The sequence below is a fragment of the Capricornis sumatraensis genome, chromosome 3 (genome assembly GCF_032405125.1).
Source record: "Capricornis sumatraensis isolate serow.1 chromosome 3, serow.2, whole genome shotgun sequence".
Lineage (NCBI taxonomy): Eukaryota > Metazoa > Chordata > Mammalia > Artiodactyla > Bovidae > Capricornis > Capricornis sumatraensis.
Window position 1 is genome coordinate 42436331 of NC_091071.1, and position 72089 is coordinate 42508419.

Sequence of the window (72089 nt, forward strand, 5' to 3'; positions counted from 1 at the left end):
TTCTGACATATAGCTAAAAACTGCTGGTAAAAAAAAACTCAAAAGCCCAATCCAGCTTTCTAGCTGAGATGTGACCAGGACAGAGCAGACAGCCTCCTGCCCTCAGAGCAGCTCCAGTAGGGCTGGGCCCCCGGGCCGGACCCACCAGAGGCCCACCCAGAGCGGCACCTGCAAGGGAGGGTGGCCCCTCAGTGGCGGCCGAACCCCAGATGCTGGTGCACCTCTGTGTGAAACGGTGGCCTCTCCACGGAGAGGCCCAGGGCAGTGCAGCCTCGTGAACCCTGACTCTCTGGGCCCTGCTCCCTCTGAGAACGTGCACGCAGGGCGTGGCCGGCAGCACCGCCGCTGTGGGAGGGACACCCGTGTGCGCGGACGTGAGGGAGCCTCGGCCGTGCTCTCACCACTCAGGCGGCAGCAGGGCACCAGGGTCACATTCTCTGCTGCCAAGGGCTCTCTGGGCCTTCCTCCGGAGACCCGCTGACCCTCCACTCCCGGGGCGTGGGCTCTGTGCCCCCGTGGGACCAGGCCAGCCTGTACTCACCCCGAAGCTCAGCAGGAGCAAGTCCTGACTGTAGCGGAATCCAGCCTCTGCATTCCCACCATGCTGCCCGGTCCCACATGTGCAGGAGGAAGCGAGCAAACACAGAGTGTGGTTCGTCATGTAACATCACAAGGGGCACGAGGACACACACACACACGCAGCAGCGCCCACTCCTACTGAGGGTCTGGGGAAACTTCTTGAGGGTGGATGAGCCAGAGAGAGCAGCCTGGGGGCTGCCACGTGGGGGACCCTGCCACCCGGGGGTGGTGGGAGGGCGGTCACACTAGTGCAGCAAATGGCACATTCAATGACAGAAACGCCATCATGGGGACAACCACTCCCTGTGAGAGCTGCCAGTCTCTCATTAGACCTCCAGATTCACAGGGCTGCTGGACCTCTCTTCCAGCCCTCACAGGATCTGTGAGATGGGACATGGGGAGGGACTGGCTACTTGCGGGTCAGAGGCCAGGCACTGGTGGCCTGAGCCCCGCAATCTGCTGTCCTGGGGGCTGGGCTGCTCTCCCCAGGCCGCTTCAGGGAGGGCAGAGCACGGGGCTCATCTAAGAAAGGGGAAACTCAGTCTCAGCCTCCCTCGGAAATGTCACCACTGACGTTTTCTCGTCACAACACAGGCTGTAGGGCCCAATGGGTCAGCCCTGACCCCCAGCCCCCGCTCCAAGTTGACTAAGAAATCTACAGAAACCGCTAGCAGAAACCCGTTGCTCCCAATTGAACGTTTTCCGTCTTCCCCTGGGCCCACCAGGAACACATCTGATGAGTGTCTGGCCAGGGTTCCAGAGAGGGCTGAAGACAGTGGGGGCTGCTGATGGAGCAGGCCACCTGTCCAAGCCCTTCTGATACTAAGAGCCCCAGACACCTGCTGCACTGTGACTTCAAAAGCCATGGAAAACAGCCAGTTACACGGTTTATGCCCTACCTATCTTACGCGGTTTGTGAAAGGTCACCTCCAATATATTCTATTCCCAACACCTCGCTCTAGGATTGTTTCTAATTTATCTAAACTCTAATGTCTACGTCACCATGTCCATCTGACAGGGAAATGTTGGATTTATAATGAGGAGAATGGAAAATAAAAAAGCAAGCGGTGAGACTCTTCAATCTACTGAAAGCTAAGCTACAGTTAAGAACTGTAAAAATGAGCTGCATGCTCCTTGGAAGAGAAATGCTGTTTAAAAAAGGAGAGAGGCACTGGGTCCCCCCCCAACCGCTGGTTAAGCGTATTATTGAGTTCTGGCAAAGAGATGATGCAGCTTCCCCATAAGCCCCCTCACCAAAAGTGCCCAGCTTAGCACAGGCTTTCCCTAAATATACTTTGCTCTGTGAGAGCAAGTGAGAGCAAAGCTTATTAATCTACTCACGGGAAGGGCTAATAACAGGAAAAAATGCACCAAAGAGACCCTCCAGGCCCCGTTCCCATGGGGTGAGTGCACACTTTTTCTGGGGCGGGCACAGCCAACCGTGGAGAAAGCATCCAGGGAGACACCCCTGTCACAGATGGGACCTTGGGGTGGGAGGGTGCAGGGGCAGTGCACAAGGCATCTCCTGAGCCACAGAGCCTGACCCCAACCCAGGCTGTCTGGCTGTCTATCTTGCCATCAAGTGGGGACACAGCGGCCCTGAGCACCCAGCCTGAACTAGCAGTGTTCTCTGGCAGAGTAGCTGTCAGAGGGAAAACCAGAGCTGAGTTTGAAAGGGCAACTGCCAGGCCGTGTATTTACGGCCCGGCTGAACTCGGGGAGGACCTCTCCCGGCCTCACCTTCTTCGTTCACCCCATTGACTGACAGTGTGCAAGGGACCAACAATGGTTAGGACGGGGGGAGGACAGGAAGGTGGACAATGCTGTCACTGAATTTAGACTTGGCCATCCTCCCAGTGGGGAGAGTCCTTGAGAGGCAACTGGTGTGGCCTGAGAGCGACCCTACTGTTTTATAAAAGAGCTCTTGAGTGCTGCTGGCCACACACACATCTCTACAAGCATGGGTGTCAATCTAATGCTCTGAGAACACTCATGGGTCTTGGTTTTATTAGTTGCAAGAAGATGCTAACAGTCAACCAGACAAGAACTTGAAGAAAAACCAGCACGACTGTTAAACGTTTATAAACAGGTGTTAGGGTTCCCTGTAGAGCACTGCCCCCTTGGGCGTGCGATGGCACTAAAGAGCCCTGTAACCTGGGAAGCAGGCCATTCCAGCTCATCCACATTCTAGCCCAGGGCTGCGCACGCTGTCCGACCTGTCACCTTCCGCCCGGCTGCATCTTCTTTGGCTGCACCGAGGGTGAGGGCAGAGAGGACGGGACCTGGAAGTTTGCGGGCAGAGTCTCTGTGCACCCAGCAGCTAAGCCACGGACATCCTTTGGTCTGAATTGTTTCCTCCAAGAAGGTGCCTTCCTAAAGCTTTTATCTACATTTGGAAATTACACGACAAAGAAAAAGACAAAACAAAGAACAAAACAAAAAGCCACTAGCCCTTTAAAATGGCTGAGTTTGCTACTGCACTTTTGTCCAGGAGTATCTGACCCGTTTGTGATGACCATGTGACTGATCTGCCCAAACTGGGAACAGAGGAGCATGGCACAAGGTGGGATCACACGCGTACCAGGACCCTGACTGGACCCTAACTGGACCACCCTGGCTACCCGGGTGGATGTTCCTCCTGAGAGCAGGAAACATTTCACTTCATGGAAACATTTTCAAGCTGTAACCAGTTCTGTCTCACGCTGGGAAGGAGCCAATGGATGCTTCTGCAGGTGTCCGTTTCTCCTTGTCAAATCAAGTGTCCTTAAGGTCCAATGAAGACAAGAACTATAGTGTGGCCCTGAGCAGCCAACAAAATGCGCAAGCCTGGAGAGGCCCAGGGTGGGAGGGCACCGAGACCTCCACACTGCTCACCCCACCCCCCATGTCCCTGACGCACCCATGCCTGGCTGGCCTCTGGTGGTCATGGAAGCCTTTCTCCCTTGCACTGTTCAAGTAGCCTCAATAGTAAAAATAAACTAAAATGAAATAAAGATTCAAAGATACCAACAAAGGACACCTTCTGCTTATGAAATCATCTTTCCGCTTAGTAGAACACTAGCTCTTTTCTTTGTATTTTGACTAGGGAATTAGCAGGATCCTGGCTCAGATGGGAAGGCATCCACCTGCAGGAGACTCAAGCTTGATCCCTGGGTGGGGAAGGTGCCCTGGAGAAGGAAATGGCAACCCACTCCAGTATTCTCGCCTGGGAAATGCCACGGACAGAGGAGCCTGACGGGCCGCAGTCCATGGGCACATAAAAGTTGGGCCCAACCGAGCAACTAGGAACAGAAGTATTTCCAAGGTCCACACTCGTGTGTGTGTGTGTGTGTGTGTGTGTGTGTGTGTGTGGTGTCTGGCTGTATCTCCCTCTCGCTCAAGTGTGTGTGTGTGTGTGTGTGTGCATGTCGTGTCGTGTCTGTCTGTCTGCATCTCCCTCTCGCCGTCTTGCAGTCTGTCTCGGAAGCTTCCTCTCTTTCTGCCTCTTGTCTCTCCCGACAGCCGGCCGCCGGTCCGTTGCTCTGGCCCCGGCCTCTCATGGGTGCTATGGCTCTGGCTGAGGAGCTTGCGCCGGGACCCTGTCTCCCTTGGCGTGAGTGTGTGTGAGTGTCTGTGTGTCTGCCGGTGTGCCTGCCTATCGCTCGTCTGCTCTCTCCAGAAGGTGGTGTGCTTGGCGGGCGGCCTGGGGGCAAGGGGGTGTGGCCTCAGGAGGGCAAGGGGCGGGGCTGAGGTGCTCCGGTCGACCACGCCTCAGTGGCTCCGGGTATGTTTCCGCACTGGGTAGGTGCCAGGCAGGATGGTTGCTCAGGGCCCCCGCTGGGCTGCGCCTAGGCCCGCAGAAGGCTCCGAGGCCTGCGGGCCACGCGGGAGGGCGGCGGCCCGGCCGGCAGCCAGACACTTCTGGGGCCGCGTGGCCCTAGCAGGAAACAGGATCGGGGGAGGCCCTGTTCACTATGTGAGGCCAGGTCTGGTGAGGCCCAAGGTGGGCAGGTATGGAGACCTCCGCACCCCTCACCTCACCCCCCAGACCCCCGTCGGCGGCAGCCCACCAGGTTCCTCCATCTGTGGGATTCTCCAGGCAAGAATACTAGTGTGGGTTCCCATTTCCTTCTCCAATGTGTGAAAGTGATCTCGCTCAGTCCCGTACGACTCTTCCTGTCTTCATGGACTGTCATCTACCAGGCCCCTCCATCCATGGGATTTTCCAGGCAAGAGTACTGTGGGTTGCTATTTCCTTCTCCAAATTTCATGTCCTAGTTATTGTAAATAGGGCTGCAATGAACATGAGCGTGCATATGTCTTTTTGAATTATGGTAGTCTCAGCAAACCCAGTGGGATTGCTGGGTGGTATGGTAGTTCTATTTTCATCTTTTTAAGGGACCTGCATACTGCCCTCCATAGTGGCTATATCAATTAACATTCCCACCAACAATTCATGGGGTCGCAAAGAGTCGGACATGACTGAGCGACTGAACTGAACTGAACTGAATTGTGGTAGAATAGTGAGTGATGCTGAGATTCTGTTGTGTTTGGTATTCCATCCTCTGACTTATTATACAATGCATGAGTACATTTGAATAGATTCTGATTGACCCTTTGTGCTATATAAAGTGACAGGCTTAGACAAATGCATATTGACAGGTATCCATCCTAAATGATCACTTCCAGTCCCCACTCCATGATCTGTGTAGCTTTACCTTCCAAGAATGTCACAATGGGGTCATACTGGGTGCAGCCTTTTCAACTGGATTCTTTCACTTAGCCATGTGCATCTAAGATTTATCCCTGTCTTTCAAGGGTTGAGGTTTCATTCTTTTCCACTGTTGAGTGTTATTCCTTTGCATGTATATAGGAGGAAAATAAATTTCCCTCTCCCTTTCCAGGTTCTTGGTTGAGCCCTCTTTCTCCATCATTAAACACAAACTATAATGGACTGGAATAGGTGAATTTAACTGAGATGACCATTATATCTATTACTGTGGGTAGGAATCCCTCAGAAGAAATGGAGTAGCCATCATGGTCAACAAGAGTCCAAAATGCAGTACTTGGATGCAATCTCAAAAACGACAGGATGATCTCTGTTTGTCTCCAAGGCAAACCACTCAATATCACAGTTATCCAAGTCTATGCCCCAACCAGTAATGCTGAAGAAGCTGAAGTTGAACGGTTTTATGAAGACCTACAAGACTTTTTAGAACTAACACCCCAAAAAGATGTCCTTTTCATTATAGGGGACTGGAATGCAAAAGTAGGAAATCAAGAAACACCTGGAGTAACAGGCAAATTTGGCCTTGGAATGCAGAATGAAGCAGGGCAAAGACTAATAGAGTTTTGCCAAGAAAATGCAGTGGTCATAGCAAACACCCTCTTCCAACAACACAAGAGAAGACTCTACACATGGACATCACCAGATGGTCAACACCGAAATCAGATTGATTCTATTCTGTGCAGCCAAAGATGGAGAAGCTCTATACAGTCAACAAAAACAAGACCAGGAGCTGACTGTGGCTCAGATCATGAACTCCTTATTGCCAAATTCAGACTGAAATTGAAGAAAGTAGGGAAAACCGCTAGACTATTCAGGTAAGACCTAAATCAAATCCCTTATGATTATACAGTGGAAGTGAGAAACAGATTTAAGGGCCTAGATCTGATAGATAGAGTGCCTGATGAACTATGGAATGAGGTTTGTGACATTGTACAGGAGACAGGGATCAAGACCATCCCCATGGGAAAGAAATGCAAAAAAGTAAAATGGCTGTCTGGGGAGGCCTTACAAATAGCTGTGCAAAGAAGAGAGATGAAAAGCAAAGGAGAAAAGGAAAGATATAAGCATCTGAATGCAGAGTTCCAAAGAATAGCAAGAAGAGATAAGAAAGCCTTCTTCAGCGATCAATGCAAAGAAATAGAGGAAAACGACAGAATGGGAAAGACTAGAGATCTCTTTAAGAAAATCAGAGATACCAAGGGAACATTTCATGCAAAGATGGGCTCAATAAAGGACAGAAATGGTATGGACCTAACAGAATCAGAAGATATTAAGAGGTGGCAAGAATACACAGAAGAACTATACAAAAAAGATCTTCATGACCCAGATAATCATGATGATGTGATCACTAATCTAGAGCCAGACATCTTGGAAAGTGAAGTCAAGTGGGCCTTAGAAAGCATCACTATGAACAAAGCTAGTGGAGGTGATGGAATTCCAGTGGAGCTGTTTCAAATCCTGAAAGATGATGCTGTGAAAGTGCTGCACTCAATATGCCAGCAAATTTGGAAAACTCAGCAGTGGCCAGAGGACTGGAAAAGTTCAGGTTTCATTCCAATTCCAAAGAAAGCCAATGTCAAAGAATGCTCAAACTACCGCACAATTGCACTCATCTCACATGCTAGTAAAGTAATGCTCAAAATTCTCCAAGCCAGGCTTCAGCAATACATGAACCGCGAACTCCCTGATGTTCAAGCTGGTTTTAGAAAAGGCACAGGATCCAGAGATCAAATTGCCAACATCCGTTGGATCTTCGAAAAGCAAGAGATTCCAGAAAAACATCTATTTCTGCTTTATTGACTATGCCAAAGCCTTTGACTGTGTGGATCACAATAAACTGTGGAAAATTCTGAAAGAGATGGGAATATCAGACCACCTGACCTGCCTCTTGAAAAATCTGTATGCAGGTCAGGAAGCAACAGTTAGAAGTGGACATGGAACAACAGACTGGTTCCAAATAGGAAAAGGAGTACGTCAAGGCTGTATATTGTCACCCTGTTTATTTAACTTCTATGCAGAGTACATCATGAGAAACGCTGGACTGGAAGAAACACAAGCTGGAATCAAGATTCCCGGGAGAAATATCAATAACCTCAGATATGCAGATGACACCACCCTTATGGCAGAAAGTGAAGAGGAGCTAAAAAGCCTCTTGATGAAAGTGAAAGAGGAGAGCGAAAAAGTTGGCTTAAAGCTCACCATTCAGAAAACGAAGATCATGGCATTCGGTCCCATCACTTCATGGGAAATAGATGGGGAAACAGTGGAAACAGTGTCAGACTTTATTTTTTGGGGCTCCAAAATCACTGCAGATGGTGACTGCAGCCATGAAATTAAAAGACGCTTACTCCTTGGAACAAAAGTTATGACCAACCTAGATAGTATATTCAAAAGCAGAGACATTATGTTGCCGACTAAGGTTTTTCCGGTGGTCATGTATGGATGTGAGAGTTGGACTGTGAAGAAGGCTGAGCGCCAAAGAATTGATGCTTTTGAACTGTGGTGTTAGAGAAGACTCTTGAGAGTCCCTTGGACTGCAAGGAGATCCAACAAGTCCATTCTGAAGGAGATCAACCCTGGGATTTCTTTGGAAGGAATGATGCTAAAGCTGAAATTCCAGTACTTTGGCCACCTCATTCGAAGAGTTGACTCATTGGAAAAGACTCTGATGCTGGGAGGGATTGGGGGCAGGAGGAGAAGCGGAAGACAGAGGATGAGATGGCTGGATGGCATCACGGACTCGATGGATGTGAGTCTGAGTGAACTCCAGGAGATGGTGATGAACAGGGAGGCCTGGCGTGCTGCGATTCATGGGGTCACAAAGAGTCGGACACGACTGAGTGACTGAACTGAACTGATCAGGAGAAAGAAGTTTAATGAACATGTATACCTTTTGCATAGAGAGGATATGCCAAGGAAAACTGAGTCACTCCCTGAAATGAACCAAGACTTCACCATAAATAGCTCTTCAGCCCCAAACAGGAGACAGACCTTGAGGGGAAGGCAGAGGCCCTTTATGGCCGGTTATCATGCAAAGCACAGTAAATAAGCAGATGATTGTTTGCAGATTTAAGTCCTGACATCTTCACTGATAAGTGTTCCTTCCTTGAGATGTAATTATCCTTCTCCTAGGTTCAAAGGGGGAGACCCTTACAAATGGAGATTTCCCTAATAAATGTAAATGTACCTCACAAAAGGGCAACCTCAGTCTTCCCTGGTGAGCTAGCTGCTAAGAATCTGCCTGCTAATGCGGTGGACACAGGTTCTATCCCTGAGCCAGGTGTATGCCACCTGCCACAGAACAGCTGAGCTCTTGCGCCACAACTACCTAGCCAGCGCTCTAGAGCCGGGGAGCCACAACTGCTCCATGCAGGCGCCACAGCTACTGAAGCCTGCACACCTAGAGCCCATGCTCTGCAGCCAGAGCGGAACCAGCTCTCCACAACTGGAGAATGCCTCTCAAAGCAACAAAGACACAGCGTGGCCATGCAGACATGAATACATCTTTTAAAAAATTGGGGGCATTATTATTTTAAACTAAACTAAACTAACTCATGTGAGACATCATTTGGGGTGGTGTGTTCTGGTCCCCTTGATATCTGTGTACACCAATTTGCTTGCACATTCATCTACTGAAGGATATCCTGATTTCTTCAAGTTTGTAGCCATTGTGAATAGAACTGCTGTGCAAAACCACATCCTCGTTTGCATTTGGACGTAGAATTTCAGAGCAACTGCGTCAATACTGAAAGCATGATTGCTGGATCCCAAGGTGAGACCTGTTGAGCTTTGGGGAAAACTCCCAGACTATCTCTCATGGGGGCTGTACGTGCCTCCCACCAGCAATGAGGAATTGCTGTTGTTCCTCACCCTCCAGCAATTAGTATTATATCTGGAGTTTATCAGTCCTAAGAGGTGTGGTGTGATATATCATGATTTTAATTTGTAATTCCCTGATTGTACATAATGGTGAGCCTGTGTGCTATTTATTTTTAACCACTAAGGAAATTCTGACATGTGTTGCAAAGTGCGTAAAGTTTGCAGTCATATACCAAGTGAAACAAGCTAAACAGAAATGGACAAATAATCTATGATTCCACTGTGAGATGTCCAGATAAGTCCACTGCAAACACAAAGTAGAATAAGGCTGCCAGGGGATATGGGGAGTTGGACCTGTTGGACTTGAACAAGGGCCAGTGACCGTACATGGTGATGGTGGGGGTCAGTCAGTTAGTCAGTCAGTTCAGTCGCTCAGTCGAGTCTGACTCTGTGACCCCATGAATTGCAGCACGCCAGGCCTCCCTGTCCATCAACAACTCCTGGAGTTTACCCAAAGCATGTCCATTGAGTCGGTGATGCCATCGAACCATCTCACCCTCTGTCATCCCCTTTTCCTCCAGCCTTCAATCTTTTCCAACATCAGGGTCTTTGCAAATGAGTTAGCTCTTCGCATCAGGTGGCCAAAATATTGGAGTTTCAGCTTCAACATCAGTCCTTCCAATGAACATCCAGGACTTATTTCCTTTAGGATGGACTGGTTGGATCTCCTTGTAGTCTGAGAGACTCTCAAGAGTCTTCTCCAACACCACAGTTCAAAAGTATCAGTTTTTCTGTGCTCAGCATGAGACACAGGACACAGCCAGCAGTAACACCTTCTCACACAGATTTCCAGTCAGTGCCTGTCAACCTTCTACACCCTTGGTTTTTCTCCTTTGGGTCTGAGAGCTCAAGGCCTCATGAAATTGAGGTGTTCTCCTTCTCAGAAAACGGAACCTAGCATACAGCCCCATGCCTCATTCTGCCAGCCAAGTCTATTGAAAGGTTGTTGTTGAATCACGACGCCGGGATTCTTGGCCCCTGGAGGAGAAGAATTCAATCCGGGGCCAGAGACGAGGCTTCATCGCTCAGAGCTTTTGTGTAATAAAGTTTTATTAAAGTATAAAGGAGATAGAGAAAGCTTCTGACATAGGCATCGGAAGGGGGTAGAAAGAGTACCCGCTTGTTAGTGTTAGCAATGGAGTTATATACTCTCCAGTAAATTGAAAGAATGTCTGGAGGTTGTAAAGACCTCATCAGATCTACTCCCATAATTTACATTTTAAGATGACGGAATTAGCCAGAAGGTTTAATCCAGAGACTGTCCTCAGGCAGAATACATTGTTGTTATATAATCCTAAGGAATGTAGAGAAGGAAAAACGTTTGTCCTTTCTTCCTCCTTGAGAATTCCAGACCCCTCTCTCCTTGGGGACCCCTAGACTTCTTATCAACCTGCCTAGGAAATGACTGTCTCACTATCAGCTCCTCTTACTGAAGAGCCATCTGTCACACGTGTCCTATAGAAGTCCTCAAATTAACAACAATGCCAACGAGAAGACCTAGGGTGGGGGAGGGCTGAGCTTAATGAAATTATCACCAGATGCGCCAGCCTGCCAGCTGCTAAGGTGTGTGGCATCAACCTCCCACTGGCCTGACATCTTGGAGGTCATGTCCTCAAACTGGTGACAAGACACCTAGCAGGGACACTCTGGCAACATGATGAGCAGGTAGTGAGACCTGGTGGGAAGAGTGGAAGTGGACAGAAGGTGGATCCTGCAGCAAGAGCAGATGCTCCGAGTTGCTGTGCTTGGCATGTGCTCTGCTTAGTTGCTCAGTCATGTCCGACTCTGCGACCTCATGAAATGTAGCCCTCCAGGCTCCGCTATCCATGGGGATTCTCCAGGCAAGAATACCGGAGTAGGGGATCTTCCCAACCCAGGGATCGAACCCACGTCTCCTGCATTGCAGGCAGATTCCTTTACCGTCCAAGCCTTCCCAAAAGAGAGATTGTAAATGGAACTGAGTAAAGGTCAGGTTATTTGACCAGAGACCAAGCCCTTGGTCTCTGAAAGCTCTTGAATTTTTATTTGCTTTGCTCTCACTACTGTTTCTTGACTTTCCACCAACTTCAGAAGGGTAGTGGGTAGGGAGAGGAAAGCAGTGAATGATCAAGGAGAACTGTAGTCCTACAACTAAACTATGATCCTAAGATATTGTCAGTTATAAAAAGACTTCCACCTCCACGAACCCAACTCAGGAGATATTCAGAGTTTGAACGTTGCTGAAGAAATTTTCATTTGCTTCTTTCCTATTGCATAATGCATCCTCCTTCATTTTCAGTCTCTAAAACCTAAATTAAAGGCGACATCTGCTTCTAGCAAATGTAGTCAGTGTTGTCTTGGCACCACCAGTATGCAATCATAAAACCAAAGGAAGAAAAAGGGGAGTGAAAAAGGACAACACGGTGCAGCTTCCAGAAACCAGACCCTTTCCCAAATCACCCCCTTTCCACACCCATCTTGCTTCCTCCCACGTGTCTCAATCTGCTGTCATAATTCAACTGCAAATACACGTGTGTGCTCAGTCGCTTCAGTCATGTCCAAATCAGTGTGTCCCCATGGACTATAGCCCACCAGGATTCTCTGTCCATGGGATGCTCCACGCAATGATACTGGAGTGGGTTGTCTTGCCCTCCTCCAGGAGATCTTTCTGACCTAGGGATCAAACTTTTATCCCTGGTCTTCTTTGTGTCCTAAATTGGCAGATGGGTTCTATACCACCAGAGTCACCTGGAAGCACCCTGCTACAAATATACTTAACAGGAAATGCACTCCAGGCCTGTTTGGTCTCTCTTCAATCAAAAACCACCAAGATTTGGTCAGAACTGAAAAATTCAAACAATAAAATCTTTGTAAAGACAAACTACACTCAAGGAATCTGTATGCCCCCAACCAGTTCAGCCACAAATGACTCCAAAGGGGAGAGTCTCGCTCTTTCTGGGGAGAGGGGTGCCCCACTCCCAGCCTAATGGTCATTAGGTCCCCCAACATGGCTTTTGCTCTAGGCCAAAGCTGTCCAGTGAAGTGTACTGTGGACTACAAACTCAAGCTCCATATAATACCTTAAATTTTCTAGTAACCACATTGAAAAACATAAAGAAGCAGATGAAATTAATTTTCAAATTATACTTTAATCCAGTAAACAAAAAATATTATCATTTCAACATGTGATCAATATGTCACAAGTCATGGCTGGCATGCAGATAAGTGTGACCTTATTTTGATGACTAAATACATTCCTTTCTAAGACAAAGTGCCACTCCTAGGATGGGAAGCTAAAATGGGAACCCCTTTACCTTGGGAGTAAGCCTGTCAGGTAAAACACAAGACATCTAGTTAAATTTGGTTTTCAGTGAAGAAGTTTTCAGTATAAGTACATCCCAAGTATTGCAGGAGATGAACTTCTACTAAAAAGAAAAAAAAGAAAAAGTTTTCATTGTTTCCCTAAAATTCAGATTTAACTGGGATTCCTGTATTTCTGTTTGGTAAATCCAGCCACCTAAAAGGCATGATTAGAACGGATTCCCTCTTTAGCTGAAAGAGAGTACATCGGTGGTGAGTGAACACAGCGCTCTCCCATCTGGGCCAGAGTCACAATCACGGGAGGATGACGTGCCATCAGGTGGCCAGTAGAGTTCGGAAGTGCAAAGGTGAGTCTTCCTTGGCCCAGCACAGACACCAAGGTACTGGCAACCCCACAAAGGAGGAGGAGATGAAGGCGGAGGAGATGAAGGCAGAGGGAGAAAACGTGGACAATTCAGGAAGCAGCAGCATGTGAGGGTGCCCAGGAGGTCACAGGCCAGCCTGCAGGGGAGCCTCACAGTTCAAGGGGTGAAGCGCTCTTCCCAGGGTCCAGTGGTGATCACACCTGCACGAAGGTGCCCAGCTAAGCAGTAAGGGGTCACTGAAGCCCAGTGGCTACTCTGCTCCACCCTTGTTTCTTTTCCATGAAGTTTACAAAATATCCGTACATCCTGTACTCCCATGAACCTTGTACAAGACCTTGATCTTAATGCAGCATCTGCACCTTTCCAACCTGATGTAGGATTTTCTTTACCAATCAAATTGTCCTTTAGTTTTACTTTATGTACTAAGGACTCTCACAGTGGGTGATGAGAGAGAAGTATCGTGTCCAACTTATTGATATTCCTTAGTATCTTCCAAGTGAGAGTGGTGAAACATGCTCCCCAAATTCCTAAAACTCCTCAGATTGTGAAACAGTAGTAGCTGGTTAAAGCTAAGAGGCACGGTGGTCCCAGAACCTGGGCAAGATGTGTTTCAGGTTGATTTAGTGTTGAGCATGTGTAAGGCTTGGAGGAATGATTCCGAGTGTCTCATACAGTAGATCAGGGTGGACCTTGAGAATCTCCAGTTTTAACCACTTCCCAGGTGATGCTAACACACTGGTCCAGTGATGACACTTTGAGAACCACTGACTTACACAAGGAGAGAGCTTCCACAGAAACTGAAATGGCTCTTTTTGAGACACTTATTCTATTCTATTCTGAGAGCTTTCTCACACGGAAAACCCAGATGCGAACTTAAAAATTAGCAGACTAGCTCTTCCACAACTAAGGATGTAAAGAAAAAACAATATGGAGATGAATTGGAAGGGAGAGATAGAGTCTAGTCAGGACCCATACTCCTGATGGGTGACCCAGAATTAGGAGGGGACATCACCAACTTGGTATCTTCTCTGGGAGGACATGCTGAGCACCTGAGATCTGGTGACCTGAATGAGGAAGACGAGCCCCCATATCTTGATTTGAAACCAGCAGAGCTATGTCTGGGAGAGAGCTGGGGGCTGTGGTAAGGCAAGACCAGATGCTTAACAGGTTAGTGCCAAACTTACTGACGCTGAATGTTGTCAGTAATGACGCTCAATGTAGCCACAGATCACATGGGAAAGAGAAGTATGTACTAATATTAGGACACGTGCCAAAGGGGCAAGGATTTCTTGAAACTCCCACCCTGGGACCAAGAGTTGGGACGGGGCGCGGGGTGGGGGGGTGGTTAGGGGTGCTGGGGCTAAAGGACCTCATTTGTAGGCAATAAGCCTGCAGCAGCCGGTATTCCGAAGCAGTCTCCCATCCAAGGACAAGAGCAGGCCAGACCCTGCTTGGCTTCCGAGATCAGAAGAGATGGGGGCGCGTTCAGGCTGCTATGGCCGGAGACGGAAGAGGTTGCTGCTGGGCGCCCTAAGAGCCCTGCGCTGTGCCTCCCTTTCCCTCTGACCTGCCGGTTGGGCCAGACGGCCACACAGCTCCAGTGGGGCGCGTGCTGGACTGGAGCTGCACGACCCGCGACCCGGACTCCAGCCCGCCGACGCCGCAACGCCCCCGAACCCCGCTAACCCCCGGCCAGCAACCATTTGGCCGGGCCCGAGGGGCCGGAGGGCTTCCGGAACCCCCAGCAGCCGGGCGTGCATGCATGCCTGCGGGACCTGGGGGCGGTGGGCTGAGGGGCGCAGAGGTCTGGGTGCCCTCCCACCCTGGGCTTCTCCAGGCCTGGCCCCACTGGGCGAGAGGGCACTCCCTCCATCCCGTTCGCTGCTCAGGGCCACAGGGCCCCGGAGGTGTCTGGCTTCCAGCCCCACAGCCGTGCCCGCCCCCAGACCCCCCACCACCCAATCCCCCCTCCCACGGCCAGCACCCAGACACCCTGCCCGCCCCCCTCCCCCGCCCCCCCCCCCGCCCTTCGCTGCAGCCAGCGGGCCCCGGAGCCACCTGCGGGCCTAGTCGCAGCCCAGCCGGGGCCCTGAGCGCCCATCCTGCGCCGGCACCTGCCCGGTGCCCAGACCCACGGGGGCCACGGAGGCGCGGTTGACTGGAGACCCTCAGCCTCGCCCTGTCGCCCTCCCCAGGCTACACCCCCTTGCCCCCAGGCCTTCTGCCAAGTACACCACCTTCCTGAGAGAGCAGACAGTGACAGGCAGGCACACGGACAGACACACAGACACTCGCACACACCCACGCCCAGGGAGACAGCCTCCGGGTGCAAGCTCCTCAGCCAGAGCCATAGCACCCACGAGAGGCCGGGGCCAGATGAACGGACCAGCAGCCGGCTGTTGGGAGAGACAGAGGCAGAAAGAGAGGAAACTTCCGAGACAGACTCCAAGATGGCGAGAGGAAGATGCAGACACACAGACAGACAGACACGACATGCCACGACACGCACACACACACTTGAGTGTGGGCCTTGGAAATGCTTCTGTTCTTAGTTGCTCAGCTGTGCCCAACTCTGATCGACCCATGGACTGCGGCCCGTCAGGCTCCTCTGTCCATGGCATTTCCCAGGCAAGAATACTGGAGTGGGTTGCCATTTCCTTCTCCAGGGAACCTTCCCGACCCAGGGATCCAACCCGAGTCTCCTGCAGGCACATGCCTTCCCATCCGAGCCAGGAGCCTGCTAATTCCCTAGTCAAAATGCACAGAAAAGACCTCGTGTGCTACTAAGTGGAAAGAGGATTTCAGAAACGGAAGGTGTCCTTTGTTGCTACCTTTGAATCTTTCTTTAGTTTTTGTTTGTTTTTACTATGAAGGCTACTCGAACAAGGCAACATAGAAACCCCACAATGGAAAAGCAATTGCCTTTTTTTTGAAAGAAACATGTGGCAGGTTAAGCTCTCTTCATTTTTTATAGTTGGTTCAATGCAAACTCTGTATTCCACAAATATGACTCTTGTGAGCTTTATTTCAAATCTCCATGATGAATCCCTAAGGCCTCAAGCAAGAAATGAGTCGAGGTGGAGAGAAAAAGAGCAACCTTTCCCCTTGGCTCCATCTCACCCAGCCACTTGGTTTCTTCATCTCATGGGCTACGACCTGGGATTCTCTTGTTTGTCTGACCATTGTTTGGGGACCGTTTCTAGTCACAAGGCTATAAACAGTGGTGGGGAAGCCCTTCTTTCCCTTCTACATCAGACCCAGTGGACAGTCCAGGCCCTGCCCACTGCATTGAGTCTGTTGCCACAGAATCAACGGTGATGCTGGTTAACAATGCATATTCCTGGAATCCACTCCATTCGCTACTGACTGTTTGAGGTGGTGCTCTGGAACCTATCATGGGAATCTTTCTTGTTGATTCCAAATCACACAAAAGTCTGAGGCCTGTGCAAAGTTCTTCACGTTTCTGGAAGAGCCACACACCTACAGAAGGAACCACAAGAGTTGCCTGAAATGGTAAAGGTGTAAGTGTTGGAATCAAATTGGAAGGTGTCCCCCTTTGCTATGTAAGTTACATGACTTTTCTTTGAAATGGAAACGGACAATACTAAGAGTTGACGTGGTTCTAGAGCATTCTAAAAACCCTAAATGAGGGAAATCTGCTGTATGAGTTCCTTGAAAGCAAGAACCTATGTTTATTGCTATGTCTTCATGCCTTCGATTGTGCCTTGAATATAGTGTGCACATCAGCAGAAAAAAGAAAAGAATTGAATCGACAAAGATACAAAGAGATCAACAGTGCTGAGCCAAGTGCACAGTTGAGGCTTCCAAGAACTTTTCTGTCTTTCACACACTGAATAAAAACTGAGCACCTAGTATGAGCTAGGAGGCATGGAATCCGTTTCTGGACATATAATGCTGAGAGAAGAAGATACAGAGCTCCTGCTCTCACTGAGACGAATCTAATGATAAATACCAGGCAGATCCTTTGAGAACTTCTACAGGGGCCTCTTCCCTCACAAAACACTGGGTGTCAGAGGAGGCTTTTCAGAGTCATGATTGAGCTGAGATCCCTTCTTTGAACCAACGTACACCGGGGTTCAGATGCAGGAAGAATTTCAGGCAGGAAAAATAGCATTGTGGAAGGCTATGTGACAAGGGAACCTTAGTGCATTCAAGAAATGAAAAATGCCCTATGGGATGTAACCCAAAGAGTGCAGAGGGCATCCCAGTGACAAGAGATCAGAGAAGAAAGTGGGGAGCAAGCAATGAGGGGATTTGGTCGTATATTAAATATTGATGGGGAAAGACAAGCGCAGTTTGAGCAGGGAGGTAGGGGATAGAATTGGATCTGCATTTGAAAAAGGACATCTTGCTCCACATGACTAATTACTGGAGAGGCTCAACTCCCAACTCCATGGAGGGACCACTTCACCGTAGTCCGAATGGTCCTCATTGCAAAGTCTGTCCATAACAAATGCTGGAGAGGTTGTGGGGAAAAGGGAACTCTCCTCCACAGTTAGTAGGGATGGAAGTTGGTGCAGCCACTATGGAAAAGAGTATGGAGGCCCCTCAAGGAACTAAAACTCGAAGTACCATATTCTTCAGCAGTCCGACTCTCAGGCATATATCCACCAAAAGTAGAACTCAACAAGATCCATGCACCGTCTGTGCACATATATCTGTCTGTGCGTGCGCGGGCACGGGAGAGCTCGCGTGATCGCCTGTGAGGCTGGTGCTGGGGCTGGGGGCTGGAGCCCCAGCTGCCGGGATTTCCTGAGGCATGCCAAGGGAGCCCCAGATGGAGACTCCAGGGCCAGTAGTCTGGTTTCCTGGAAGCCAAATGCGTAGGGGCTCGGAGCCGTGCAGAGGCAACCCAGGTCTAAAGCAGGAGTCGGGGCCCCGGCCACCCACTCCCGCCTTCCTGGGAGGGGCTCGGGCTGCGGGGGCCCAAGAGTTGGGACGGGGGCTGGGGGCAAAAGGAGAAGGGAGGCAAAAAGCCTACAACACCAGGTATTCCCAGGTGGTCTCCCATCCAAGGACTAAGGCAGGCCCAACTCTCCTTAGCTTACGAGATCGGAAGAAATCGGGTGTGTTCAGGCTGCTATGGCCCTAGACGGAGACAGCTGCTGCTGGGTGCCCTAAGAGCCTTTCGCTGCGCCTCCCTTTAGCTCTGACCTGCCTGACCTGCCAGTTGGGCCAGCCGGCTGCACCTCTTGATGGGGGGTGCGCGCTGTAGTTGAGCAGCAAGACTGGCGACCCGGACTCTGGCCTGCAGACGCCTCCCCGATCCCCACCAACCAGAGGCCAGGAGTCGCCTGGCCGGGCCTCGGGGCCCAGAGGGCTTCCATAACCCCCAGAGGCCGGCCGGGCTTGGGTGCATGTGGGACACGGGCGGTGGGGTGAGGGGCGCAGAGGTCTCGGTGCCCTCCCACCCTGGGCCTCTCCAGGCCTTGCCCATTCTGTTGGCTGCTCAGGGCCACACTATAGTTCTTGTCTTCACTGGACCTTAAGGACACTTGATTTGACAAGGAGAATGGGACACCTGAAGAAGCATCCATTGGCTCTGTCCCAGCGTGAGACAGAACTGGTTACAGCTTGAAAATGTTTCCATGAAGTGAAACCTGCTAACTGTCAGGAGGAACGTCCACTCGGGTAGCCAGGGCGGTCCAGTTAGGGTCCAGTCAGGGTCCAGGTACGCGTGTGATCCCACCTTGTGCCATGCTCCTCTGTTCCCAGTTTGGGCAGATCAGTCACATGGTCATCACAAATGGGTCAGATACTCCTGGACAAAAGTGCAGTAGCAAACTCAGCCATTTTAAAGGGCTAGTGGCTTTTTGTTTTGTTCTTTGTTTTAAATTGTCTTTTTGTCTGTCCTGTAATTTCCAAACATAGATAAAAGCTTTAGGAAAGCACCTTCTTGGAGGAAACAATTCAGACCAAAGGATGTCCGTGGCTTAGCTGCTGGGTGTGCAGAGACTCTGCCTGCAAATTTCTGGGTCCCGTCCTCTCTGCCCTCACCCTCGGTGCAGCCAAAGAAGATGCAGCCGGACGGTAGGTGACAGGTCGGACGGCATGTGCAGCCCTGGGCTAGAATGTGGATGAGCTGGAATGGCCTGCTTCCCAGGTTACAGGGCTCTTTAGTGCCATCGCACGCCCAAGGGGCAGTGCTCTACAGGGAACCCTAACACCTGTTTATAAACGTTTAACAGTCGTGCTGGTTTTTCTTCAAGTTCTTGTCTGGTTGAAAGTTAGCATCTTCCTGCAACTAATAAAACCAAGACACATGTCTGTTCTCAGAGCATTAGATTGACACCCATGCTTGTAGAGATGTGTGGGTGGCCAGCAGCGCTCAAGAGTTCTTTTGTAAAACAGTAGGGTCGCTCTCAGGCCACACCAGTTGCCTCTCAAGGACTCTCCCCACTGGGAGGATGGCTGAGTCCAAATTCAGTGACAGCAGTGTCCACCTGCCTGTCCTCCCCCCGTCCTCACCGTCGTCGGTTCCTTGCACACTGTCAGTCAAAGGGGTGAACGAAGAAGGTGAGGCCGGGATAGATCCTCCCCTGAGTTCGGCCGGGCCGTAAATACACGGCCTGGCAGTTGCCCTTTCAATCTCAGCTCTGGTTTTCCCTCTGACAGCCTCTCTGCCAGAGAACGCTGCTAGTTCAGGCTGGATGCTCAGGGCCGCTGTGTCCCCACTTGATGGCAAGATAGACGGCCAGACAGCCTGGGCTGGGGTCAGGCTCTGTGGGTCAGAAGTTGCCTTCTGCACCAACCACCCTGCCCCAGTGTCCCATCTGTGACAGGGGTGTCTCACTGGATGCTTTCTCCACGGTTGGCTGTGCCCGCCCCAGAGAAAGTGTGCACTCACCCCATGGGAACGGGGCCTGGAGGGTCTCTTTGGTGCATTTTTTCCTGTTATTAGCCCTTCCCGTGAGTAGATTAATAAGCTTTGCTCTCACTTGCTCTCACAGAGCAAAGTATATTTAGGGAAAGCCTGTGCTAAGCTGGGCACTTTTGGTGAGGGGGCTTATGGGGAAGCTGCATCGTCTCTTCGCCAGAACTCAATAATACGCTTAACCAGGGGTGGGGGAGACCCAGTGCCTCTCTCCTTTTTTAAACAGCATTTTTCTTCCAAGGAGCATGCAGCTCATTTTTACAGTTCTTAACTGTAGCTTAGCTTTCAGTTGATTGAAGAGTCTCACTGCTTGCTTTTTTATTTTCCATTCTCTTCATTATAAATCCAACATTTCCCTGTCAGATGGACAGGTGACATAGACATTAGAGTTTAGATAAATTAGAAACAATCCTAGAGCGAGGTGTTGGGAATATATTGGAGGTGACCTTTTACAAACCGCATGAGATAGGCAGGGCATAAACCGTGTAACTGGGTTGTTTTCATGGCTTTTGAAGTCACAGTGCAGCAGGTGTCTGGGGCTCTTAGAATCAGAAGGGCTTGGACAGGTGGCCTGCTCCATCAGCAGCCCCCACTGTCTTCAGCCCTCTCTGGAAGCCTGGCCAGAGACTCATCAGATGTGTTCCTGGTGGGCCCAGGGGAAGATGGAAGACGTTCAATTGGGAGCAGCGGGTTTCTGCTAGCGGTTTCTGTAGATTTCTTAGTCAACTTGGAGCGCGGCTTGGGGGTCAGGGCTGACCCATTGGGCCCTACAGCCTGTGTTGTGACGAGAAAACGTCAGTGGTGACATTTCCGAGGGAGGCTGAGACTGAGTTTCCACTTTCTTAGATGAGCCCCGTGCTCTGCCCTCCCTGAAGTGGCCTGGGGAGAGCAGCCCAGCCCCCAGGACAGCAGATCGCGGGGCTCTAGGCCACCAGTTCCCGGCCTCTGACCCGCAAGTAGCCAGTCCCTCCCCATGTCCCATCTCACAGATCCTGTGAGGGCTGGAAGAGAGGTCCAGCAGCCCTGTGAATCCGGAGGTCTAATGAGAGACTGGCAGCTGCTCACTGGGAGTGGCTGTCCCCACGATGGCATTTCTGTCATCGAATGTGCCGTTTGCTGCTCTAGTGTGACCGCCCTACACCCCCCCACCCCACCCCCGGGTGGCAGGGACCCCCACGTGGCAGCCCCCAGGCTGCTCTCTCCAGCTTGTCCACCCGCAAGAGTTTCCCCAGACCCTAGTAGGAGTGGGCGCTGCTGCGCATGTGTTTGTGTCTTCGTGCCCCTTGTGACCTCACATGACGAGCCACACTCTGTGTTTGCTCGCTTCCTCCTGCACTCGTGGGACAGGGCAGCGTGGTGGGAACACAGAGGCTGGATTCCGCTACAGTCAGGACTTGCTCCTGCTGAGCTTTGGGGTGAGTACAGGCCAGCCTGGTCTCGCAGGGGCACAGAGCCCACGCTCCGGGAGTGGAGGGTCAGTGAGTCTCCGGAGGTTGGCCCAGGGAGCCCTCAGCAGCAGAGAACATGACCCTGGCGCCCCGCTGCCGCCGGAGTGGTGAGAGCACAGCCGAGGCTCCCTCGTGTCAGCGTGCATGGGTGTCCCTGCCACAGTGGCGGTGCTGCCGGCCACGCCCCGCGTGCACATTCTCGGAGGGAGCAGGGCCCAGAGTGTCAGGGTTCACGAGGCTTCCCTGCCCTGGGCCTCTCCGTGTGGAGGCCAGCGTTTCACACGGAGGTGCACTGGCATCTGGGGCTCGGCCGCCGCTGAGGGGCCACCTTCCCTTGCAGGTGCCTCTCTGGGTGGGCCTCTGGTGGGTCCGGCCTGGGGCCCAGCCCTGCTCGAGCTGCTCTGAGGGCAGGAGGCTGTCTGCTCTGTCCTGGTCACGTCTCAGCTAGAAAGCTGGATTGGGCTTTTGAGTTTTTTTTTTTTTTACCAGCAGCTTTTAGCTATGTGTCAGAATAAGGTCAGCCACAGAGTTCTCTCCTTGACCTGCTTGGTCCTCCATGTTTCTCTGAATTCTCAAAGCAGCTGAGGCCCCGAATGGGGTGGAGGGGGTGTCTGGAGGGGCAGGGGCTCGGGCACCAGCTGCCGTCCCAGGACTGACTCGTCTGTGTGTTTCCAGTTTACTTGCACTAATTCTCCAGATGATTATACAGCGTCCTGTATACGACAAAGACTACATTTTGAACTCCATGCAATCTTCACTCTGCTGATACTTGCTACATGGACCCGAAGATATTTTATTACAGGGTTTTTAATTAGTGAAAAATTCATGAATTCCATACAGAAAATCCTTTAGAATTTAATGTTTATTTATGTAAACTTATGACTTCATTTTTATTACTTACATTTTCTTGTATATTCTGACTCTAAATATCCTTTCAGATCAATTCATGTTCTGATACCTGATTTTAGTCTTTCAAACGAATGTACTGTAGTGCTGTCTGTATAAATCCTATGAACAAATATAGGGCTTTGGAAAATGATGCATTTACTATAATTATTCTTGTTTAATTGTTAAATGTTAAACCATGAGAGAAGGGGTTTTCCTGTGGTTGTAAAATCATCATGACACGGTGTGCACTATCCTTCCAGAATGTAACCAGGCTCTCCAACCATCACTCTGAGATAAGCAAACTTAATTTCAACCAATTGTTGTTGGATTTTAACCACTGGCCTAAACTGTACTTTTTCTAGGAAGAAATGCTTTTTGTCTGCAGCATGAAGTGATTTAAAAGTACTGAGTGTTAAATGTGAGCTTCTAATGAAATTTGGGCTGAAAGGATGACTAGAACAAGACTATGAAACTCTCTGCCGTAACCTAGTCTCTGTGGACCCGGATCCCTCCTCTCCGGTGAGATGCTTCGGGGAGCAATCGCGATGCCCTGCACCCGTGCGGAACCATGGAGCTGGACAGTGAAGGTGCCACTTCCCAGACAGACAGCGGAGCGCAGCTCTGACACAGGCCTTATTTGTATGTAAATCATCTTCTTACCTCTGTTTGTAAACATGTTTAAAGAATGGGCCCAGGCGTACATTTTTAGATTGTGATGACACAGCCGTTCTGGATTGTATAAGTAACAAATGTAACTTTTACTTTTTCAGCGGCACATTATAAAAGCCAGCAAGAGATGTGTTCAGGTCATGGTGCGATATTTATTATGCAGCTGGTATCTCGGTAGACAAAGACAGCATGTCTCTTTACATGTGGGTTCTACCTTTAATTTACTTGTACAATTCATTGTTATCATTCTATTTTCCTATTAATCTTTTGTGAACTTACCGAATATGTGACAAAGTATGTACAGTCTACTTTTGAACTATTTTTATCACAGGATTATTTATTGCTTTCTTTCAATCAAGTGCTGAAGCAAAATTTCCCAGGGCCAATAAACAGTGCAGAGGGTAAGCTGTACTCTCACTGAGAACAGACCAGAGCTGGTAATGGGACCCCGAGTCATCACACGGACATTGTGTTAAGAGAAATGGACGGATACAATGGAAAGGCCAGAAGGCGGAAGCGTAGGTGTCCCCAGAGGACGACCGACGGAGTGTTCATACCCTTGGCTCCGGAGACAAGAGGCTCCATCACTTCAGCATCTGTGGGGACAGGGCCCCTCTGCTGCTGAGGCGCGGGCAGCGGGCCGAGGGTGGGAACACAGTGCAGGTGTCGAGGCTCACTGTCAGTCCCAGGGCGGGGGAGCCGAGGGCCACCCTGACGCGGACCCGAATGATGCACTAGGGAGTGTGTGTGTGCACACTTGTGTGTGGGAGCTGTTCATGTTATGTTAGTCAACAGTCTATTATTCATATATCCATAGAAACAAGAATGTAGCAAGGGGAGGTGGGAGGGAGATTCAAGAGGGATGGGACATATGTACACCTACGGGTAATTCAGGTTGATGTATGGCAGAAATCAAGCAATACTGCACAAAATTATCTTTAAGTTAAAAAGAACATAGCAAGGTGGTCAGGAAAGTATGAAAAAAAGATTTCTCATAGAGATTTATCCTCAACTCCATGTACATCTGGGAGCAGGCTGTCCACCATCATCAGAGCTTCCCCCAGCATCAGGCCCTCCCCCAGCATCAGCTGCTAGTCCAGCATCAGATGTGCCCCCCAGCACCAGGCCTGAGTCCAGAATCAGACCATCCCCCAGCATCAGGCCTTTCCCAAGCATCAGGCCCTCCTCCAGCATCAGACACCTCCTCAGCATCAGGCTCTAGTCCACCATCACATCCTAGTCCAGCATCAGGCCCTCCCCCACCCTCAGACCCTCCCCCACCCTCCGAACCTTTCCCAGTTATCAGGCCCCTCACCTCCAATATGAGGTGTGGCAGCCCCACTTGTCTGATGCTCCTGAACACACTCAGGCAGCCCCAGAGCAGCAGGACAATAGCTCTTGTAGGACGTGCATCTTTAGGAATCACCTGCGGAGCAGCAGCAGCTGGGGTTTGTCCAGGCCAAGGAGAGGCAAAGAGAGGCACATGTGCAGGAGGCACTGGAGGCTGTGGGCAGGTTCCCCAGCTCTGCTTCCTCCCCGTGCGGCCTTTGCTCTCCTGCTCCCACGGCGCTGTCCTTCCAGATTCAAGGTCTCCTTGACATCTCAAGCCTAAGTCCTGAGTCGCGTCCCAGTCCAGCGTGGCAGAGGGCTGGGAACACCCAAGCTCAAGGGCTGAAAGGATCCCAGGGGGAGAGCCAGGCCCCAGTGGGTGGCAGGGCAGGGGATGAGGGTGGCCGCCCATAGAGGGCCCGCAGCAGCACTGGAAGGAGAGCAGTGATGCCTTAGCTCACACGGGGACGCCGCCCAGCCTGGCACTCAGAGATGTTACTGCCAGCAGCTCTGGGGACGCGGGAAGCCCGGTGAGTGACATCACACCACCCGGGCCATGTGGGTGGGCACTGCTGACCATGGCCTCGGTTTTCATTCCGGTTCCAACTGTCCCTCCAAGGGCTGACGGGCCCCTCTTCCGAATGGCGCAGGTGTTTCCTTTATGTGGGTGACCGCATTCCTGCCTGTCTCTGTCGGCGCTGTTGGCGCTCATCCTGTGTCTTTGTCTTTACAACCTGTGCTTGCTGCTCTCCCAGTTTACCTTGGGAGCAGCCCGGATTTTCTGCATTTCTAGTTGTCAGCATCCACTGGGGCTTTCCAGGTGGTGCCAGGGGTAAAGATCCTGCCTGCCAATGCAACAGATAACAGAGATGTGGGTTCGATCCCTGGGTCGACAAGATGCCCTGGAGGAGGGCATGGCAACCCACTCCAGTATTCTTGCCTGGAGAATCCCATGGACACAGGAGCTAGTGGGCTACAGTCCCTGGGGTCGCAAAGAGTCAGACACGACTGAAGCAGGGGAGCACACACTCAGGTTTTAGTTCAGTCGCTCAGTTGTGTCCGACTCTTTGCCACTCCGTGGACTGCAGCACTCCAGGCTTTCCTGTCCTTCACTAGCTCCTGGAGTTTGCTCCAACTCATGTCCATTGAATCATCATGCCACAGAACCGTCTCATTCCTGCTGCATCCGCCAGAGAGGTGGCTGGGGCTCGGGAGAGTGCCTGGGCCCGCTGCAGGGGTGTGAACCTGCCCTCACCGCTCCCTGACCGCCGATCGTCACTGCGTCCTCCTCTGTAAATCGGGAGGGGGCAGCACCTGCTTGGTAAGGGGCACACACAGCATCTGGTATAGAATCAATGCACCATCCATCTCAGCATTGTATTTATTAATAATAGGGATAGCATTTAATAACCTGCTCTTTTTCCCTCTTGCCACTTAACTGTGCTCCAGACCACATCTGCTCCATTTGCCCGTGTACATCCCACACCCAGCACAAACAAGACTCAACACATTTGTGGCTGAAGAGGCAGGAACATACCCTGTCCTCAAGGAGATGAAGCCAAGCGAGATGAAGGCCTAATGATAACCTTGTGTGATGAGGGGACCCCAGGAGGACCTGTGTGGCTGTGGAGTGGGGTGGGGTGCATGGGAAGAACCCATGATGAGCTCCTGGGGAAGGTGGCAGGAAGGAGGGTGGGCTGTTCATTGTCGGGTGTCCACAGATTGCATTTCACCCCTCACTGATGAGCACTTAGGCCGCTTCGAAACACGTGTCACTGTTAGGAGGAAACAATCATTGCCCAGCTCCTACTCAATCAAATTCGTAGAATATGTTTCTAGCATTGGAGTACAATCATCTGCTGTATTCATTCCATGCTCCGTTCATCCACCCATCCAGCCAGACATCTCTTCATCCATCCACCCACTCACTAATCCATCCCTCCATCCATCCACGCATCCACTCACTAACTCATCCGATCATCTCAGACCCACTGACAAGACAGACGCCTCCTTCGCTCCTGCTCCCAGGAGGACCCCCAGCGTGAGTGACAGGAGCCTCGTGGGGACAACGGGGGAGACACAGAAGGGACATGCCTGCAGGCCTCCTCCCTCTGAACAGGGAATCACCCACCTGGTGCTAACGCCTCCTTGCCAGGGTGCTCAGGCCGGCCCTTTTCCTTCCTATGAAACCAGCGGCTTATGGAGGACTTGATGCCCTTCTTCTTTGGAGCTTTGTGCAGCGAGTCCTGCCTGCTGGTGCTGCTGCTGGGCTTGTTCCTGGGGTTGTCCTCAGAGCCTGTTGAGCTTTGGGGAGAGAAAATGACCTTTAACTGGCAACCTCATGCAAACACACACCCCTCCACAAGAGCTACTGAGAGAAACGGACATCCAGCAACACCCGCGCCTCAACCTCGCAGCAGACAGTGGAGTCTCCTTCACCAAACAAGTTCCAAACGAGCAATTCAGGCTCCTGGACACAGACAACCACCCCGGGAACCTGAGATTCTCTGCCTTGAGCTCTCCCCTGAGGAGGGCTTCACTCCAGGCCAGCTGGAGCAGAGGGCGCCCCAACCTTTCCTCAGGGTCGCTGCTTGGCAGGTGACAACACTTCAGGAGAAGGCAAGCTCCCCTGCTCTGGGCGGTTTGCCCCTGCCTCCTGCAGGGTGACCGGCCCCGGCCGTTGCAGGAGAGTGATGCTCACCATGCAGGGCTGCTGGTCAGGTGACCACACGTGCCCTCCATCGCGTGCTGCCTGGCTCAGGACGGGAGCTCAGGTGGTGGTCTGAATGACAGTGTCAGTCACAGGAGGGGACAGAGTCTCCTGAGACGAGACCCCTGAGGAAACAGGAGGGACTCTCAAGAGCGAACCCGAGAGGTACGGGGCCGTCACCGTCGGGAACATGCCCCAGGCTGGGCAGACCTCTCTCAAGAGCAGGAAGAAAGCTCCCACAGGAGTCAATCTCTAGAGAAGGACATTTTCTAAAATCACTGAGGTCACTGAGCTCTTCTTCCACAGCACCTGAAGTTCACCACTAAACACAGGCACTGAACCCAATGGTATTTCTTTAAAATTATCCTTGCAACTCTTTCAAGACAGGAGGTGCAGGGCTCCTGAAACTGACGATGCGCACACAGGCCGCTTACTTGTGGGCGTCCCTGATGTCCTCTTGGTTGGCTGTGCGCAGCGACCCCGTGTGCAGGCGGTCTAGCCGTAGGGACCGCGTCGTGGCCAGGGTCGAGGTTTTATATTTGATAGCAGTCTCGTCATCTTCTACCTTTTCCCGTAAAGCTGGCAGCTGAGGGAGTGAGGTAAGTGTAACACTGGCTAACAATAGAGTGTTTTGAAAATGGCAATCACACAGGCTTTACATTATAACCAGAATCTTATCTGAAAATCTATTAGCTATGCTTTCCCACAATTACAAAAAAACCCCTTGTTCTAGCTTAATGCCACCTTAAGGACTGTCTTGTTCAAGAGAAGTGGGGCTACGGGGCAGCGAGAGCATTTGACTGAGTGCAGAGACCCTGGACGGGAGCCTCCCTGCAGGCAGGCTCCGCCCTCCCTGGATCCAGTGACTAGATGGCCCTGCCCGGCAGGACAGCAGAGCGACGCCGGCCCCGTGAACCCTGCATGGCATGAACTGCCCTGATGAAAGGACTGTGCTCATCGCCAGATGCTGCTCAGAAGCACCACAGCGAGAGTACAAAACCTCTCAGCAAAGCCGTCCAGACCTTTCTGTTTGAAGGAGCAAAAGATACAGCTTGTGCCACCACCCAAGATCATTTGGAGAGATGATACAGGTTACTGGAACCCATGACAACAAGAGAAACACAGAAAAGGTACCTAAACCCTCCACGCGAACACCATGCGCCTGGATCACATTTCTCGGTAACAGACAGACTGGGGGCCACCCACTGAAGTACTTACACGCAGTTCGAGGGTCATTCACTCAGAGCGGTTTCCATAAAGCACCCCCAGGTCTTCACTACGAGATGATCCTGTATCACCCTAGAGGGTCGGAGGTTCAAGAGGGAGGAGATATATGGGTACCTATGGCTGATTCATGTTGGGGTTTGACAGAAAAGAAAATTCTGTAAAGCAGTTATCTTTGAATTAACAAAAAAACTAATAAGAACACAAAAAGAAGGTGATCTCTCCTGGACTCCCAGCTTTTCTGCTGGTCCTGGGTGTGAGGACAGGAAGGACAGTGTAGGGAACAGATTAACCCCTCAGGGTCCAGACAGGTCTCACTGATACATCTGGGTGTGTGGTTAAGCCAGGGGAAGTTTTAGGAGACATGCATGGCATGTATTTTTATAAACAAGCAGTGCGTTGTTTTAACCAACTAACCTGTGCCTTTTCAGTGGGATTCTGTAAAGAATACTGGTCCCGTGCAGCCCCACAGGAGCTTGGTGACAACAAAGTGACTTAGTGCAAAATACAGCTGAACTCGTTTAACAGCAGCTGAATAAGCTGGGCAGCCTCCCCTATGCTCTATCAAGAACCCTCAGACAACAGAAGGCTACAAAGGCTAGAAATTATCCACATGGAACTGAACAGGGATCAATCTCAAATTCAAGTTAAAATAAGCATTTCTAAAAATCAGAAAACAACGAACAGAGCAGGGAAGTGACGCACCTGGGTTGACTATGGACGCAGTGGAGACAAACACCTGCCTCAAGGTCAGGGACCACACCAGCCCCTTACCCCGGGCCTCCTCCTGAGCAAGGCCTCTGGGTCTGCAGCCTGGCTGCCCTCCCCCAGGATGCGAGCCTCCCCACTGGTGCCCATTGGCCAGGATGCGCAGCACTGTGTCCACTTAACAGGAGGGCAAAGCAGGCCACAGAGCGGGCAAGCGGCACACCCAGGTCACCAACCCCAGGGGGACGGCGCTGCTCTGCTGTGCCCAGCAGTAGGGCTCCCGGGCACTGAGCTGCCTGAACTGGAGCGCAGCTGCCCCAGTCCTTCGGGAAGGCCCAGGAGTGCTCGGTCAGCGGGCTGGGAGAAGGACAGGGACAAGGAAGGACAGCCCGTGGGGCAGTGGACTCCAACAACAGGGGCTCATCCAAGTGACACGATAGGAGAGGCAGCGAGCTCCCTCCTGAGGCTCCCTCCATCAGGGATGCCGTGATGGACATGAGAGCCTCTGGAGGAAAGCGCGCTGGATGGCACCATGGTTAAGTGTCCAGGCTCTGATCAGACCAGTCCACACCGCGCGGCTGGGTATGAGAGCCTGGGCAAGGTGCCCGGCCTCGCTAAGCCTCAGTGTCCATGTCTCTTGAATGGGGATAGCAGCAGCCTGGACCTCACCTGGGGATGAGATGACAGACGCAGAAAGCATGTGCCCAGGGCACAGAGTCTCCTGCACACTGCGACCCACCATCATTAAATTGGCTTCCCGCAAATCTAACATCTATGGCTCTTATTCAGTCATTTCTTGTAAGAAAACACTAAGCGGAAATTCCATGGTGCTCCAGAGGTTAAGAGTTGGCATATTCATTGTTGGGACACTGGTCCGATCTCTGGCTGTGGAACTAAGATCCCATAAGCTGTGCAGCATGGCCAAAAACATAAGTAAAGAAAATTTTAAAAATAATAAATAATACTATGTCTATTATAAACAACCATGAGATGATCAGAAGGCAAACAAGTGGGAGAAAGGCAAAGTGTTACAACTGTTTGTATCAGCACAGTTTAAGTGGTGGGTGAGTTTCATTACTTCCATTAAAACGTCAGTTATTCACCAGGACATAACCACATGGTGTTCATTCACGTTAAACCGTAAGGACTCTTTAATACTTCACAGAGAAAGAAAGGCCTGCTAAATTACTAAATAGTTTACCTTTCGACGCCACTTCCTTAAATCACTAGGCTGATAGATGCATGCAAAGAAATGGAGAGAAACCAGATTCACTGCGACTTTGAAGCTAAAATTTCAAGCATCCGAATAGGCAAATACAGGAAAGCAAAAATGAGGGCAAACTTGTAAGTGACATGAAGATTTAGAGAACACGTGACTGGAAACAGAACAGTTTTTGACCACAGAAGTTAAATAAGCTATTCAAGATTTACTAGAGAAACACTAGAAATTATTACTCAGGAAGATACAATTCTATCACATCATCATGATTTATTAAAGCACAGGATTCCGTACAACAAAGGCCCTTAACAATTGTCTATTCTCAGGCAAACTTCTCTATAATTAGTTTCCCTTAATAAAAAACATCTTATACTTTAAATTAGTAAATGAACTGATGAGGAAGTTACCATAATACCTATTTTAACATTGAACAAATCTAACCACCTCTTGGACATTAATGTAAAATCCTGACATAGAATTTGATTTAAAACTTCTCAAAATAAATTCATTAAAACAGGTTCCTGTGAAAATATGTAAGAATGAAAGCTACCATAATAGCAGGTGCAGTCTTTACATTTTATTAACCGTAAAAGATACTTTTCTAAAGAGTCTAATAGAGACATTAACTGTGCAAAAGCTGATGAGATTTACACTCTTAAATACAAGCACCAACACAGAAAGGAGATTGTGTCAGCTCAGTTCAGATCAGTCGCTGAGTCGTGTCCGACTCTTTGCAACCCCATGAATCACAGCACTCCAGGCCTCCCTGTCCATCACCAACTCCTGGAGTTCACCCAAACTCATGTCCATTGAGTCGGTGATGCCATCCAGCCATCTCATCCTCTGTTGTCCCCTTCTCCTCCTGCCCCCAATCCCTCCCAGCATCAGAGTCTTTTCCAATGAGCCAACTCTTCACATGAGGTGGCCAAAGTACTGGAGTTTCAGCTTTAGCATCAGTCCTTCCAATAAACACCCGGGACTGATCTCCTTTAGGACGGACTGGTTGGATCTCCTTGCAGTCCAAGGGACTCTCAAGAGTCTTCTCCAACACCACAGTTCAAAAGCATCAATTCTTTGGCGCTCACCTTTCTTCACAGTCCAAATTTCATATCCATACATGACCACTGGAAAAACCATAGCCTTGACTAGATGGACCTTTGTTGGCAAAGTAATGTCTCTGCTTTTCAATATGCTATCTAGGTTGGTCATAATTTTCCTTCCAAGGAATAAACGTCTTAATTTCATGGCTGCAATCACCATCTGCAGTGATTGTGGAGCCCCCCAAAATAAAGTCTGACACTGTTTCCACTGCTTCCCCATCTATTTCCCATAAAGTGATTGGACCAGATGCCATGATCCTCGTTTTCTGAATGGTAGAGCTTTAAGCCAACTTTTTCACTCTCCTCTTTCACTTTCATCAAGAGGCTTTTTGTTCCTGTTCACTTTTGCCAGAAGGTGTCATCTGCATATCTAAAAGTCCATTAATTCTACACTTAAGAGGATCATTTCTTTATGTCAGCACAATCTCATTTATGAATTATACATGATATGCCGTTTAGGATCCATCTACATTATGCTTGTAACTGCATGCTACTGCTGCTGCTGCTGCTAAGTTGCTTCAGTCGTATCTGACTCTGTGCGACCCCATGGACTGCTGCCTACCATGCTCCTCTGTCCATGGGATTTTCAAGCAAGAATACTGGAGTGGGTTGCCATTGCCTTCCCCTGTAACTGCATAGTGATACACCAATTCAACTTACTGCTATGGGGGAAAAACACCATTTAATGAGACATGAAGACAAAGCACAGACCCGACTAAGGGCACACACGCTGTGGACCACAGCACAGCCATGACCAGAGCAAGTGGGGGGACGGGGGAGGGGAGATGGATGGGTAAACTACAGCCTCGTGGGCGGGGGAGGGGTCAGGATTGATGACAGCTAAGCAGACAACAGGATGAGACAGGAAATCTAAACCAATGATGAAAGCAGACACACCGCCAGAGAACTCCAACAGCGAGGAAGACATACAGAACTGTTTTTTAACAAATACTCGGAAAGAAATTAAGCATGAAACCACAGAGAAATCCTCAAAGAACTTTAAATATAAACTAATTAGCCAATGATGCAAATTATAAAAACGGTGTGTCAAAAGACCATAAAATGGACTAGTTCCCACTTCACAGGCCACTAAAAGGATTCAAGGTTAATTTAATGATAACCTGCCTAACAATGCAGCCGACATGAAATGGGTGGTACCAGAAAAAAGTGATAATACATGTCCAGTTACAAAGCAGAGTGTTGTACACGTGATTTCATGGGATAACAATGTACTCACAAAACCCAAGCTAAACATGCAAGAAAGCTGGAACATGTGCTTTAGAACCGCACACTCTGTAACCAAAAGCCCTAGGTCGTCATCCCATTTTTAGACTCAGAAAAGTGAGGCAGCCCAACCTCTTCCCTGGGGCCCTGAGGCACCGGGCTCTTAACCTGGTTTCACACGCAGAGCTGGCCTGAGCCCACGGCCGGGTCCATCAGCAAGCAGACCATGGAGATTCTTGGTTTTGTTCCCATCGCATGCCCTGCACCCTGCAGCCAGGCAGCCCCAATGGAACATGTGCTGCACGGCTTTCCCACGCCACGAGGGCTGCCTATGGTTACTTTCACGAAGCAGTCTGCTCCCTGAGAACAGAAACTTCCCTGCAGCTGCTGTGCCCAGCACAGGCCAGGCCCAGCGTTACAGAGGCAGGCTCTGGCTGAGTTCACGAAGATGTGCTAAGCCTGTGGTCCAAATATCAAGACTAATTCGTTGCTGTGCCATTGTGGAATGATTAAAGACTAGGCAGTTTAAAAAAGTGTAGATCTCTGAGTGCAGCAAATGTACCCAATTTTCTCCTAGGTAAAAAGAGAAAAACCAAAAAACAAACAAAATAAAGAAAACCCATGTCCTGGGGGAAGGATGGACAGGGAGGAGGCAGACACATACCAGAGTCATGATGCCCAGCTGGTCTCCCTCCTGCGCCGGGCAGTGCCCCCTCCTTCTGGGCTTGGGCAGGGGCGGGCAGGAGCTGGCATCTGAGGAGCTGGCAAGCAGGTTGAGGGAGCTCACCGATTTATAACGACGGAGGCTGCCTAAGCTCCCCCTGTCCTCCCTGCTCTCAGTGTCCTCGGCCCACTGCTCCATGTTCTCCTCCTCTTCCTCCATCAACCTAAAATAGAATAAAACCCGTCACCTGCCTTTGTCAGCAGAGGAACCTGTCTGAACAACAAATTGGGCTGGCATTCTATGTCACGATTAACAAATTCCAGAAACAGTTGCTCAATTAACATCTCAAGAAAAGGTTCAACTTTTCCTCTTTTGAATATTCTCAAACTTAGAATAACTTAGCATTGAGTCTTAGGAACTGGCCCCTGATAATTCAAGCTTGATTTCACGTCTTTCCTCTAACATTCTGAAGGGACCCTGGTGGCGACGCTCTTCCTGTGAGGAGATACCTGATGCTGACAACCTTTACCTCCCCCGCTCTCAGGGCAGAGATGCACGTCAGTGCCACAAGTCTTTTCCACTGGGAATCAGGAACTTGGTACAATCAAAACAGCAATTCGCGAACAAGCTGGAGTTTGTAAACACAAGTCTCCAGACCAGATGAAGTGCTGAGTTGATCTTTCTTGTTTTATTTTTACGTAAGGTTGAATATGTACAAACACATCACTAGATGAAGTTCTGCGCCAGCTTTGTGTGAGTTTCTGGATTCATGTCAATGTGCTGCATTAACCTAGAATTCACGGTTTCTGCTCTTCTCCCCTAAGTGTGTCATGGATGATTTTATATAGCAGGTTAAATACATGATGATGCAAATAAAATGATTTTCAAATTAAAATACAAGATTCTTACAGGAAGTAAACTCTCCAGCTTCACTTCCACTTATACATCTTGAAACGTTTTCAATGTTGGGAACAAGTTGAGGACAGAATGTACCATTTACATCAAGTCAACCTGTCACATAAGGAAAAATCACTTTTACTTGACAACTTGCTGTAAAAATAAAATATTAATATATAACCGTCCCACATTTCCTGCGGGGACATGGAAAGACCATCTTTCTGATCTCATCTGTGCTCAAACACGGCCCACAAAACCGTCTGTCTCGCCGTCAAATGGGCAGGCAGCACCACCTGCGTTTGCTGGTTGTCCCATTCACCCCCTGCCTTTTTCCCGGCCCCCCGCACTCGGCGGACAGAAATGGGCACCTTGGCCTGGGCTGACGTGATAACAGTCTGAGCAGCAGCCTCTGCCTGGTCCTGTGCAGGGTCATCGGCCTGCGGCCACTCTGAACATGGACTCGGGACACGGGCATAGCTGTGTGGGTGTGGCACCAGGCAGGCCTTGGGGCCCCCAGCCACCCGGCTGCACCCAGACCCAAGGTCCCCTGCTCACCACGAGGCCGGCCTTTGGATTCTATCCCGTTTTGTACATTGTTATAACTGCCAAGACGGTGTCTAAAGAAAACATCTTAAATATACTGATGAGATGAGAAAAACTCAAACACACGTCCTTGGACCACTGTCTTACAACAAGCCAATCTTCACACTGTTTATTAAGTTAAAAATGAAAATGCACATCTGAGTGGGAATTTGCAAACCCCAAAACCTGAGCTTTTCTGTTCCAGGTGGCCTTTCACCAGAAAGTGGTGGGCTCCGAGGGACACAGAAGGGTGCATGGGCCCCAGCGGAAACCGCCTCAGCACCTCACCCACCCTGGGGCTCAGAGCTGAGGGGGGACACCCCACAACACACCGGACAGAACGCCCCAGCTGAGCGAGCTCTATTATCAAGGGCAATCTCAAAACTGAAAATTCTTGAAGCAGACCTGAGGTCAGGTTTCTTACTATGGAACACTCAGACTTCCCTAGGAGAAGGCAGCTCCTCAGAGAAATCGAGTTTCCAGGGAGCTGAGTTTGGGATCACCCACCTGATCTCTTCGTTGATGGTGTCCAGCTGCTTCTGTAGCCTCACACTCAGAGTCCTGGCATCAGCCTGCCCGCTGGGCGACAGATGAGTGACCGAGCTGAAGAGGGTGACCCTGTCGCCCTCACCGTCAGACACGCCCTCATCACTCTGGAAAGCCTGGGCCATGTCAGCCAGCACGCTGGCTTGCTGTGCGCGCTCCCAGTCCTGCTCATTCATGGTCTGCACCTGGGCATGAGAGGACCACGTCTCGTAAGCGACATTCAGGGCAGCTCAAGGCTATCAGAAACTGAACCCAATTTTACATGGAAGCCCTGACTGTGGATAAATGTGGATAAACAAAAAAATGGAATCAGAGTAAACAAATAAGTAAAGACAGCAAAACTCCACCTGGAAAAACTCAACTCGAAACTGAAAACACAACATAAAAAGAAAATACATGGTGATGCTATCCATCCCGAATATCACCAGGTGATTAGAGTCAGAATTTGTCTTCTCCTGGACAAAGGGGTACTGAAGACATCCTGCAGCCCTGAGCCACAAGGCTAGTTTACTAGTCATTAAAAATAAGCCAGGTGGGTGGGTCCTCAATCAGAAAGAGAAAGAACACCTGATGCCCACCACTAGAGCCTTCATTCTTTTTTAAATGAAAGGATTCAAAGGACAAACCCTTAACTGAAATTACAGGATGACTGATTAAGCTTACCTCTTTATGTGTGGCACCTAATTCTTCTAACAAACTACACCTTTCGAGCGCTACCCGTAACCGTGCTCTCAACTCAAATCAAAGGGGCTGAGTCACCGTGTGTTGATGTGTGTATATACGTTAGTACAATTCTTAGTGTATACTGACCCTAATACATGGATATTGTAACAGAATACCTTTAATGTCTCTCACTGATCTTAACGTCAAGAAAATCTGCTTGTTAACAGCTTTAAATTCTAAGCTTGAGAGAACAAAATGTTATCCTAAATTAATTCTATTACCCAGTTTTTCACTGCAAGTTGATATACAGAATATAATAAATCTTGAGACATTCATACCAACTAATACTTTTTAACTGGGGGCTTCCCAGGTGGCTCAGTGGTAAAGAATCCGCCTGCCAATGCAAGAGGACAGGATCGATCCCTGGGTCGGGAAGATACCATGGAGTAGAAGATGGCCACCCACTCCAGTATTCATGCCTGGGAAGCCCCATGAACAGAGGAGCATGGTGGGCTACAGTCCACAGGGTTGGAAAGATTCAGACATGACTGAGCATGTACGCAGGCAACGCTTTTTAACCATATAAAACTCTGACTTCTTACAGAAAAAAAAATGTATATACCAGAATTCAAGAAGCTCAAAAGTCAACGAGTTACATAAATAAGTGCATCACCCACCGAACAAGGCAGTAAGTGTACAAATCAAGGACGGCCAGGGGGCTGGTACATTCTCATCCAGGGCCTTGTGGTGCTCAAACAGCAATTTCAGCGCCCTGAGCACCTCCACCTCGCTGGTCATGCTGGCTGGGGACTGCGCCTGCTGCTTGCCCGCTGTCATCCACTGGGATGGCGCATACCGGGAAACCAGGAACTCCAGGTGGTCCAGCAGCAGCTGCAGGCCAAGGCCAAAGGAGCACCTTCAACTTCATGCTTGAATTCAGGCCCGATAACTCCTGTCAGCCTCACGCTATAGCCAGAAACATGTTAAGGCACATCGGAATCCCGCCAGTTCAGTCGAAATTTAGAGTGGACTTCCCCAGGGGCCCGGCAGTTAAGACTCCACACTTCTGCAGGGGTCACGGGTTTTAATCTCTGGTCGGGGAACTAAGATCCCACACAAAGTGTAGTGTGGACAAAAATCTAAGAGAACTCCCCCCTCAAATGTACTAAAATTACATTAGCTCTCATCATAAATTTGAAACAAGATATGAAAACCCCAAACTCATCCACCCAGGTCTGCTCAGTGGGAAGATGTGAAAAATGACTTGAAAATCAGACAGAGGTTAAGTACAGCAACATGGAGGCTAGCGGTGACCCATGCGGGGCAAATGTCAACACGTGAGAATCCCCATTCTGACCCTGATGTTGTTGATTTTGGCCTTGAGCACTGATATTTCTTCTTCTCGTCTCCGAAGTTGCTCCTGAAGTAGTTGTATATTCTTCTTCTCCTAAAAAACAAAGAAATGAGAAACTAAATGCAAACATAAATTAAAAAGACAGTGAGACTGTGAAGCCTGGCCCTGTCAAGTCTCTCCAGGCTCCACACAAAGGCTCTCCTAGCCCCTCCAGAGAAGAGGGGCTCCACTGACCCCAAGACCACACAGACCACTACAACTCAGACCGGCCTTCAGCCTCCCCCTCGACCTGGCAGGCACACGGTAGGGGAGAACCTGGAATCCAAGCTTGCCTTCTCAAGGCCCAGGACGTCTGAGAAGCTTTCCAAAAGATAAACCTAACAACAAAGTGGATAAAGAGATTCTTAAATGACACACAGACCAGTGACCTAGAGCCACTGGGGAGAAGGAAGAAAAAAGGGAAGCCATCAGGCAGATGGCACCCCAAGGCCATCTGTTAGCCTGACTCCATGGAAGCCACCCAGTCATTCAATCAACTGGTTAAAATGTAAAATTGATGTTATATGTATTTTGCCACAATTTGCGTGCACGCGGAGCTGTTCACGTGGTGAACTTGCTCAAGCTGAACCACATGTTCTTCTATTTTTCTTTGCAGAAATTAAAAAATCCTGGGCTACGTATCCCCTACTACATACTGAGTGTTCAGCACCCAGAACAGTGCCCAGCACTTTTAAGAGGCATGTAGTAGACATGTGTAGCTATGAGGGTATATGTCATACACAGAAGCAGTAGGTACCCGTGATTAAAATACTGGACCCACTGCTCTGTGCTTTGGAAGATGGGAGATGTTAAGGGGCTTAGAGTTTCTGCGTCAAGGACTGACTCTCTAGCTCGATCCTCATGCCCCAGAGTCTCCTCCAGCCAGTGTATCCTTCCTTTGGAAGAAGGGAGATGTTAAGGGGCTTAGCGTTTCTGCGTCAAGGACTGACTCGATAGCTCAGTCCACGTGCCCCAGAGACTCCTCCAGCCAGTGTTTCCCTTCTTGTGCGGCCCCGCCCACCCTCCACGCAGCACCTGCACAGCCTCTTACAAGGTAAACTGCTGGGGTCAATGCTGCGCACTAAGGCCAAAGCACCCTGGCTGGCAGGACCCACAGCCATGCTAATGAAATGAAACACAACCCCGAAACTTCGCCCGGTGAGGGCCAATCCAACGGGCCCAGCTGCGGGCTGCTCTCACCTCAGGCCACTCTCCTTCCAGGACTTGGGCGGAGGCCAAGTTCTTTCTTGTCTTGGCCTCTGCCTTGGGGTTGCAGCACTGGAATAACACCACAGGCGGGCCCTTCGGTGACCCATCCTCGCGGATGGGGGCAGCCCCCCACTCGGGGGCAACCATTTTTCACAGGAGGATACCTCGGCTCCCGAGCTAGCACCACCGATCTCTCACTACGACCACCACTATTCACACTACGACCACCGCTCTCACACACACCGCTCTCACACTAGGACCACTGCTCTCACACTATGACCACCCGCACCGCTGTCTCAAGGAGAAATGGCACCAAGGCTCTGCCTCCAGCACGTCTCCCAGGAGCCTGGAACCGGAACCCGCTCAGTCACAAGGGGATCCGTGGTAACAGGGGTCTGGGCTCAGGCCCACTGTCAAGGGTGCAGAGAAGGGGGAGGGGCTGCCAAAAAGACGACAGGGGAGTGTGGGGTGTGGGAGAAGGAAGGCGGTGCCCACGGCTCAGGCCCCCTGTAAAACATGACCCTGCAAGGTACTGGGTCACAGTCGAACCGACCAGTATAAACTGCTTCAGAAACCACCACCCCTGGGAATGAACACGTCTTCTAAGCGGGCTTCTGCCCCCTCTAACCCCCAAACAACCCTCCAATGAGGCTACCGAAAGGCACCCCTGAAGTCAAGGGTGTCCCCAGATCCCACCCGGCTGAGGAGGACTCACCAGGCTAGCTGCCCCTCACTCTCACCCTGAGCTCCCTGTCAGACTCCCTCACTCGAGCTAAGCAAGGGCTTGACCAACCTCACTCCAGGCACCTAAAATGAACCCACAGTGGGTACAGGGGTTCATTCAACCTGGTGCGAACTCGTCCTCTAAACTTCGATCCTTGTCTACCAGATGACTCTGCCCCGTTGGGGCTGCACGGTGGAGGTTCAGGGGTGTCCCTGCCTCGAGCTGCAACAGCCAGCGCCTCCCAGACCCTGCCAGATGCTCCCCACCCTCCATCCCCGAGTCTCCCACCCCTCTCTTGGCCCCACTCTCACCCTCGTGGCTCTCCACTCACCAGGGCACAGGCCCCAGTGCTCCTGGCTCAGCCCGGACCTCTGCTGTCACTTGAGGGCGTCGGTCCCCAGGGTGCTTGGGGTCCTATATCCACTCATCTCAGTGATTACACACTCTGGGAGAGACAGAGTGCAGTTTGGGGTCCCGCCCGCAGTTCACCCTGAACACGTTCTCTGTTGTTTGCTTTATCTATTGGAGTTCTCTGAGATGTCTTTTTAAAACCTCAACTGTTGCTTTTAAAAAGACCATAAAGCCACTGTGCTCAACGTTAAGAATAAAATCTTCAGTTTCAACCTTAAAGTGAAACTGGAGGGAAGACTAAAAGCAGTCATTTTTTCAAACTGAAAAAGAAAACCCACATGTGACCATGTCCCAGAACACAGGTCACGTCACCCCTCCCTCCTCAGCCTTCTCCACCACCAGCAGCCCATCATCGCAAGGCCTTCCCTGGGCCAGCAGGGGCAAGGGAAGAGGGCAGACTGGCTCCTCTGTCTCCAGGCCGCGTGGGCCGCTTGCTCCACCTCCTTCCCAAGTTCATGTGGCACTGAAATAGCCCGGGCAAGCTGGGGGTTCTGATCAGAAACACAACCGTGGGTACCAAGCAAGGACCCCTGGTTCTTGTTTTCCTCAGTATCAAATAACCTTAATTAATACAATTACTGGGCCTGTTACATGTGGCTTCAGATGACAGAAGACCCCCATGGTGTTCCCACTTCCAGTGACAGATGCAAGTAGCTTGCAGGTCAGCCTACCAAGAGGTAGAAAAGCGAAATACGGTTTAAAAGAGGTCCTTAGGCAGCCACAATCCAAGATTTCAAACAAAAGGGAAGCCCAGTGAGGGAGCTAGAGACTGAGAGGGCCACTCCTTCCCTTGGGGCATCTGAGCAAAGCCCACTCTGCGAAGAAAAGGCAGGGAAAAAGTCAAGCAGAGGGGGCTGGCTAACAGCTCTGGACGGTTCCTTGGGCTGGGGAGACAAAAATTCGAGCGCAGGCCTGATGAGTCAGTCCGGATGTCAGAAAACGTACCCAACACTCTGCCCAAACCGGCTGAGCACTGAGTATCACTCACCTCGTAGTGTTCAGGAGACAGACGGTGGGCTTTAGGACCTGCCGAGAAGGGAGGCACCCCAGGCTTCCAGACCCAGACACTGGAAAGCTCCTCCCTGGGGTCAGGGGAGAAGGTGGGTGATGGCTGCTGAGACTGAGTTTACAAGGACAACCCCCCCCCCCCCCCCCCCCCGCCCAGCCTCAAGTCCCTCAGGTCCTGAGTGAACAGACAGCTCTGTCCCCACTGGAGGTCTGCATCAGAGGAAACTCTGGTGAAGGCAGCATCACTCAGAACCTCTAGGGTTTTCCAAACATAATGTCCAACAGGCAACCAAAAAATCAAAAGAGGGTGTAACAACAAACAGGACCAAGAGAAAAGAACTGAACCAGATCCAGAGGCATCAGATGTGTATCAGCATATCAGAGAATGCTAGAGGTATCAGATGGAAACCTCACCAGTTCAAAAATATACTGGACAAAAGGAAACATTTCTGAGAATCAAAACCGACTCTAGAACTTTACAATAACAGTGACTGGATTTAAGAACTCAGTCTTTGGGCTTAACATCAGATTGGACGTAGCTGAAGAGAGGATCAGTGAACTGAAGGATGGATCGGTTAAAACATATATATATGAGGGAAAAAGTATAGAATATATTGAAGGAGCCTGTCGTTACACTACGTTGTTAAAAACTGTCAATGGGGACCCTCATGGTGGAGAAAAGACAGAAAGGGGACTAAGAAATGCCTCCAGGGGTTGAAACTAGAGCCTCTTAATGAAAGTGGAAGGGGAGAGTGAAAAAGCTGGCATAAAACTCAACATTAAAAAAATGAAGATCATGGCATCTGGCCCCATCACTTCGTGGCAAATAAATGGGGAAACAATGGAAACAGTGACAAACTTTATTTTCTTGGGCTCCAAAACTACTGCAGATGGTGAAAAAAAGATCCTTGCTCCTTGGAAGGAAAGCTATGACAAACCTAGACAGCATATTAAAAAGCAGAGACATAACTTTGCCAACACAGATTCATTTAGTCAGAGCTATGGTTTTTCCAGTAGTCATGTATGGATGTGAGAGTTGGCCCATGAAGAAGGCTGAATGCCAAAGAATCAATGCTTCTGAACTGGGGAGTTGGAGAAGACTCTTGAGAGCCCCATGGACTGCTAGGAGATCCAATCAGTCAATCCTAATGCAAATCAGTCCTGAATATTCATTGGAAAGACTGATGCTGAAGCTCCAATAGTTTCGCCACCTGATGCGAAGGACTGACTCATTGGAAAAGAACCTGATGATGGGGAAGACTGAAGGCAGGAGGAGAAGGGGACGACAGAGGATGAGCTGGTTGGATGGCATCACCGACTCGATGGACATGAGCTTGAGCAAGCTCCGGGAGTTGGTAATGGACAGGGAAGCCTGGCATGCTGCAGTCCGTGGGGATGCAAGGGGTCAGACACTGAGCGACTGAACTGACTGACAGGGACAGTGGCAAGAGTTGGTTCAAGGATCAGACCAGTGACTCAAAAATGAAAACCATACATTTGTTTCAGCAGCTCTGTGGGTGCCTAAGGCCAAAAAAAAATGTTCAAGTGCTCAGAGCAAAAACTTTCCCAGAACAAGGAAGTCAGAAGATCATGGACTGGCATCTGTAAAATGCTGAAAAGCAAATAACCACCAACGTGGAATTCTATACCCAACAAAAACACTCTTCAAACGTGAAAGCAAAATAAAGACTTTTAGGGCAAATGGAAATAAGACAACTCATCACCCACACACATGAACTAAAGAAAATATTAAGGCAGTGCTTTGGGAAAAAGAAAAGTAGTCTCTGACGGAAATATAAAAAACAAGACCAACAGTGAGGTAACTGTGAGGGTAAATGTTAACTCTACAAAACAGTGATGTTAACGCCAAAAATATATCTAACAGTTTAAAGGAGAACAGTGACAAGGAGGAAGCAGCCGTGTCAGGGAGGCAGTAAGAGTACTAAGTTAGGCTTGAATGTAAAACACACGCTGTGTCTGTGAATGTGAACCCAACAACCTGGCAGAGGAGCCCAGAACTAGAGAAACACCTCATAATTCTCAAAGAAGGCAAGAGCAAAGAACACAGACTAGATGGGACAAACAGAAAACACACAGCAACTGGGTGTCTACACACTGAATATCAACATTATAAACAGAGCAAATACTCTCATTAAAAGATAAATGGCAAACTGATTCCAATGAAAACTATACGCTCTTCACAGAGGCCCATGTTAAGATGGAAGGTCTTTAAGACAGGTGAAAGTAAAAGATACCCAAGCCAACCAGGACAGAAAACTGATGTGGCAACATCACTGTCAAATAGTGTCTAAAGAAAGAAGCATCTCTAGCGATAAATGGAGCATCTCATACTGATACAAGTGCAGTCTAACAAGAAGATGAGGATTCTAAATTTGAGTGTACCTGATAACATGACCTCAAAATATCAATACATAAATACTGACAGAAATAGAAAAGGAGTAACAGCCGAGTTCATAATCCCAGTGGGAGACGTTAAAGACACATCTCTCGTGGAACTGGGCCCCGTGGTTCATAGTCACCTGCAGCCATGAAGTACCTGAAATGCGGCTGGCTCTACAATGAGATGCGCTGCAAGCCTGAAACACACATTGGATATTAAAGACTTGGCGTGAAAAAAAGAACGTGAACTATTTCATTAGGTTTTATCATGTTGATTACACACTGAAATGATAATATTTGGGGTGTGTTAAAATAAAATATATTACAGGTAATTTCACCTACTTCTGCTTTTACTCAGCGTGGCTACCGGAGTCTGAATTACATGAGTGACAAACCTGATGTAACTGATACACACGGAACATTGCGTTCCCACGGATACATGTTATTTTCAAGAGCCCAAGGAACATATGACAAAAAGAATATATATTGGGCCATTAGGAAAGCTCGAATTATTTCAAAGGACTGAAACAATGCAGGGTATACCTAGGGATTGCAATTGGCTGATGGTTTATGGGCCCTCAAACTTCACCCCGCACGTGGTGATGATCCTAGGAGGCAGGCACTCTGGGAGGGGTCAGGCCAGGAGGGAATGGGCTCCCGTGCTGCGAGGACAGGGAGAAGCAGCAGGCAGTCTAGGAACCAGGAAACAGGCCTCACCAGACGTGGCACCTGCTGGTGATCTTGGGACTCCCCAGCCTCCAGGCCTACAAGAAACAACTTTCTGTTGTTTATCAGCTAGTCTACGGGTTTTGTAACAGTAGCCCAAAAGAGACAAAGATGGGGCTCTTCGATAGTGAAGGACAGGGAAGCCTGGCGTGCTGCAGTTCACAGGTCACAAAGAGTCCGACACAACTTGATGAATGACCACCACCACCACCACCACCAGTTTATCTGAGTTAAGACTAAAACGGAACTCATGGCTTAAGCTATTTAGTCTGTTTAGCAGAGGCCAAAATGACTTGTATATTTTAAAGTATTTATCCAAAAGTGCCCCTTGGTAGCATTTTGCAGCCTGTACATAATAGTATCAATACTTTGAAAATAAATTTAATAGTCTATACTTCTAAAATAGAATATTTCAAAATATTTTCCTGTAAGAGACTTAGAATAATTTCTCTGTAACTCTCCCTCTTTCCCTCTATTACAGGCACTGAACAATTTTGCGGAAAAATCAGTTTGGTGCTAGGAAGTCACAGGCAGGATACTTACCACTTTAAACATTAGTAGCAGGAACCGAAAAAGATTAGTAGTATATACTATATATTTATAGAGAATTATTTGCTGCCATTCATGTTGGAAGAGTAGAACATACCCATTTCCTTATGGTCCTTTCATAAACAATGCTGATTCCTTTTGGTATTGTCCAGTGAAGGGGAAACACTGTTATCAGAAAATGAAGCTAAAATCGTAAGTTAGATAGGATGCTATTATTCTATTTTAGTATGTTTCTGAATCAAGATTAGATAAACAACAGATGGGCTGCCTTCTGTGGCTGAAAATAGAAATAATGGGTTTTTTGTTTGTTTTCCACACAAAGAATTTTTTTTTAAATTCTACAAATGCCTCTACTGTGAACTTGACAGTCTTGGCTAAGCTGCTTCTATTACCGTAACACATTTCTATTATTGAAACACAGGTTCTAGTATCAAAATTCTTCGGGACATAGATAATTGGATTAGATGGATGAAAGAGGAAAAAACAAATGGGGAAACTTTAGGAAAGGTACACATGTTCTTTTGAAAATCAATGTTTAAAAGACAAAATGATGATTCTAATATAGAACATAAAAACAATTCTTTTTTAAACCTCAGGAATTATGTACTTGCAACAACAGAATAATGAAATTTTTCTTTGTGCATGGCATTCTAGTAAGAGGCTGAACTTTATTTTCTCATTTAATCTTCACAGCCACCTATGAGGTAGATATTACTGTATTTAACATATTATTCCCTATATTTACATGAGGAAACGGAGACTCAAAATGTTACAGACGGGACTTTAAATCCCATGTTTTTAATAAATATGTTAAATATGAATGGCTTTCTAGAAATATCTTCAAACTTTGAAATGTTTAACTCTTTCATAAAGTGCTTTGAGCCTCTAGGTAGCCCCTAAACAAATAGAAGGAAATACTTTAAAAGGAAAAAAAACAAAAAACAAAAAACAACAACTAAGTACCTGGAAAATTACTGTTACTTAAATAATACATAAGATGACACATATTCTAGGAATAAACTTTACTGATTTTAAACTGTAAACTATACATTATTCTGAAATCTCAAGCTATAGATCATGACCAACTCTTTTCAGACATTAAATAGTACCTTCTCAAGAATTATTTAACACACATTTTTAAAAAAGTGTTCTTGCAGAAAACAGTTGGTGTAAAGCATTTTAAAATCCAATAGTGAATTCCTGTTTTCAGCAAGGACATTCATTTTAAAGATTTTAAAATACTTTACACAAGCCCACTTTTCTTCAACTCAGGGACTTAAATACATGCAACTTACTTGAAACCCAACTGGGTATTTTGAAACAATGTGATCTACTACCGCAAACAATTTTCAAATGTTTGAAAGTTTCATTAATATGAGAAATGACACTGATAGAAACCCCACCGATAGTCACGTGAACATTTATTCAAATATTACGTTCTCCAAGACACCTGAGGAGGCTACTTCAAGGATAACATCATTGCTTAATACATTTTAAAAGCCTCTCATTAGGAATTATCATCAAAACTTGACAAGCATTCTTTGAGGCATGCTCAGTAACAGTAAATCGTATTCAATTATGTATGGATATTACTTCAAATAGGAATTCAATAGCTCTCGGCTCAGTTTACAAGTCTAACATTCCTCTCAAGTAAAATCCTGAAGGAAAACTAACACTATAATTCTACTGTTTGAGTTTCATTCACATGAGGTACCCAGAGCAGTCACATTCATAGAGAAATAAAGTAGAACAATGGTTGCCAAAGGCCAGGAGACAGGGAGAAATGGAGAATTGCAGAATTTCGGTTTGAAAAGATGAAATTTCTCTCTCTTTACTTCAAAGATACCATGACAGAGGATTTTTACAGGATGAAATACCGACTCTTTCAAAGAGCAGACAGTCCCTATTCATTGTAAAAACTGTTTCAAAGAACAGGCGGAAAAGACCTCACTTTATGAAGCTGTTACATCCTTGACACCAGAAAGGAAAAATATGTGGCAAGAAAAGAAAAACTAGTACTATCGCAGTCTATATCTCTCATGAGTATAGGCACAAAAATCTTAAATGGAACATAAGAACTGGAATGTGAGATATGAACTTGGCCTTGCTTGCACCAACAGGATTTCTACAAAGAATACATATGAGAATTTACACACAATTAGAGCTAGCAGAAGAGTTCAGCAGGGATGCTCAAGATAAGGTCAATATATAAAACTCAGTGGCATTCTTGGAGACCAGCAATAACCAACTAGAGAAGATCTCATTCACAATTGAAACAAACACTGTAAGGTACCTAGGAACAAATTAATGAATACACACATAAAGAAACAAAAAGATACTAAAACTCAGTATCACAAAGACAGAAATTTCCCCTGCATTCAGTTAAAACCTAAAACAATTTCAACAAAATACAACCTGATTCTCATGAAAAAATTATTCTAAAATTCAAACAGAAGAGTGCCAGGAACAGTTAAAATAATTTTGAAGATGCATAAGGTAGAGGAAATGTGGGATTGAAACAAGGTTGTTCAAACAGAGTAGTAAATAAGGGAGCCTAAAAATGGAACTTGTATATTACAGTAATGCATTACTATTTACATGGGCTATTTGATAAATAGTTGCACCATTTATATGAAAAACTAAAATTGTTACTCATAACATAGATAAAAATGAATTTCAAGAGATTAGAGTCGTGAATTAAAAGATCAAATTTTAAAAACTGCTGGAAAAAAACGACAGACCATTTTGATGATTTTTAGAGGCAGGCAGGGATTTCTTAAACACAAAAGGCAAAGAAAACACAAAATGAAAAGACAAGCTAGAGAGCAGGAGAAGATATGTGCAATGCAAGTAACTGAAGAAGAATTAAAACAAGAATAACAACAAAAGGCAAATAACCTGACAGAGCAGAGGACAAAGGCAACAAATAGGCAAATCACAGAAGAGAAACCCCAAACAGCCAATAAACATATGCAAACACCGAGGCACAAGGGAACTAAAAACAAAACTCAAGACAGGCTTGAGATACTGTCTCAAAGGTTGACAAAAACTCAAAAGCCTGAGAACACCAAGATGGGGCGCAATGGGGAATTCCAACTCTATACTGCCAGTGGAAATTAAAAGAACCACTTGAGCTGAAGATGCCTGTATGTTAAAATGCCACGACTACACTTTTAGGTATACACCCCATGAACATTCTTGGTGATGTACAAGGAACATAGGTATCACAATAGTGAAACACTTGGAACTCTATGTCCCTCAGCAAAATAATGAGTAAAGGCATTAAAGTACATTTGTCCATTAAATCTCTCTACTGCAGTTACAATGAACAAGTTAGTGGTATACACACTGTCATGTATATTCTCAATAACTTAAACATGACATTTGCTAAAGTTTGGTAGTGAATGGTTTAAAAAACCGTTTATCTACGCACGTGTGTGTGTAAATACCAGTAACAGCAGCAACAATAAATGAAAAAATGAGTAACAGAACTAACAGTCGAGCACTTCTTATACAGAAGGCACTCTTCTAACTGCATGGAGAGGCCTAAAAACAGTCCTAGGAGACAGATTCTACTACTATTTCTATCTAACACGATTACTCTTTTATTACTATGAGATTCCATTACTCATTCTACAGATGAGGAATTGAAGTGGAAAGAGGTGAAGCTGATCAAAAACTATAAAACTAGTAAATAATAAGAGTGAGATATGAAGCCAGGATTCCTGACCCAGACTTTATACCTTAATAACTCCGTTAGTTATTATACCATTTTCTATTCTTTCTAGGATGTTGGAAATCCAACATTATTTCTGTAAGTTGGAAATTAAAAACATTTATAGAAGCTATGACTGTAAACAAATGAATACACACACAGATTTTTATATAGCTCAAACTGGTTCAAACTGGTTCTAAAGTTGCTAAAAGATTCTTAGGAAAGTCGTGGCATCACAACTACTCCAATTTACTGATTTACATGCTTGAGGTCTGGTATTTTTCAGATCATTATTTCAGAGCCAAACATTATTTCTTTTATAGTCCTAAGATAATATATATTTGGAATCCTAGAAACCTTACATGGAGAAGCACATGATGTAATTCAATCATCTCTTTCTCTCTCATTAGAGGCAAAATTTGATTACTTAGCTTCAGGCCTGAAAACTCATATTCAGAGTTTTTAATAAGCAATTCTATCAAGAAATGTACTAAAATTTCATTTATTCATTTTTTCTGGTCTCTCAATTAAAGGTTTTTTAAAAGCCAGCAGTGAATATTTATAATATTATAATATTATATTATATATAATATAAATCATGATGATATAATAATTAAAATATAATTTTGTGTAGAATTATTTATACCACAAAATGAAAAATGAGATGGCATTTTCAGTCATGAAGTATTTACAAGAATTGACTATGTGCTAATCACACACTCCTGTTTCCAGGAAAACTGGAACGTTTCTGAAAAATGTCTTTTCTTCTCAATCTACACATTCCCATTCTCAATGCCATCATCTACTAACCTATAAAACATGCTTTGAAAAAATCGAAGTAACAAAGACTAAACACAAAGAAAGAATATTCAAAGCAGCAAGGGAGAAGCCACAAGTAACATACAAGGGAAACCCCATACACTTGACAGCTATCTTTCAGCAAAAACTCTGCAGGCCAGAAGGGAATGGCAGGATATATCTCAAGTACTGAAAGGGAAAAATCTACAACCAAGATTACTGTACCTGGCAAGGATCTCATTCAAAATTGATGGAGAAATAAAAACCTTTTCAGACAAGCAAAAGTTAAGAGAATTCAGTACCACCAAACCAGCTTTACAACAAATGTTAAAAGGACTGATACAGTCAAGAAATAGAACAGAAGAAAAAAGATCTAAAAAATCAACCCCAAACAATTAAGAAAATGGCAAGAGCAACATATAGAGCAATAATTACTTTAAATGTAAATGGATTAAATGCTCCAACCAAAAGACACAGACTCGCTGAATGAATACAAAAGCAAGACTCATATATATGCTGTCTACAAGAAACCCACTTTAGACCTAAAGACACATATAGACTGAAAGGGAGAGGATGGAAAAATATATTGCATGCAAACGGGAAGGAAAAGAAAGCTAGAGTAGCAATCCTCATATCAGACAAAGTAGACCTTAAAATAAAGAAAAGCACAAGAGATAAGGAAGGACACTACAGAATGATCAAGGGATCAGTCCAAAAGGAAGACATAACAATTATAAATATCCATGCACCCAACATAGGAGCACCTCGATACCTAAGACAGACACTGACAGACACCACAGGAGAAACTGACAGTAACACAATAGTAGTAAGACTCTAATGCCCCATTCAAACCAATAGATAGACCATCAAAGCAGAAAACTAATGAGGAAACACAAGTCTTAAATGATACATTACATGAGATGGATCTCATTGATATCTTCAGGACATTCTATCCAAATGCAGAAGAATACACCTTCTTCCCAAGGGCACATGGAACATTCTCCAGGCTAGACCACATCTTAGGTCACAAATCACACCTCAGTAAATTAAAGAAAATTGAAATCGTATCAAGCATCTCCTCCGACCACAATGCTATGAGACTAGGTATCAATTACAAGAAAAAAACTGTAAGAAACACAAACACACGGAGATTAAACAACATGTTTCTAAATCACCAACAAGTTACTGAAGAAGATAAAAGGGAAATAAAAAAATTCCTAGAAACAAATGACAATGAAAACATGACAACTCAAAATCTATGGGATGCCGCAAAAGCAGCTCTAAGAGGGAAGTTCATGACAGAACAGTCCTCCCTCAAGAAACAAGAGAAACATGGACTAGACAGCCTAACTTTACACCCAAAACAACTGCAGACAAAAGAAAAGCCCCAAAATTAGTAGAAGGAAGGAAATCACAAAGATCCAAGCAGGAATAAATGAAAAAGAAATGAAAGAAACAATAATAAAGATGAATAAAACTGAAAGCTGGTTCTTCGAGAAGATAAACAGAACTGACAAACCTTTACCCAGATTCATCAAGACAGAGAGATAGAGAAGAATCAAATCAACAAAATCAGAAATGAAAAGGAGAGGTTACCTCAGACAACGCAGAAATACAAAGGATTATGAGACTATTATGAACAACTATGGTCATAAAATGGATAACCTGGAAGAAATGGACAGATTCTTAGAAAACTTCTATCTTCCAAGACTGAACCAGGAAGAAATAGAAATTATGAACAACCCAATTGCAAGCACTGAAATTGAAGCTGTGATCAAAAATCTCCCAAAAGACAAAAGCCCTGGATCAGATGGCTTCAAAGGAGAATTCTATCAAACATTTAGAGAACATCTAATACCTATCCTTCTCAAACTCTTTCAAAAATTGCAGAGGAAGGAACACTTCCAAACTCATACTACAAGGCCACCATCAACCTGATACTAAAACCAGACAAAGACAAAAAAAAAAAAAAAAAAAAAAAAAAAAAAAAAAAAAAACCCACTCCAGGCCAATAACACTGATGAACAGAGATGCAAAAGTCCTCAACAAAATTTTAGCTAACAGAGTTCACCAACACATCAAAAAGCTCATATACCATGATCAAGTTGGGTTTATACCAGGAATGCAAGGATTCTTCAATATATGCAAATCAATCAATGTGATACACCAGATTAACACATTGGAAAAAAGATCATTATCTTAATGGATGCAGAAAAAGCCTTTGACAAAATGTAGCACCCATTTATGATTAAAATTCTTCAAAAAATGGGCACAGAAGGAACCTTCCTCAGCACAGTAAAAGGCATATATGGTAAGTCTACAGCAAACATTCTTCTCAATGGTGAAAAACTGAAATCATTCCTGTCGGGAGCCGCGTGAGGCATTACTGACAAAATGGAGGCACAGCCCCCAGCCCCCTCTCCTCATTCTGCAGGCACAGACCCGGGATGAAGGGGGTAGGCCTTGTCATTCTGACTTGTCTTTTCCTTTCCTCAGCTGAGTTGACTGAAAAGGAATATTAAGGAATATTAAGCCTTCTGCAGCTGTGCTCAGAGAATAATTCATAAAGTTAATCATTGACATTTGTTTAAGGACTTTTACAAAAGAGTGTTCCAGGATGAGCACATAGGCCGCAGGTTGAGGCCATGGGAGGGATTGCTATCCGAAGCTTTATTGTGAGGAAAATGTTTATGGCAAAGGAGTTTACTGAATTTAGGGCTTCAGTTCAGTTCAGTTCAGTTCAGTCGCTCAGTGGTGTCCAACTCTTTGCCATCCCATGAATCGCAGCATGCCAGGCTCCCTGTCCATCACCGACCCCCTGAATTCACTCAGACTCATGTCCATTGAGTCAGTGATGCCATCCAGCCATCTCATCCTCTGTCGTCCCTCTCTCCTCCTGCCCTCAGTCCCTCCCAGCATCAGAGTCTTCCAATGAGTCAACTCTTCGCATGAGGTGGCCAAAGTATTGGAGTTTCAGCTTTAGCATCATTCCTTCCAAAGAAATCCCAGGGCTGGTCTCCTTCAGAATGGACCGGTTGGATCTCCTTGCAGTCCAAGGGACTCTCAAGAGTTTTCTCCAACACCACAGCTCAAAAGCATCAATTATTTGGCGCTCAGCCTTCTTCACAGTCCAACTCTCACATCCATACATGACCACTGGAAAAACCATAGCCTTGACTAGACGCACCTTTGTTGGCAAAGTAATGTCTCTGCTTTTCAATATACTATCTAGGTTGGTCACAACTTTCCTTCCAAGAAGAAAGCGTCTTTTAATTTCATGGCTGTGGTCACCATCTGCAGTGATTTTGGAGCCCCCCCAAAAATAAAGTCTGACACTGTTTCCACTGTTTCTGCATCTATTTTCAATGAAGTGATGGGACCGAATGCCATGATCTTTGTTTTCAGAATGTTGAGCTTTAAGCCAACTTTTTCACTCTCCTCTTTGACTTCCATCAAGAGGCTTTTTAGTTCCTCTTCACTTTCTGCCATAAGGGTCGTGTCATCTGCATACCTGAGGTTATTGTTACTTCTCTGGCAATCTTGATTCCAGCTTGTGTTTCTTCCAGCCCAGCGTTTAAGAGATAGGAACCTGGAATGTCAGGTCCATGAATTTAGGGCTTAGAAATAATTAAAACAGATAGAAGTTAACGATTTTAAGGAATGCTGTAAAGTTAGCACATTTTACTATCGCTTATAGAAGTTAGGAATTTTTAGAGACACTACACCTAGACCCTTTTTAAGAGACAGTGAGCTCAGGATGTTAGGGGCAAACAGGATTTAGGAAGATAAGTAGTAAACTGAGGAATGTAGCATGAGGTACAATGTAGCATGGGTTAACTTGTGATTAGCATGTAATCACAAGTTAACTCCAGGACACATTAGAGGAGGTAGATAATGGATGATAAGGCTGATTCCCAGAGAATCACTGAAGCAGGAACTCTGTTTGAAGAGCAACAATGATTTATGGAGATAATAATCCGGGAGAGGGGGATCTGAAAATGTCAAACCTCTGGCCTAATGTTTTTATAAAAGTATAAAAGAGAATCTTAAACTTGAAATAAACGGGCAGTCCAAAAGAAAACTGAGAGGCTGTCTCATTACTCGCCGACACCATCCATCTCTTCAGGTTGAATCCCCGGCACATTCCCCCTAAGATCCGGAACAAGATAAGGGTGTCCACTTTCACCACTATTATTCAACAGAGTTCTGGAAGTCCTAGCTACAGTAATCAGAGAAGAAAAAGAAATAAAAGGAATTCAGATCAGAAAAGAAGTAAAGCTCTGTTTGCAGATGACATGATACTGTACATAGAAAACCCTAAAGACAGTATCAGAAAATGACTAGAGCTAATCAGTGAATTTAGCAAAGTTGCAGGATACAAAATCAATCCACAGAAATCACTTGCATTTCTATATACTAACAATGAAAAATCATAAAGAGAAATTAAGGAATCAATCCCATTCACCATTGCAACAAAAAAATTAAATATCTAGGAATAAACTTACCTAAGGAGACAAAAGAACTGTACACAGAAAAGTATAAGACACTGATGAAAGAAATCAAAGATGACACAAACAGAGGGAGCCATCTTCCATGTTTCTGGGTAGGAAGAATCAATATTGTGAAAATGACTATGCTACCAAATGCAATCTACAGATTGAAGGCGATCCTTATCAAATTACCACTGGCATTTTTCACAGAACTAGAACAAGAAATTTCACAATTCATATGGAAACACAAAAGATCCCGAATAGCCAAAGCAGTCTTGAGAAAGAATGGAGTTGGAGGAATCAACCTTCCTGACTTCAGATTATACTACAAAGCTACAGTCATCAAGATAGTATGGTACTGGCACAAAAATAGACCGATGGAACAAGATAGAAAGGCCAGAAATAAACCCGTGCACCTATGGGTCCCTTATTTTTGACAAAGGAGGCAAGAATTTACAATGGGGCAAAGACAGGCTCTTCACTAAATGGTGCTGGGAAAACTGGACAGCTACACGTAGAAGAATGAAATTAGAACACTTCCTAACACCTACACGAAAATAAACTCAAAATGGATTAAAGCCCGAAATGTAAGACCAGAAACTATAAAACTCTTAGAGGAAAACACAGGCAGAACACTCGATGACATAAATCAAAGCAAGATACTCTATGACCCACCTCCTAGAGTAATGGAAATGAAAACAAAAGTAAACAAGTGGGACCTGATTAAACTTGAAAGCTTTTGCACAGCAAAGGAAACAATGAGCAAGGTGAAAAGACAGCCCTCAGAATGGGAGAAAATAATAACAGAGGAAAAAACTGATAAAGGATTCATTTCCAAAATATACAAGCAGCTCATACAACTCAATGCCAGAAAAACAAACAACCCAACCAAAAAGTGGGAAAAAGACCTAAAGAGACATTTCTCCAAAGAAGACATACAGATGGCTAACAAACACATTAAAAGATGCTCAACACTGCTCATTATTAGAGAAATGCAAATCAAAGCTACAATGAGATATCACCTCACAGCGGTCACAATGGCCATCATCATAAAATCTACAAACAAGAAATGCCGGAGAGGGTGTGGAGGAAAGGGAACGCTCTTGCACTATTGCTGGGAATGTAAATTGATACAGCCACTATGGAAGATGGTTTGGAGATTCCTTAAAAAACGAGGAATAACACCACCATAGGACCCAGCAATCCCACTCCTAAGCATATACCCTGAGGAAACCAAAGTTGAAAAAGACCCATGTAGCCCACTGTTCATTGCAGCACTATTTACAATAGCCAGAATATGGAAGCAACCTAGATGTCCACTGACAGGTGAATGGATAATGAAACTGTGCTACATATATGCAATGGAATATTACTCAGCCATCAAGAGGAAGGCATCTGAGTCAGTTCTGATGAAGTGGATGAACCTAGAACCTATGATACAGAGTGAAGTGAGTCAGAAAGAGAAAGAGAAATATTGTATTCTAATGCATATATATGGAATCTAGAAAAATAGTACTGAAGAATTTATTTATAGGGCAACCGTGGAGAGACAGACATAGAGAAGAAACTTATGGACATGGAGAGAGGGGAGGAGAGGATGAGACATTCTTCACCACTTCAAATCCTGTTTTATTATGCCTGTGTTAGAGCCCAATAAATCTGCATTTTGACAATTTTCCAGACTTGAGAAAGCATCACACGCACAGTACAGAAAAACCCGGGACCTGCTGCAGACACTCTCACATGATCGGAAGTACTGTTCTCATGAACTTCCTGCATTTTCAGTTTTCTTGGCAGCATCAGTTTCTAAGCCTTCAGACTCCCATCAACAAGATATTCAGTAGTTACATGCATCAAATAGTTTCCAAGAAACTGTCACTGATATTAAGTCTGCCAAATACATGTATAAGCTTATACTGAAGCTGATTAATACAAACCATTTTCTTCACAAGGCTTGGATTATAAAGCCAAATGACAGAAACATTGCACAGAGGCATTTATTAGAACTCTGCAGTAAGCCAGGGCTTTAAGAGAAAAACACCTAAAAAACACTCTATCCTTGAGTCCAAAAGAAGGCACCAACTTGGAACACAACACAAGATACAGCAGCATGACATATGAAGCAATCAAGATTGCCGGGAGAAATACCAATAACCTCAGATATCCAGATGACACTACCCTTATGGCAGAAAGTGAAGAGGAACTAAAAAGCCTCTTGATGAAAGTCAAAGAGGAGAGTGAAAAAGTAGGCTTAAAGCTCAACATTCAGAAAACGAAGATCATGGCATCCGGTCACATCACTTTATGGGAAATAGGTGGGGAAACAGTGGAAACAGTGTCAGACTTTATTTTCAGGGGGCTCCAAAATCACTACAGATGGTGACTGCAGCCATGAAATTAAAAGACGCTTACTCCTTGGAAGGAAAGTTATGACCAACCTAGATAGCATACTGAAAAGCAGAGACATTACTTTGCCAACAAAGGTGCGTCTAGTCAAGACTATGGTTTTTCCTGTGGTCATGTATGGATGTGAGAGTTGGACTGTGAAGAAGGCTGAGCGCCAAAGAATTGATGCTTTTGAACTGTGGTGTTGGAGAAAACTCTTGAGAGTCCCTTGGACTGCAAGGAGATCCAACCGGTCCATTCTGAAGAAGACCAGCCCTGGGATTTCTTTGGAAGGAATGATGCTAAAGCTGAAACTCCAATACTTTGGCCACCTCATGCGAAGAGTTGACTCATTGGAAAAGACTCTGATGCTGGGAGGGATTGAGGGCAGGAGGAGAAAGGGATGACAGAGGATGAGCTGGCTGGATGGGATCACCGACTCGATGGATGTGAGTTTGGGTGAACTCCGGGTGTCGGTGATGGACAAAGAGGCCTGGCGTGCTCCAATTCATGGGGTGGCAAAGAGGTGGACACGACTGAGTGACTGAACTGAACTGAACTGAGGACTAAAAATATTGATCTAATACTAATAAATCATGTTGGTATGTGTGATTGTCACATAGGATTCACAGGAGACTTAAATTCACAGTTGTTGACGTAAAGGATTAATTCTACTTAGCTTCTTCATGAATCTATACCATGAGTATTTCACTGAGGGAATGACAAGGATGATAGGCATCATACTACACTTCAACTCATGGATTTCTAGGCATTGCTCAGAATACAGATCTGATTTTCAACATTAGGATTCTTTCAGTGTTCTTGAACAGCATTTGTTTTTCTGTTCAGTTCAGTCGCTTGGTTGTGTCCGACTCTGTGACCCCAGTGAACTGCAGCACGCCAGGCCTCCCTGTCCATCACCAACTCCCAGAGTCGACCCAAACTCGTGTTCATTGAGTCGGTGATGCCATCTAACCATCTCATCCTCTGTCGTCCCCTTCTCCTGCCTTCAATCTTTCCCAACATCAGGGTCTTTTCACATGAGTCAGCCCTTCGCATCAGCTGGCCAAAATATGGGAGTTTCAGCTTCAACATCAGTCCTTCCGATGAACACCCAGAACTGATTTCCTTTAGTATGGACTGACTGGTTGGATTTCCTGGCAGTCCAAGGGACTCTCAAGAGTCTTCTCCAATACCACAGTTCAAAAGCATCCATTCTTCTGCACTCAGCTTTCTTTATAGTCCACCTATATATTCTATATACAGAAGAAAAACATTCATGAGTATAAAACTTGTTCACATAAAACGAGTGTATGAATTGGTATCTTCCCAACCCAGGGGTCAAACCCACATCACTTCCATCTCCTGCCCTGGTAGGCAGATTATTTACCGACAGTACCACCTAGGAATCAACATACATTTCAAGAACCACTACCATCAGCTTCTCCTGTTCATGACTGAAGTAGGAGAAAGAACACTGGAAGAAGTACCCGTGAGCGTATTATTTAGTCAAGGAACTGTTATGCTGGGTCCTCCAGTTATTACTGGGGCAAGTCAGTTCCTCCAATGATGATCAGTATAACTGGAAAATTCTTACAAATTCATGGGATGTGATGTTTACATGATAAAATGTGTTCATCTTATGCTACTGCTTCAGGTATGTGCACTTCAGCCTGAAGGACTGCACTTAAAGGGATGCCTACTATTCCAGTTCAGGCAACAGATATTGAAGTGCAGATCACTGTCCTTTGTTGGAAATGATCAGCAGTTTGTCAGCATATGTAACACGCCAGGGCAAGCCTTGGCATGCAACTCTAAAAACAGGTTAGGCCCTCTTTCTGCCAAGCCCTGCGATAAAATACAAATCAAACAAAGAAAAATAGCAAGGATTTTGTCAGGACTTCCTCACCTTTTCTTTCTGGATGGCAGGAAGCAGACGCTGGAGCCAGATGACTGCAGGATTTAACTGTGAGCTAATTTTGGGTTGGGTGGGCGCTCATCACTCTAGCGAGAACATGGCTCAATTAAAGCGTTTGACTTTCATTCACTTCATGTAGATAGAGTTCTATCATCCTTCATTAAGGAATTCAGTAAGTTCTACTTCCTTTCACCTTCACCATCTCTTGGTTTGTACGAATGTCACTTCCTAGTCCAGCACTTATACAATGAGTGTTACAGGTAGTAATAGTGCATAAATGATGATGAGCAATCACAGGAAGTTTATGTCTTCTCTGTTTGACTTCTCTACTACTTTTATATAACCAAGCAGCGAAACATACTTACGGATGTGAATATGTTAGTGGCCTGTATTAATACATGTTGACTGGTGCTATGATAACTCATAGTGTTGGCACAATAATTATCATGGTATTATGTCTTTTTCAGGAGAAGGAAATGGCAACCCACTCCAGTATTCTTGCCTGGAGAATCCCATGGACAGAGGAGCTTGGTGGGCTGCAGTCCACGGGTCGCAAAGTGTTGGGACACAACTCAGCAACTTCACTTTCATTTATGTCTTTTTCATGTATTCCTTTTGAGATTCTGTTCCATTATACTTTATCATAAGATATTCAATACACCTTCCTCAACTATACAGTAGGTCCTTGTGGTTTCTTTCATATATAGTATTATGTATTTGTTAATAATTCAAAGAAAAACTGGTACATAAATATTTGTAGGGACCATATTTACAATAGCCCAAAGGTAGAACCCATTCAAATGTCCATCGGTGGGGGAATGAATATGCAGCACAGCATATATTCAAAAGCTTGAACAGTATTCTACCATACAAAAAGATAAACTGAAACGTTTCTGCCACCGCGCAAGACTTTACAGAAATTGCTCCAAAACTAACACATGGAATAAATCGACATTTCAATTCTAATTCTTGCTATGTACCCAAAAGGTTTGGAAAAGGGGGCTGAAAAAAATGCATATTTCTGCAGTCACAGTCACAACAGCATGACTCACACTGGCCAACACACAGAAGCAATCTAAGCGTCCACAGACAGCCAAGTCCATAAACAAACTGTGGTATACACACAATGGAATCTGACTCGGCCCTTCAAAGTCCATAATTCTGACAATGCTACCGTGTGGATGAACCTTATGGTCATTATATTAAGTGAAATAAACCAGACCAAAAAAGGACAAACGTTCTGTGATTCCACTAGTATGAGATATCCAAACAAGTCAAATCCAAAGCCAGAAGAAGCAGAAAGTGATTCCCAGGGATCGAAGATGGTTCATGTTTCATGGAACCCACCCAGTTTCCCTTGGGGAACTGACTTCCCGTGACATCTGCAGCCATATCCAGTCAAATGAATGCAGACATAATTTTACAATCTACACCAACCTCACTCAAACTTCTCAACAGACAAAAGGCAAAACTGTATCTTTGGTACCTCAGCTTTGCTTACAATGGTATCTACAGTACCTTAGGTTTGCTTATGAAATTTAACCAAACCAAACCAAACCAAACACTAAAGTCTATCCAAAAGAGGACATAAAATTTATACCATGAACTTTAAAAAATTATAAATTTAAACTGTGAAAAACCTTATTCACAAAACTTAAACACAAGCCACAGAAAAATATATTTACAAAATATACATTTGATAAAGGATTGTACTCAAACTATATCAAAAACGCTGGAGCAAACAACCTCATGAAAAAATGTATAAATCTGAACGCCTGGCCAAAGAAAAGATACAGATAGTAAATCAGCATATCAAAAATACTCGAAATCATATATCATTAGGAAATTACAAACTAAAACAACAGTGAAGTAGCCCTGCACACCTATTGGATCCAGTAAACTCAACAAAGGGCAGGGGTGGGGCTTCTCTGGTGGCTCCCTGGTAAAGAATCTGCCTGACAATGCAAGTTCCATCCCTTACCCAGGAAGATCCCACACGCCAGAGAAACTTAGCTGGATTTTTCCACAGCTAAACAAGGCTCACCTATGACTTGATCACTACACGTCTAGCACTTACTAAACAGCTTTGAAAAAGTGTCCAGACAAAAAGTATCACACAATTATACACAGCAGCTCTACTTGAAACAGCTAAAAACTTTCAAATATCAGGATGTCTTTGGTAGATGACTGTGTAAGCAAATTGGGATACATCCAAAGTGAAGGGGAGCACATGCTACCCCAAAATATACCTGTGCAGCACGAGAATTAGTTGGACCTAATTAACTTATTTTTTTTTAAGAGGACACATGATCATCTCTGAACCCAAGTTCGAGATGGCTCTTCTGTGAGTCACATTTAAAAGAGAAATCTCATTTCAAAGGAATCCTCGGCATATACCAGACAGAAGGATGACAGTCTTGTGAAACTCTTTTTTTTTCCTCTCTCAATAGGGAAAGCTAAGATGTAAATCTGTACAACAACTCTACCCTTCCTTTCCTTTGGTTTTATTTTTTTAATATTTATTTATTTATTTGTTTTATTTGGCTGCGCCAGGTCAACCTTCGTAGAAGCAAGCCAGATATTTAGCTACAGCAAGCCAACTCTTTGTTGTGGCATGGGGATCTAGTTCTTGGATCAGGGATTGAACCTGGGCCTCCTTCTTTGGGAGTGTCCAGTCTCAGCCACTGGACCACCAGGAAGCTGAAGATGTTTTGTTTTTTAGATGAAGATGATATCTAAGGTGGTATTTTGGGCCATTTTGTTTTTGATGAAGATGGTATCTAAGGTGATATCTTGGGCCATTTCAGTCACTGACTCAGTTTCCTGAGTTTCTCCAAAGCACACACAAGGTGCACATTATTAAACTGGTTTGCAAAAAAAGTAAAGGTAATTCATACTACAACACTGTATGCTTACAAATATCTAAATGGTATACGGTATGTTATTTATTTTTAATTACTATGGGTGAAAAAAAGAATGCAGGATTCATACATGTTATGTTAACACCATCTTGAGTGAAAAAAATCCATACAGAAAAGGCCACCCAGATCCCATATTCACATGTCTGCTTTAAATCCATCTAGTTTATCCAAATCACTGAAAATCTCAGTAACATTCTAAAAAAAAAGGATGAGGAAAAGGATGGGAAGAAAAAATATATTCATACAATTGAACAATTGCTGAAAGGGATTGAAAGCATATGTATGGAGTCATTAGTTGAAATGATTGGTCCTCTCCGTCCATTTGACCACCTGTAACATAGGGGGGTTGGGTATTAGTCCGAGCTAGAGCTGGGGGGGAGGTACAGGCCAAAAGACTGAGCATTGCCAGGAGAAAGTATTCAGGACTCGGAGGCAATCCCTGTTGAGAGACCAAATTTTCAGCTTGATTTGTAGGGTTTTTATTTGTCTCCAAGTGAGGAGATCATTGGGGTGATGCCGCCGAGGGTGGCGCTTTCTGGAGTTCTTTAGAACAGACATAGCCCATATTGGATTTTCTTCTTCCTGGGGTTCTTGTTTCATCTCCATTTTAAATGCCAGGGGCCCCCTTGGCTCGAATCTAAAGAAGAGGTTAAAAAACTTGAAAACAAATAAAGCTGTATTAACAATAGTTATAGGTTTAGAAAATATGTTACAATCTAGTAAAGTCTGCTTTAGATAAGGAAGACAGTAGTGTACCTGTATTCCCCCTTTTTAATTTTTTTTATTTGTAACTTTAGTGTATGATGTTTTTGTTTTGACTATGTCTTGTGTCTGTGGATTATAAGGAATACCTGTAATATGTATTTATTGATAGTATTACAACTTTATGAGGATCGGAGCCAATTAGAGTTTTAGTCCTAATTCTTCCATTGATAATGATTAGGGCAATTAAATCAAGGTAGGGTGTAAGTGACTTTATTTCCCTAAAACGGGTATACATCCATTCTACTGGGTGTTCTTGTTGGGCAATAAGTCCTGTGGGAGAATGAGAGGGGAGTATAAACAATTCTATTTTGATGCGAGTAAGAAATTGTTTTTGTAATTTATCTTGCACCAAACAGAGTTCTTCTCATGCCTCTTGAGAAAGTGAACGAGGGCTATTTAAATCAGGGTCTCCTTTTAAAGTATTAAATAGGTTATTCAGTTGATAATTAGCAATGCCTAAAGAAGGTCTAATCCAATTAATATCACCTAAGAGCTTTTGAAAATCATTTAAGGTTGACAATTTATCAGCACGGATCTGAGTTAGTTGGGGAGTAATGTGTTGCCTATTAACAATGAACCCCAAGTAATGGTAAGGTGTAGAGGTTTGAATGTTTTCAGGGGCAATGATTAATCTAGAGTTTTTAAAGCATAGTTGAGCTATATCAAACATGTGTTCAGTTTTTAAGACAGATGGAGCTGAAAACAATATATCATCCATATAGTGAATAACAAGAAAGTTAGGAAATTGCTTTCTCACAGGCTCAAGGGCTTTGGCTATGTAGTACTGACACATAGTGGGAGAATTTATCATGTCTTGTGGCAGTACAGTCCATTGGTACCATTTATGAGGTCTAATATGATTAGGATAAGAGAGAGAGAAAGAGAAAATTTCTCTCCGTCTAAAGGGTGCAAAGGTATATTAAAAAAGCAATCTTGTCCTGGTTGTAATGCACCCATAGGTTTCATAGATGCATTAACTTTTCTAAGGTCTGTTAGGAGACACCATTTGTTAGATTTTTTTTTTTTTATGACAAAAATAGGAGAGTTCCAAGGAGAACAAGATTCTTCAATATGTTTTAATTCTAGTTGTGTATCTATAAGTTCCTTAGCTGCCTGTAATTTCTCTTTCGTGAGGGGCCACTGCTCTGTCTAAATAGGCTCGTCATTCTTCCAAGTTATTTTAATAATTGTTGTTTGTTAAATGAGCAGTGGCCCCCAGGAAAAATGTGGAATGTATATCTGAGTATGTCATATTTTATATATTTTTATTAAAAGCATATATCTTACTTTTCCTTAGCAACTATAAAGTGTCCTGTATATTAGCATTTTATAGAATGGTGAATATATCTATTATATCATATTATAATATATATTTATTACATGTAAATATATATTTGTATTTATATAAATTAATATACATTATAAAATATATTTATCAATAGTTTAAAATCCCTTTAACTTTCTGTAAGAGGAAGTTAATGTTTAGTAACTAATGTTTTAAAATCTTATTTTATTTGGAAATGACCTAGCTATTTAATAACCTTTTATTATTTAGTTTAGTACAACTCTAGAAATTCAAGTTATTCCAATCCTAAGAGATTTTAGATTATAATAACAATTATAATAATAGATTATTCTATTAAAAATATAATTATTCTTAATAGTTTGTCTAAAAGTTTTAATCTCATTTATATATTTATATATATATATAGAGAGTTACCTTTTTGTTGACAAATTTAGTTTACCTTAAACCTAGGCATAATAAAAGTATTATATAATGTTGATGACTTAAGAATGTCTTAATTAGATTAGTAAACACTTTATAGTTAAATTATATTTATATTTAAATAATTATATATATTTAATATTTTTCAGTTCATGTGAATTTGAATTTAAATAGAGCTCATTAACTTCATAGTATCTGAAAACAAAGCTGGTATATTGATGGCAGCACTGCCAGATGTTGAGGGTTTCAGGTAAAAGATGAAATTTGTCCCAGGTTTTTGAACTCAAGGGCGTCCCCAGACCCTACCCGGCTGAGGAGGACTCACCACACTAGCTGCCCCTCACTCTCACCCTGAGCTCCCTGTCGGACTCCCTCACTCGAGCTCAGCAAGGGCTTGACCAACCTCACTCCAGCCCCTTAAAATGAACCCACAGTGGGTACAGGGGTTCATTCAACCTGCTGTGAACTCACCCTCTAAACTTCAATCCTGGGCTGCCAGACGACTCTGCCCCGTGGGGGCTGCACGGTGGAGGTTCAGGGGTGTCCCTGCCTCGAGCCGCGACAGCCAGCACCTCCCAGACCCCGCCAGGTGCTGCCCCACCCTCTGCCCCCGAGTCTCCCACCCCTCTCCTGGCCCCACTCCCACCCTCGCGGTTCTCCACTCGCCGGGGCACAAGCCCCACTGCTGTTGGCTCAGCCCGGACCTCTGCTGTCACTTGAGGGCCTCAAGTCCCCAGGGTGCTTGGGGTCCTATATCCACCCATCTCAGCGATTACACACTCTGGGAGAGACAGAGTACAGTTTGGGGTCCCGCCTGCAGTTCACTCTGAACACGTTCTCTGTTTTTGGCTTTATCTAGTGGAGTTCTCTGAGATGTGTTTTTAAAACCTCAACTGTTGCTTTCAAAAAGACCATAAAGTCACTGTGCTCAACTTTAAGAATAAAATCTTCAGTTTCAACCTTAAAGTGAAACTGGAGGGAAGACTAAAAGCAGTCATTTTTTCAAACTGAAAAAGAAAACCCACATGTGACCATGTCCCAGAACACAGGTTACGTCACCCCTCCCTCCTCAGCCTTCTCCTCCACCACCAGCAGCCCGTCATCACAAGGCCTGCCCTGGGCCAGCAGGGGCAAGGGAAGAGGGCAGACCGGCTCCTCTGTCTCCAGGCCACGTGGGCTGCTTGCTCCACCTCCTTCCCAAGTTCATGTGGCACTGAAACAGCCTCGGCAAGCTGGGGGTTCTGATCAGAAACACAACCGTGGGTACCAAGCAAGGACCCCTGGTTCTTGTTTTCCCCGGTATCAAGTAACCTTGATCAATACAATTACTGGGCCTGTTACATGTGGCTTCAGATGACAGAAGACCCCCAGGGTGTCCCCACTTCCAGTGACAGACGCAAGCAGCTGGTAGGTCAGCCTACCAAGAGGTAGAAAAGCGAAATACGGTTTAAAAGCGGTCCTTAGGCAGCCACAATCCAAGATTTCAAAGAAAAGGGAAGCCCAGTGTGGGAGCTGGAGACTGAGAGGCCCAATCCTTCCCTCGGGGCATCTGAGCAAAGCCCACTCTGCAAAGAAAAGGCAGGGAAAAAGTCAAGCAGAGGGGGCTGGCTAACACAACTCTGGACGGTTCCTTGGGCTGGGGTGACAGAAATTCGAGTACTTGCCTGATGAGTCAGTCCGGATGTCAGAAAACGTACCCAACACTCTGACCAAACCGGTTGAGTGCTGAGTATCAGTCACCTCATGGTGCTCAGGAGACAGACGGTGGGCTTCAGGACCTGCCGAGACACTGGAAAGCTCCTCCCTGGGGTCAGGGGAGAAGGTGGGTGATGGCTGCTGAGACTGAGCTTAGAAGAACCCCCAGCCTCAAGTCCCTCAGGCCCTGAGTGAACAGACAGCTCTGTCCCCACTGGAGGTCTGCATTAGAGGAAACTCTGGAGAAGGCAGCATCATTCAGTACCTCTAGGGTTTTCCAAACATAATGTCCAACAGGCAACCAAAAAATCAAAAGAGGGTGTAACAACAAACAGGACCAAGAGAAAAGGAACTGAACCAGATCCAGAGGCATCAGATGTGTAGCAGCATATCACAGTATGCTAGAGGTATCAGATGGAAACGTCACTGGTTCAAAAATATACTGGATGAAAGGAAACATTTCTGAGAATCAAAACCGACTCTAGAACTTTACAATAACAGTGACTGAATTTAAGAACTCAGTTTCTGGGCTTAACATCAGATTGGACGTAGCTGAAGAGAGGATCAGTGAACTGAAGGATGGATCGGTTAAAACATATATATATGAGGGAAAAAGTATAGAATATATTGAAGGAGCCTGTCGTTACACTACGTTGTTAAAAACTGTCAATGGGGACCCTCATGGTGGAGAAAAGACAGAAAGGGGACTAAGAAATGCCTCCAGGGGTTGAAACTAAAGAGCCTCTTAATGAAAGTGGAAGGGGAGAGTGAAAAAGCTGGCATAAAACTCAACATTAAAAAAATGAAGATCATGGCATCTGGCCCCATCACTTCGTGGCAAATAAATGGGGAAACAATGGAAACAGTGACAAACTTTATTTTCTTGGGCTCCAAAACTACTGCAGATGGTGAAAAAAAGATCCTTGCTCCTTGGAAGGAAAGCTATGACAAACCTAGACAGCATATTAAAAAGCAGAGATATAACTTTGCCAACAAAGATTCATTTAGTCAGAGCTATGGTTTTTCCAGTAGTCATGTATGGATGTGAGAGTTGGCCCATGAAGAAGGCTGAATGCCAAAGAGTCAATGCTTCTGAACTGGGGAGTTGGAGAAGACTCTTGAGAGCCCCATGGACTGCTAGGAGATCCAATCAGTCAATCCTAATGCAAATCAGTCCTGAATATTCATTGGAAAGACTGATGCTGAAGCTCCAATAGTTTCGCCACCTGATGCGAAGGACTGACTCATTGGAAAAGAACCTGATGATGGGGAAGACTGAAGGCAGGAGGAGAAGGGGACGACAGAGGATGAGCTGGTTGGATGGCATCACCGACTCGATGGACATGAGCTTGAGCAAGCTCCGGGAGTTGGTGATGGACAGGGAAGCCTGGCATGCTGCAGTCCGTGGGGATGCAAGGGGTCAGACACTGAGCGACTGAACTGACTGACAGGGACAGTGGCAAGAGTTGGTTCAAGAATCAGACCATTGATTCAAAAATGAAAACCACACATTGGTTTCAGCTGCTCTGTAAGAAGAAAATGTTCAAGCACTCAGAGGAAAAAAGGTGTGGCTTTTAATGGCACAACAACACTGAGACCTGACTTTCCAAGGACAAGGAAGTCAGAAGATCATGGACTGGAATCTGTAAAATGCTGAAAAGCAAATAACCACCAACGTGGAATTCTATACCCAACAAAAACACTCTTCGAAAGTAAAAGCAAAATAAAGAATTTTAGGGCAAATGGAAATGACACAACTCATCACCCACACACATGAACTAAAATAAATATTAAGGCAGTGCTTTGGGAAAAAGAAAAGTAGTCTCTGACGGAAATATAAAAAACAAGTAAAGACCAACAGTGAGGTAACTGTGAGGGTAAATGTTAACTCTACAAAACAATGATGTTAACGCCAAAAATATATCTAACAGTTTAAAGGAGAGCAGTGACAAAGAGGAAACAGCCATGTCAGGGAGGCAGTAAGAGTACTAAGTTAGACTTGAATGTAAAATACACGCCGTGTCTGCGAATGTGAACCCAACAACCTGGCAGAGGAGCCCAGAACTAGAGAAACACCTCATACTTCTCAAAGCAGGCAAGAGCAAAGAACACAGACTAGGTGGGACAAATAGAAAACACACAGCAACTGGGTGTCTACACACTGAAATATCAGCATTATAAACACAGCAAATACTCTCATTAAAAGATAAAGTGGCAAACTGATTCCAGTGAAAACTATAGGCTATACACAGAGGCCCATGTTAAGATGGAAGGTCTTTTAGACAGGTGAAAGTAAAAGATACCCAGGCCAACCAGGACAGAAAACTGACGTGGCAACATCACTGTCAAATAGTGTCTAAAGAAAGAAGCATCTCTAGCGATAAAAAGGAGCATCTCATACTGATACAAGTGCAGTCTAGCAAGAAGATGAGGATTCTAAATTTGAGTGTACCTTGCCATGGGTGGAGTTCCTCACACGTGATCAAGTGTACCTAATAACATGACCTCAAAATATCAATACATAAAACTGACAGAAAAGGAGTAACAGCCGAGTTCATAATCCCAGTGGGAGACGTTAAAGACACATCTCTCGTGGAACCGGGCCCCCTGATACGTAGTCACCTGCAGCCATGAAGTACTTGAAATGTGGCTGGCTCTACAATGAGATGTGCTGCAAGCCTGAAGCACACACTGGATATTAAAGACTTAGCGTGAAAAAAAGAACGTGAACTATTTCATTAGGTTTTATCATATTGATTACACACTGAAATGATAATATTTGGGGTGTGTTAAAATAAAATATGTTACAGGTAATTTCACCTACTTCTGCTTTTACTCAACGTGGCTACCGGAGTCTGAATTACATGAGTGACAAACCTGATGTAACTGATACACACGGAACATTGCATTTCCATGGATACATATTCTTTTAAAGAGCCCAAGGAACGTATAACAAAAAGAATATGCATTGGGCCATTAGGAAAGCTCGAATTATTTCAAAGGACTGAAACAATGCAGGGCATACCTAGGGACTGCAATGGGCTGACGGTTTATGGGCCCTCAAACTTCACCCCACATGTGGTCATGATCCTAGGAGGCAGGCACTCTGGGAGGAGAGGGGTCAGGCCAGGAGGCAATGGGCTCCCATGCTGTGAGGACCGGGAGAAGCAGCAGGCAGTCTAGGAACCAGGAAACAGGCCTCACCAGATGTGGCACCTGCTGGTGATCTTGGGACTCCCCAGCCTCCAGGCCTACAAGAAACAACTTTCTGTTGTTTATCAGCTAGTCTATAGTATTTACAAAATAGCCCCAAAAGACGAAGATGGGGCTCTTCATGGAACTAAGCTAGAAATCATAAAAGGGTCACTAGAAAAACCTCCCCAAACATTGGGAAGTTAAATCACATACTGCTTGGAAGAATTTCATGAGTAATAATTTAAGAAAACAATAAAAATGAGAAAATACTTTTCCATAAAAATAATGAAAAGCTGGCTTCTTCAAACTTGTGGGATGCAGCAAACTGTGTTTAGAGGGTAACTTGAAGCCTTAAGCACATATACTGGAAAAGAAGGAAGGCTAAAACTCAATTAAGCCTCTATCCCTAGAAACCAGAAAAAAGGCAAAGCAAATGAAACACAAAGCAGATGGGAAAAAAAGGAGCAGAAAATAAGGAAACAGAAAGCAAATATGAATTTTTTAAAAAACAAAGCCAAAAGCTGGCTCTTTGGAAGGACTGATAAAACTGATAAACCCCTAGAGAGACTTATTAAGAAAAAGAGACAAAGCACAAATCACCAGCATCGAGGAGTTTTAAAAGGGGAGAAAACACATCTTGCAGATAAGAAAGATATTATGAACCATAGTTCACTTACTAACTGGAGAGTCTGCTCGCCTCAATAAATTCCTAGCAGGGGGGAAATGCTTTACTGAAATAGACCCAAGAAGACATACAAAATCAGAAAATTTTATTTGCAGGAAAAAAATTACATCTGAAATTAAAAGCCTCCCCACAATGAAACCAACTGGTTTTGCCAATCAATTCTTCCAAAAATCTAGGGAAGAAAGTAATCTCACAGGAATTCTCGGGGTAAACAAGGAACACTCTCCAACCTTGTTTTATAGGACTAGCATAACCTTGATACTAAAACCAACCAGGAAGAAGTACAAGAAAGGAAAATTACAGACTCTGAGTATGATGAAATAATCCTAAATAAAACGCTAACAAATATGTCCAACAGAAGGAGAATACATCAAGATCAGGTTGGGGTTGTTTTAGAATCACAGAATTTTTAAAAGTTAAACCATGACATAAAAGAAAAATCACCTGTTTCAAAATCTGCAGAAAATAAACTTAAGAAAATTTAATGTAATAATTTTAGTTCATGACTAAGAAAAAACTCTCAGTAAACTAACATCCTGTGTGATGGTGAAATACTGAAGGCTTTTCCTCTGATAATGGGACAGAGACAAGGATACTTATTCTCATTACTTCTGTTCACCACTGTACTGGAGATCCTAGTCCGTACAATAAGGCAAGAAAAAGGAAAGGGTTATCACAGTTGCAAAGGGAAAAAAAAAGCACTTATTTGCAGACATAATTGTGTATACATAAGAAAATACAACTAGAATGATTTGAAGTAAATGGATTTACCAAAGGAATATAGAAAAGTCAATTCTATCTCTATTAGGAATTTATAATGGCACTGAAAATATCAAGATATCTAATTAAACATGTGCAAGACATACAGTAAACTATAAACTTCTAAGATAAATTAAAGAAGAGCTTAAAAAATGGAGAGCTATCTATATTGCGTTCATGGATTATAAGCACAACATAAAAGACACACATACACACACAGAGTTAACCGTGTGAGGCGATGCATATGTTGGGCAATTATTCGACGATGTCTACGGGCATCAAGTCATCACAGTGTAGACTTCAAATACACACAAACGGTATCTGTCAGTGAACCCTTAGTGAAGGTGGGGGTCTAAAATCAGCACCTGGCACCTGGTAGCTGGCAGGTGAGGGAACCCGGGTTCACGTGCAGGCTGTACACACTCTTCATCACAGGTGAGACCGGAAGCAACCCAGCAACTCTCCATTTTTCTTTTCTGTTTTGCTCTGTTCCCCTTGCCATTTGTGTCTAACAGATTCCCAGTATCGAGTGAGCAGCGTCAATGCAGCAATGATGTTTCCCCATCTAAGGCAGGAGCGTGTAACACCAGCAGACTTCCCAATCACCCTGAGATAACTGGGGTGCCCCATCACAACAGAAAGCAAAGAAACACCACATTCCCCGAGAGAGTGCTGCCTGACGGCAGTGGGAACGAGCTCCACCAGACGTCTCAAGGGGAACCCCGAGGCTTGGAGCCCACGCTGCACCCCTCAGCTTGAGGCCACACTTGCCTTTCCCTCATTCTGGGGGTCCTGGCAGAAGAAAGCCAGGCCATGGGAAGGGGTGGTGTGGCCGGCCCGTGGGACTCAGGGCAGGACTGACTCGGGTCTGCTCTGGGCTCCACATCCAGTCACCACCCTTGGAGTGTACAAAGCTCTTGGGATCATTGTAGGTTTTTGGCAAAAAGCAATGGAGCCAAAGTCACTTAGGATGGCTTTTAAGGAAAAAAACCTCACTGAGGATTCCCTCAGCACCTGCCTCAGCCACTAGTGAGATGCAGACTCCTGGTCATCCATGGCTGTGCCCACAGCCCACCAGCTCCAGGGAAGGACTCCGCCTTCTCTTCTCTGTGCACCATGAACCTGCACACAGTGGGCCTTCAGAACCTCAGGAGACTCACCCCACCCCCACTATAGCCAGAACCCTCCCCAGGCATTAAAACAGCTGTGGAGTCACTTTGGCCCAAGCCCTGGTTACGGATCCCTGGAGCCCACTACAGCCTCTACAGCGTGATTAGTCAGGTCCTTTATGCAAAGATTCCTGCCTCTCAGATCCAAGCTTTGGATTCATGGTCAGCTCTGTCCCTCCCGTGGCAGCCAGGTGGGCCGCAATTCAGACAAAGGAGCTCAGGAGCTGAGTGTCAAGGGAAGCATTGAAAGGACAGCGATGGACGTGACCTGTTGCAAACTGAAGGAGGGTCCCTGCATGACTCAGAAACGGCCTCTGGTGTGCAGGTGTGGAGGAGGGCCCCCACGGTGCAAAGGAAAGAGAGGTACTCTGGAGCAAAGGTTCTTGGCCTCTCCAGTAGCAGCTCCAGGTGGTAGCTCGTGAACAGTGCACAGCTAATGTGGTCACATGAGCATTACGCTTATTCCCTCACAAAGAAAGAGAAAGGGGGCAGGGTGTGGGAGTACCCGGAGGGTGTGGTGGGGAGGATGAAGAGAGGTGTCCCTCCTCTCTTCAGTGCAAATTGCTTTTGTGAGTGTCAGAGCTGCCCGAAGGCAGTTACCAAGTCATGTCCCCACAGTATCCAGTGTGGGCTGGGAGCCTTAGCCCCTGTCACATGGACAAGCCGCACCATAGGGCTTCCCTGAGTTCTAACAGAAGGTTCTGGGGGTTTTGTCTAGGTACACACTTCCTTGCTATAGCTGTGTTACACCCTTCTTTGAGCCCTCTTTTTGTCCTCTAGATAAAGGACATCGATTGCTACCTTAGCAGGTTGCCAGCTTAATCCCATGAAGACTAATTAGGGTAATCCTACAATGAAGAGCTGCCCTTAAGAGATATCAATGAATAGCTGGCCTTAAGAGATACTGGGCTTCCCTGATAGCTCAGCCGGTAATGAATCCTCCTGCCATGAGGAGACCCCGGTTTGATTCCTGGGTGGGGAATGCTGACCCACTACAGAAGGGACAGGCTACCCACTTCAGTATTCTTGGACTTCTCTTGTGGCTCAGCTGGTAAAGAATCTGCCTGCAATGCGGGAAACCTGGGTTCAGTCCCTGGACTGGGAAAACCCCCTGGAGAAGGGAAAGGCTACCCACTCCAGTATTCTGGCCTGCAGAATTCCGTGGACTGTATAGCCCATGGGGTTGCCAAGAGTTAGACACGACTGAGGGACTTTCACTTCACTTTCAAGAGATATGAGCTGAATCCAGATTAAACTGGAGTCGCCCAGTGTCATCTGGCATTTCTTCCCTGAAGCCAGCCAAAACCCACACAGGAGCATTTCCAGGGTCTCCATGTAGCCAGCTGGACAGAAAATCCAGCGTGGTTCACACAAGCTGATAGACAAGCAGGAGAGGACTCACGGGCAGACGGCTTCCCTCCGGTCTCAGGTGGACCTCCGGGACCACAGCAGGAATTGGCACTCTCACCCACTGGGCTCAGCAGCGCCCTCCTTCTCAGGCCGGCGGCTCTGCCCTAAGGGGCGCGGGAGGGTCACTAACTGCCCCAGGCTGACCTCACGCCCCCTCCCAGGGCGGCAGCCTGACCTCACACGACCCCACCCTTTCCGGCAGACCCAGCCCTCCTCTTCCCTTGATTCTAGCGTGAGGCCCGGCCCTGGGCCCCGATTGGTCAACGGCCCAGTCCTGAGCCACTCACGGTGGCCAGGGAGGATGGAACACACCGATTGGCCAGGTCCAGGTCATGTGACCATACTCTCCAGGGTACATGCGAGCTGCTCATCATGTGTCAG

The 72089-nt window shown here is 46.1% G+C and overlaps 1 protein-coding gene across 1 annotated transcript; it reads right to left on the reverse strand.

Annotated features, from left to right (window-relative positions):
• Positions 1-23375: 23375 nt before the first annotated feature.
• Positions 23376-38406, reverse strand: LOC138076224 (liprin-alpha-1-like). The gene is made up of 10 exons (XM_068968437.1): positions 38251-38406; positions 37015-37104; positions 36384-36548; positions 34956-35179; positions 32970-33192; positions 29964-29993; positions 27265-27416; positions 26252-26424; positions 25376-25410; positions 23376-23525 (listed from the first exon to the last, which is right to left on the reverse strand). Exons 1-10 carry the CDS (start codon positions 38404-38406, stop codon positions 23376-23378), a joined length of 1398 nt encoding a protein of 465 aa, XP_068824538.1.
• Between the last annotated feature and the right edge of the window lie 33683 nt (positions 38407-72089).

Bases quoted from the DNA above. Each gene is read 5' to 3' on its own strand.
- LOC138076224 (XM_068968437.1), bottom strand. From the start codon at position 38,406: ATGGTTGCCCCCGAGTGGGGGGCTGCCCCCATCCGCGAGGATGGGTCA. The intron at 37,105-38,250 runs GTGAGAGCAGCC...TTTGTTTTTTAG, and splicing joins TGGAAGGAGAGTGGCCTGAG to GAGAAGAAGAATATACAACT. The intron at 25,411-26,251 runs GTGGGTGATTCC...CCCGATTTACAG, and splicing joins CAAGGAGGCGTTAGCACCAG to AGGAGGACGCAGTGACGATC.